Source organism: Colobus angolensis, unplaced genomic scaffold (assembly GCF_000951035.1).
Source record: "Colobus angolensis palliatus isolate OR3802 unplaced genomic scaffold, Cang.pa_1.0 Scaffold121, whole genome shotgun sequence".
Lineage (NCBI taxonomy): Eukaryota > Metazoa > Chordata > Mammalia > Primates > Cercopithecidae > Colobus > Colobus angolensis.
In genome coordinates this window covers 9115088-9187176 of record NW_012113253.1, presented here as the reverse complement: position 1 = coordinate 9187176, position 72089 = coordinate 9115088, and the positions used below count along the sequence as shown (strand labels likewise).

The following is a 72089-nucleotide window of genomic DNA, read 5'->3' as shown; positions in this document are numbered from 1 at the left end:
CTGGGCAACAGCGTGAGACTCTGTCTCAAACAAAAACAAAAATAAAAACTTAGTTAATACTACTTTTTATTTTATATAGGCTCCTGACCCTGGAATTTTATTATAAGCTACAATCAACCAGCTATAAACTATTAGGATAGTTGACCTTTTTTCCAGTGGATAATCATATTTTATCAACAGATGTTGAATTTTTGAGATAGAATTCACATACCATGCAACTCACAATGTAAAGTGTACAATCCAATATTTTTTAGTATATTCACAGATATATGTAACCATCACCACAATCAGCTGTAAAACATTTTCATCACTTCAAAAAGAAATCTCCATACCCTTTAACTATCACCTTCTTATCTACCCATCCCCTCCCCCAGGCCCAAGTAACCTGTGATCTAATTTCTGATTTATAGAGTTCCCTGTCTGGGACTTGCATACAAATCGAATCATATATTATGTGGTCCTTTGTGACTCGCTTCTTTTACTTGGCATGATATGTTCAAGGGTTGTCCATGTTGTAGCATATACCAGTACTTCATTTCTTTCTACAGTCAAATAATATTCCACTGTATAAATATACAATGTCTTGTTTATCCATTCATCAGTTGATAAACATTTGGGTGTTTCCAGCTTTTGGCTATTATGAAGAAAGTTGCTATAAACATTCATGCACATGTTTCTATGTGGACATATGTTTTCATTTTGCTTGGGCATATACCTGGAGTAGAATATGGTGATACTATATTTAATCATTTGAGGAACTGTCAGACTTTTTTTCAAAGCAGCTGCACCATTTTACATTCCCACTTGCAGTGTATGAGAATTCTAATTTCTCCACATCCTCAACAACATTTGTGGTTATCTGACTTTTTGTTTCCAGCCAACCTAGTGGGTATGAAGTAGTATCTTATTGTAGTTTTGATTTGTCCTTCTGTGACTTATAATTCTAAGCACCTCTTCATGTGTTTATTGGTCTCTTATACAGTTTTCTTGGAGAAATGTCTATTCAGATTCTTTGCCCATTTTTAATTGGATTATTTGTCTTTTTTATTGAATTGTAGGATAGATAATTTTTCTAATTTGCCACATAGGTATGTATTAATATAACCACTTATATTTTTAAAGTAATTTTTTAAAAACTTACTTTATAAATGTAACCAGCACTTAAAATTGTGTAGTAATAACTTCAGGGTTATTACTGACTCAGTAATAGGGTGAATTATTGACTCCATAGCAAGTTTTTCAGTAACTTTTAAATATTCCAGCAGATGACCTCAATAAACATGAAGAACTAACATTGGCTGAAGTTTTTTTCAAACTAACATGTATTCTCTAAACAGTAAGTTGTTATTCAAAACAAAATAATTGAGAAGGAGCCTTCTATAGTATGATCAACTTTGTAAGGACTTGAACACATGGTGACTTTTTTCTGAGGAATATTTTTACGAAAATCCTGTCTTTTATTGGATATATGTGGTACATTACATAATTTACAACTCTTTTAAAATAAAGCCCACGTAGCCCACATTAGTGGATGAAATTAGTCCCTGTGCATTACTGCTGGGTTGTAGGAGATTGCAGTGTTAAATGACATCACACAGGAAGTGTTTAACACGGTCTACGACCTGCCTGTGAGAATATCCTTCTTCAACTTAGACCCCAAAGGAAATGAGTCTTTCCACTGAAAGGTGTTAAACATGTCCCTCCCACGGTTACAGTGCTCAAGAGAAAACTGACTGGGCAGAGAAATTACAGCCCCAAGGAGAGCATAGGTGAATAGCCCACTGGAGGGAGCTTAGTGGTCAGCCATTGTACTTAGCAGGAGAAACAGAGCTGATGCATCACATAGCTTCTGGTGAGGTCCATACATAGCAAGGCAGCAGGCCACAAGCAATTCTGGGGACTGCTGGAAGAAACGCATGCTGGAAAAAGGTTACCACTAGTTCTTTATGAGGAAGAACTAGGGTCTGGAGTCACATGTCACTGTTCATTTTTTGTAGTTTGTTGCATGTAATCTTGTAAGCAAACTCTAGTTCTTTTCACAATGAGTGGATTGGTCATTCTCAACAAATTATTGTCTTCCTAAAGTTCTAAATATAAAAAGCTCTTTAGGTATAGATAAATTAGGTAGACCACAACTAATTATTAAGTCAAGATTCTGTTTTTGCAGTGATCAATCATATATCAGCAGCCTCCCTTACAAAATTACTAATGCAGCCACAAGGATGTGTTATTCACTAAAAATATTGTATTTATTTATTTATTTATTTATTTATTTTTGGAGAGAGGGTCTTGCTCTGTTGCCCAGGCTATAGTGCAGCGGCATGATATTGGCTCACTGCAACCTCTGCCCCCAGATTCAAGTGATTCTTGTGCCTCAGCCTCCCAAGTAGCTGGGATTACAGGCACAGACCACCATGCCTGGCTAATTTTTGTATTTTTAGTAGAGACAGGGTTTCACCATGTTGGCCAGGCTGGTATCGAACTCCTGGCCTCAAGTGATCTGCCTGCCTCAGCCTCCCAAAGTGCTGGGATTACAGGCATGAGCCACCATGTACACGCCAGAAAATATTCTTAGTGGAAATATGCTAACACAGTGATTTTAGTATATTTTGAATGGGGGTCTTATAATAAGAGTATTTATCCTACTTCTTTTTTCTATTTTTCTAATTATACATAATGGGAAGTTTTTTAAAAAACCAAAACTAAGAAAAAATAAATAAAGCTTATTCCTAAATGATTCAGATTTGTTACAGTTTCTATAGTAGTGCTTTCCACACTTGAAATATTGACCAAAATAGATTACTTCTAGTCCAAATAATTAGGTTATAGAAAAACATTAAGAATTTGCCTATACAACATTATAAGTGTTGAGGTTTTACAGAACTAAGCCCTTTTTTTCCTCACCCAAGTTTAAGACCAACTGAGAGATAGACACAAGAGTCAGACAGTTGAAAATCAAGACTTTATCTTGGGCTGGGCACCGTGGCTCCTACCTGCAATCCCAGAACTTTGGGAGGCAGAGGCAGGCAGATCACATGAGGTCAGGAGGTCAAGACCAGCCTGGCCAACATGGAAAAACCTTGTCTCTACTAAAAATATAAAAATTAGCCCAGTGTGGTGGCGCACGCCTGTAATCCCAGCTACTCGGAGGCTGAGGCAGGAGAATCGCTTGATCTCAGGGGGAGGAGGTTGCAGCCCTCCTAGATCGCACTACTGCACTCCAGCCTGGGCAACAGAGTGAGACTGCATCTCCAAAAAACAAAAACAACAACAACAACAACAACAAAAATGAAAAAAACTTTATCTTGATCGCTGGTAAAGCTAGAGTGGAGAACATGGTTTTAGATCTGTGACTTACATTTTGTCCCAAATTAAACTTGTCTGCTTGGTCACAGGAAGAGTTGGAAAGCCATAGGTTTTCTTCACAGGGATGGAATGTGCCCCACTAACAACACTATGTAGAGAACAGACTAAAAACATACTCTCTGCAGGCAGCCGAGATAACAGGGAAGTGGAGTCCAAGAGGCTGAGTCATGCATGCCCAGTTCATATGCCCAAACAGCTGAGGTAGGGGGGTAAAAAGATACCAGGGATGTTACTTTAAGAAAAGAAGTCTTCCATACAGAACTATGAGACCAAGGGAAATGAATAATCCTAAGCCGCCTGAAACAATAATAAATGGTAAAAACTTCAGCCAGGTAACCAGGGCCATGTGATACTAAGAAAGAGTTTTGACAGATTATGTGTGTTTGTTTGTTTGTTTGTTTGTTTTTTGAGACAGGGTCTCACTGGTTATGGGTTTGTTTTTCCTAGGGACTCTGTCCCCTAGGCTGGAATGCAGTGGCATGATCTTGCCTCACTGCAGCCTCCACCTCCCGGGTTCAAGCAATTCTTGTGCCTCAGCCTCCCAAATAGCTGGGATTACAGGCGTGAGCCACCACACCCAGCCCATTTTGGCTATTTTTGAAACTAAATTGATTTTTAAAATTTGGGGTTCACATAAATGGCAAAAATAAAATCATTAAGCAGAGCAACCTGTTGTATTTTGAAAAACAAATGAGAGCTTTCTTTTTTTAAATGTGCAATAATATTTTCACTTGATTTATGCTTCTTTCAAATTCCACAAATTAAATATGACTTTCAAATTAAAACAAAAATTAGAAAAACATTGTCATGTCTAACAGAATTCTCTCTCCCTTCTCTAAACACTACTTAGCCAGAAACAGAGAAATAAAAACTTGTCTAGAAGAGGGTAGAGAAGCTGTTGTTTGTTTTTTAAAAGTTAATTCAGTGTGCAAAGCTAGTAAGGAAAGCCCATCCTCTTAGCTGGAGTTGCATAATCTTCAAAGAAGAGTCCCTGGAGAGTCATAACCAGAAATGTTGATTCAACACACACATTTCCTGTGCAAGACTTCTGGCCTTCATCCAGACTCCTCGGGACAAGGTGTACACGTGCGCCTGAATGCCGCCAAGAGATGGCAGGTAAGAAGATTTTCACATAGGTATTTCAGTGTACAAACCTCTTGCACCACATTTGCCCACTCAGGTATTAAACTAAATCCCTTTCCACACTGCAATGTGACTGAACCTGAGGAAAATAATCTTCCACACCAGGCACAAATGAATATTTCTGCTTAGGAGCAACCAGAAGTCCAGGAGTGAGAACAGAGTTCTCCAAGGCAATTGCCTCTGGCAGCCACAGGCTGAGATACCTGGGGTCTGTCTTTACTGAGAGACCTTGAGACCCTTAAGCCTCTTTTAGCCTCTATTGTCTCATCTCAAAAATACAGAAGCTGGATTTATCAGGTGGGAACTGCCTTGAGATTCTATGATACTTTAGTTTCTTTCTATCCAAACATTCTTATGGCAATCCAATAAGTTAAGGTGAAATTTATTTCAGTGATTGATTATTCAGCTAAAGCCAATTCAAAAAAAAAAAAAACCCAGACTTTATCACTGTGCAATACATCCATGTAACAAATCTGCACTTGTACTCCCTAAATCTACAAAGATAAAAAATATATTTTTTAAATGAAAAAAAATTAAAAAAATAAAAACCCAGCCAGGCACAGTGGCTCACACCTGTAACCTCAACACTTTGGGAGGTGAGGCAGGCAGACCCCTTGAGGAGTTTGAGACCAGCCTAGGCAACATGGCAATACCTCGTCTCTACAAAAAATACAAAAATTAGAGGCCAAGGTGGGAGGATCGCTCACTTGAGCCTAGGAGGTTGAGGCTGCACTGCATCGTGATTGTGCCATTGCCCTCCAGCTTGGGCGACAGAGCAAGACCCTGTTTAAAAAAAAAAAAAAAAAATGAAAAAACCTGTAAGCTAGTCTTGCCTACACACACACACACACACACACACACTTCACTCTTAAAATAAGGAGATTGAAATTATTTCAGTTGTTTGTTCACACAGGCCCAAATTGCTCAACACTGGGTCTCATGTTGCCGCTATTGACATGTTAATTGTACTGGATTGTTTTCCATCCTCTCAACTGTCCCAGTCTCTCTTTAAGCAGAATGGATTTCTAAACATGGGTCCTCAAAACAGGATGGTGGAGCCAGCCCCACATGCTTAGGGGCATGTAAGAGCTAAATGTGCTGATATGCTAACTATGTGCCTGAAAGATGGATATGACACAAGGACAATAAACAGTGGTTGATTGAAGGAAAAATTCCTGAAAAATTGAAGACAAATACATCTTTCACCAAACAGAATCAAGTTTTATGTGTTATAGGACAAGTATCTAGGACTACATTTTGAAAATGTAAATGTAAAAAGAACACTGGATTTAGGTCCAAATTCATTTCTGCCATTTACTATGCAACTTTGGGCAAGATCCTTAAGCACTGTCTCTGAGCTTTGGTTCACCTCAAAGGAAAGGGTGGTTGTGATGGTTAATACTAAGTGTTAACCTGATTGGATTGAAGGATACAAAATATTGATCCTGGGTGTGTCTGTGAGGGTGTTGACAAAGGAGATGAACATTTGAGTCAGTGGGCTGGGAAGGGCAAACCCACCCTTAATCTGGGTGGACACAATCTAATCAGCTGCCAGCATGGCTAGAACATAAAAAGAAAAACTGGCCTAACCTCCCGGCCTATATCTTTCTCCCATGCTGGATGCTTCCTGCCCTCGAACATTGGACTCCAAGTTCTTCAGTTTCGGGACTTGGACTGGCTCTCCTTGCCCCTCAGCTTGTAGACAGCCTATTGTGGGACCTTGTGATCATGTGAGTTAATACTTAATAAACTTTCCTATATATATATATGTAGTTCTGTCCTCTAAAGAACCCTAATACAGTGGTTTTGAAGATTGAATAGGAAACTGTAAAAGTGCCTGGTATGGTACTTAATATACTCAAAAGTTTTTATCTGGGTATCAAAATAATTATTTTATCATTTGAGAAATCTTTTTGAAAAGGAAATAATAATGCTATTTGATTGATATGTGTGTGTGTGTGTGTGTGTCTGCATGTGATTTTTAAAATGGAGTCTTATAAAAATTTTCCCCAGATAAAACGTGTTCATCATTCTGTCACACAGGGCACCCACCACTCAGAGAAAATATCCATCCTCTGCCCCTCCACACACATCAAGTTCTTATCCAAGAGAAGTTTCTCCTTTCCTTTTTATGCCAACATGGTTAGCTCATATTTCCTTTACTAGTGACCAATATCACTTTACCCATCTATTTTAGCATAGCTTTTCCAGAAACTATGAAAGGCAGAATAAAATTCCTCCTGTTTCAAAGACTTACAAAGCAGTAGCAGATTCACCAACTTTTGCTGGTGATGCTACAAGGAGCCTATATTCACTGTCTCAAATGCATTTTTTTTTTCCTGCTGTGGCATAACCCTGCAAAAGCTAAGGAGAGCAAGTGTCCTCAAAAGAAAGGGAGTGTTAAAACTCCCTGTTTAAAAAAATGTAAAAACTAGTCAGTTGTGGTGGCTCACACCTGTAATTCCAGCACTTTGGGAGGCCAAGGCAAGTGGATCACTTGAGGTCAGGAGTTTGAGATCAGCCTGGCTAACGTGGTGAAATCCCATCTCTACTAAAAATACAAAAATTACCCAGGCGTGGTGGCAGGCACCTGTACTCTCAGCTAGTCGGGAGGCTGAGGCAAGAGAATTGCTTGAACCCAGGACGCGGAGGTTGCAGTGAGCTGAGACTGCATTACTGCACTCTAGCCTGGGTAACAGAACAAGACTCCTCCTCAAAACAAACAAACAAACAAAAAACCACTTCAGCTTCTAGCATAGTGCTGGACATGCAGTGAAGGGTGCAAAAAAGCTTCAGAAGGAAAATGGAACAAGCACTGTGTCTATGGTCTTCACAACTGAGACTTAGTTTCTCTTCCTGCAGTATAAATATAATTGCCCTCCCTGTCTCCACTGGTTATTGAGAGGACCACAGGACCATGAGTGGCAGCAATACATTACCTAAGTTATTATTATTATTGTTATTCATCATGCATTCAACAAATACTGAGATCACTGTTCTAGGCTCTGGGGATAGAGCATTAAATCATCAGACTAAGATATCTGCCCCTCGTGCAGTTTCCTAAGTAATTGTAAGATATTTTTAGTTTGGAAATAGTTCTAAGTAGGAAATAAACAGAGCAAAGTAATTAAAAAACAAAACAAGACAAAAAACAGGGTGGAGATGGGAGTGGCTCTAGGTTAGTCAGTCCTTTTTGATGGGGATTTGGGAGCTGAGTCCTGAGCAATGGGAAAGAGCCAGCCATGAAAAGAGGTGGAGGAGGAGCACTCTGTTCTAAGAAGAGCATCTGCACTTCTTCGTGTGGGTCCTGAGTTGGGCATGAGATTGATATGTCAACGGACTAGAAAGACAGCCTGTGTTCTTGGAGCGCAGTGAGCAAGGGAGAGGGACAGAGGATGAAGTCAGAAAACAGATGGAAACCAGTACATCTAGGTCATGGTAAGGATTATTCCAGAAATCTGCTGAAATGCACACGTTCCTGTTTAATTGCCTTGACACACCATAGGCACTTAATAAATATTTATATTCATTGATTTCCTACAGACACAATGTCTTAGATAAATATGTGATCTAACAGTCATCTAATTGACCAGGGCTCTGAGCAAATGGCAGATGTACCAGCAGGGAGCGGAATCCAGAGGGGGGCTTCTCATCTGCAATGGATTGAATGTTTGTGACTCCCAAAAATTCATATCTTTAAATCCTAACCCCCAATTTGATGATGTTTTTTGGAGGTTAGCCTTTGGTCATGAGGGTGGACTCCTTAGGAATGGGATTAGCACACTTTTAAAAGAAACCTCAGAGAGCTTGTTTGCCCTATTTGCCATGTGAGGACATAGCAAGGACCAGGAAGAGGTCCTCATCAGACACTGGATCTGGCAGCTCCTTAATCTCGAATAGACCGGCCTCTAGAACCATGAGAAAACAAATTTCTGTTGTTCATAAGCTATCCAGTCTATGGTATTCTGTTATAGCAACCCAAACAAGCTAAGACATCATCCATCTTGGAAGAAACCTCTGCTATTTCACTGTAAATTGCAGATTCCACCAACACCCTGCCAACCACCAAGAACTGATCTCAATGTTAGTATCATGTCTTCTGGGTACCAAGACTTCAAAGCCATCTCTGGGGAGTGTGGGAGGGAAAAAACCAACAGCTCAAGACCCATTCTCTACTCCTTTCTAGCAATGCAACTTTGAGCAAGTGAATTACCTAATAACAATAAAGGTAAGTGTTTATGTAGTGCTTTCTATGGGGCCAACATTGTTGTAAAGACCTTATTTGTATTATCTCATTTAATCTTTAAGAGGGCATAATAAGGCCGGGTGCGGTGGCTCAAGCCTGTAATCCCAGCACTTTGGGAGACCAAGACGAGCGGATCACGAGGTCAGGAGATTGAGACCATCCTGGCTAACACAGTGAAACCCTGTCTCTACTAAAAAATACAAAAAGCCGAGATCCGGCCACTGCACTCCAGCCTGGGCGACAGAGCGAGACTCCGTCTCAAAAAAAAAAAAAGAGGGCATAATAGTAGTGCCTACTTCATAGGCTGAGATGGGAGTTGCAAATCAATTAATATTTGTTCCCTCCCCTTTTTTCTGTGAAGACTAAAATGTCTAAAATATCTGCCTTCAAAAGCACTAGAAGAGATAACGTGTATGAAGTGATGCTCGATAGTGGGTGCTCAACATATTGTAGCTGTAATAATAATGACATTACCAAGTCTCCCTCACTGAAGCTCTAGGTTAGCTGGAGGGTCAAAGCCCTGCTGAGTAACTTGCAAAAGTCAGGTATTTGGGGTAAATCTTGCTGCTAACTTATCCTAGAGACTGATTAAGAGCCTGGAGCAAACTAGATACTTAACAAATATTCTTTCCTCTCTGCTGAGATCCAGAGCTACCTGAAAAGGTAGCTGTCCTATCTCAGAGAATACAACTTAGTATTTATTAACTGTAGAAAAGAAGGTCAGGTGTGGTGGCTTATCCCTGTAATCCCAGCACTTTGGGAGGCCGAGGCAGGAGGACTGCTTGAGCCTAGGAGTTTGAGACCAGCCTGAGCAACATAGCAAGACCCCGACTCTACAAAAAATAAAAAATTAGCTGTGGTGGTGGCATAAACCTGTGGTCTCAGCTACTCAGAAGGCTGAGGCAGGAGGATCACTTGAGCCTAGGAGGTCAAGGCTGCAGTGAGTAGTGATGGCTCCACTACACTCTAGCCTAGGTGACAGAGCGAGACCCTGTCTCAAAAACACAAACAAAAACAAAACTCTAAAAAAGAAAATCTAAACCTTTGTTTAAGGTGTTACTCTCCAACGTTCAAATTCATGCCTCAGCAGAGAAGTTGACAAGCAGAACATGAGGAAGGGCCCAGCACCCCTGTCAGCCACATGAGGACCGGCCTGAGAGTAAGAGGCAATAGCAGTGTCATGGCCAAGCAGAAGAAAGGGTTAGGGGAACTGGCTCAGGGAAATGGGCTCAAAACAGTGAGAATAACCCCTGGTAATAAGGCAAGGAAGTAAACAGTGTTCATAAGCCAAGATTTCGCAAGCAAGCTCTGCCTATGTATCAGTTTATGAACCGTATATTATCCCATACATACGGTACCATATCCAACAGGCCCCAGGGGATAAGAGTTGAGGAGCCTCTCATATGCCTCCCTTACCACAGCCTGCCACAAGATCTCACCTTAGAAGAGGGACCCTTTGAGGCTAATGTCTCTTTCTCCAAAGACCTCTGTGAAATGCCAAGGTCTGACTTGAGAAAGGTAATACATCTATCCATTAGCACCTACCCACAAATGAGTGTGTTGTCTTAGTAGATAAGCCAGCTCTCGTGTTAGGAAACTAAGAGTAGAGTTCAGAGATAGGACACAAATCAGAAAACCTGCTGTCAGTTCTAAAACAGGCCAAAAAATAACAATAAATCTGAAGTTTAAAAAAAAAAAAATCAGAACAACGGTTGCCTCAGAGGGGGATTGACTGGGAAGGTACATGAAGGAATCAGGGGAGGGGGAAATTCTATGTTGTGAAAGGGAGTAAGTTACATGGGTGATGTATCCATTTGCCAGACTTGGACAGCTAAGAGCCCAAGAGCTGAATATTTCAATGTACATAAGTTTTACCTTAAATAACTCTTAAGAAAAATAATAATGCAATGGGAGAGTGGAGGTATAGATAATATAGAGAGGGCAGAATGGGATGGGTACATGAGTGTTCATTATAGTATTAGATTTACTTTGTACATGTTTAGAATTTTCCATAATAAAAAAGCTAAGAAAAGTCTCAGGAGCAGCGGAAGGTAAGACTGGGACCAAGAAGGGGCTCTGTGGGATGAGGACCAACACAGTCAAAGAATCGCATGGGGAATACACGAAAATGTCATGGGGAGGGAGGAAGGAGCCTTTTGTCCCCTGCACATTTCTTGTCAAACTTAATCCCACGTGTTATATATTCTGTTGCCTTATGAATCCGATCTTTTTCCATTTAATTTTCTAACTGCATAAAAGAAAGCTAATATTTTCATGTGTTTGCACAGGCCACTGTATTAATAGTTACAAGCTTCCCAAGAGGAGGGGAACTAGAAGGTTACAATGCCGTTTAAATGCGTCCCAGGCCAGCCCTGCTCATACCAAGTGAGAGAATTTCAGAGGAGAGGGACCCAGAAACCCAAACTGAAATTGCTTCAGAAACTTCCACATGTAGATTATTGTATTCCCAGAAATGATTCTCATCACACAAAAAAATTGGGGGTTGGGGTAGGTTAGTGAATAGCCTTCATGTGTAGATAGATTTCTCCACCAGGGGATAGAGTTGACAGAACAAGGCCTGCAAACTCATGGAAATTAGCAGTAATGAGACATAAACAGTCAAACCTCAAAATAACATCTCTGGCCTTTAGAATCAACACAGCTCTCCTGTTAGCCTGCACCTGGCCCGTCCGGCTGGGTCTGGGAGCCAGTGGGGTTTTAGGCCCCTTTTAACAGCTGCCAAGAGCACATTACTCATGGCCGGGATGTTGGCCTTTTATGTTGCCACAAGTGGCCCAGCCGTTGTTTGGACCTGGCGGAGTCCATTGTAGGTTTTTCTCAGGGCTGGGGCTTTGTTCTTTGATTTTTCCAGAAGCTCCAGTTTGTCCAAATGTTACCCATGTGCAGTGAGCAAGCCCCCCATGCTCCTGTGCTGGCCTACAGCCATGCTCACTGCCTGGCAGCATCCTCCAGCCCCTGGAGAAGCAGGGCAAGAGGCTGAAGTTAGAACAGCAGAAGGTTACAACCTCACCCTAAGAAACTGTTTGACCTGCCTTGTCAGGGTCCATGTTCTTAACACAGTGCAAAGAGCTGGGAGGAGGCGGATTAACACAAAAACTGCTTAATACAGGCATACCTGTGAAACTACAAAAAAGCCTAATTGTAATACCTGTGTTTGAAATACACCCTTGAAATAAGTTGGTTGGTTAGATGAGTGGTTGGGTGGGTGTATCTAGTTAAAAGAGTCCCTAGATCTGTTTAGTTGATAAGATCTTTTCTGGGTTTCTAAGCTGCAGATCAGCCTGGTGCAAATGGATTTGGGGTGAAATCCTGGTGGAGGTCATTAGTATCTGGTGATAATATGCTCACAATATTTTAGTGTAATTATTTGTCTACTATCTATTTCTCCTTTTAGACTTTAAGTTCTTTAAGGGAAGGAGTTGTGTCTATCTTATTCACTGCTCTATCTTTAGGGTCTGGCCCAGAGAAAGCCTTCAAAAAAACACTCTACTGCATGAATGAATATGTTGAATCTTGAGAGCTTGTCTGGAGGTTCTAGCAGGGGAGCTCAGCTACTCTGTACCCTTGACCGAAGACCGGTCCTCCTCTGTCAGAGATGGTCATCCACTTTGACTGAGTGCACAGCTTCAGGAGAGATGCACATGGAGTGGTGAGGGAGGAAGGGAACACCCGCCTAGCCAGCCAGATCAGCTCAATTAACCCTGGTGGTCAATGAGGTGACAGATGTCACAGCCAGATCACCCTCGCATGCAAATATGTTGAATCTTTAATGTTCAAGTTGTTACGGCCTATGATGGCCTGAAGGCATTTCATACTACACTAGGTCCCTTGTGGCAAACTTTGTTAGCTGGGTATCCACAGCCATTTCTTTCTTTTCTTTTTCCTTTTTCTTATTTTATTTTTTCGTTGTTTGAGACAGTCTCACTCTATCACCCAGGTTGGAGTGCAGTGGCATGATCTCGGCTCACTGCAACACCCACCTCCCGGGTTCAAACGATTCTCCTGCCTCAGCCTCCCAAGCAGCTGAGACTACAGGTGCACACCACCAAACCTGGCTAATTTTTTGTATTTTTTAGTAGAGACAGGGTTTTGCCATGTTGGCCAGGCTGGTCTTGAACTCCTAGCCTCAAGTGATCCACTCGCCTCGGCCTTCCAAAATGCTGGGATTACAGGCATAAGCCACCACGCCTGGCCTATCCACAGTCATTTCTATCTCCTTTCTCTTTCTCACTACAGAGGTTGGAAAGCGCCCTTGCAGCTAGGGGTAGCCGTTCTGGCCAATAAGGCGTAAAAGGGAAACTGCTGGCATATTTCTGGGAGAGATATTTTATTTTCTGATTAAAAAAAGAAAAAAACTCAAATAAAATCACTTTCTGGCATTGCCCTTTCTTCCTTCTTTTTGTGTGAATGTGGACTGTAAAACCAGACACTGTGACAGTCGTCTTGCAACCAGTAGTGACAAGCATGAAGAGGAAAATGCAACCCCTAAGGATTGCAGAGGAGAAACAAAAATATTCTGGATTATTGGGCTTCACGGAGTCACTGAATCATCTCTGGAACCACCTACCTCCAGCCTTCTTGTTAAGTGAGAGAACAGGAACATCTGTAATGTTTGAGTCACAATTAGTCGCATTCTATTTTCTATTACCTGCATTCGAATATTTCATAACTGGGACTTTTCTTACTTCCACATTAGATACATGGATAGTGACGGTGTTTTATTCAACTTGTTATTCCTGCACACCTAGCTTAGAAGCTGGTACATAGTAAGAGCTCAAATATTATTAAATGAATGAACAAACAAAACAGGAAACAAATAAAAAGGGATTCAGAAGTTTATTGCTCTTCTATTATATACAAAGCACTGCTGGTCGCTGAGTGAGGGCTGTTCTTAGAATTTATTATTTACTTGAATATTTAAACTATAGTATTTACAAGGCACTGGTTACAAACTATTGTAATTCTTGACTCTTGTCCTTTGATTTATATAAATTATGGCTTATCAAAGTGCATGCTGTTTGCTTATTTTCTTAATGCACACATATTCATTCTTGAAGCTTTAAGAAAAATAACTTCCTCTATTTCCTCTATTATGTTTATTAGCAAAACCCTTTTTATGAAATATGGAAACTATTTTTTCTTCTTTGAAATTAGTTAAAATTGGTTCCGCTAAGGATTGTCAAACTCTGGCTGTTTGCTGACATCATTTCATGTAGAGCACTAGGGTATATACCATCCATGGGGTTTCAAAATGTTTGATGTTTGAAACTTTTAAATTAAAAAGAAATGTGGAGCATTGATCAAATGGAAAGGTTTTAAATATATCTAATGCAAATTGTAATGAAGCAAAATGTATACTCGCTTACAGTCAATGACCCATGTTAGAGGAAGGTCTAAAATAACAAAAAGAACAGTAATAATGCAAATATTATGTTAATAAGTCTGGGGATTGAGTTTGTGGGAATTATAATAAAGTTTCTTTTTTCCTTTCACGCTATTCTTCATCAGAGCTCCAGTGAAACAAGAGTAATAAAATTTCCATCAACAGGTGGCAACACTTGTATTGTTTGCTTTTTTGAGTAGGCCTTGATTGCATTTCAGAACAAATGCATTGATAGTTGGCAAAGATGAATATGATATTTTTTTAAAGCAACCAAATCCAGAAATAACATCCTCATGCAAACATAAAATGAAAACTGTGACAGAGGAAACCATGAAAACAAACAAACAAACCTAAACCCTAGCACTACTTGTGAACATGGCCTGAGAAACCCTAGGGGCATTTCCTTAAGCACAGATAGATGGAGTCTCCCTAGGCTAGAACAACCCAGAAGCCCACAGTAGAAGGGTCAATGGTCACGCAACCGGAGATATAAATAAGATGGAATACTCTTTAGCTATTAAAAGTGTTGAAGTCTGGGGTACCCTCCAAGTCATGGAAATGTGTATATGGAATAAAGCGAAGTGAAAAACCAGAACATAAAACTTTGTATATATACAGGTTACAGTTTTGCAAAAACTCGTGTGTGTGTGTGTGTGTGTGTGTGTGTGTGTGCTTGTGTGTGTGGGTTGACAATGATGGGAGAGAATTTGGAACCATGTCAATGGTTTTATGTTGAGCCAGCCAGTTCTTTTTATTTTTTTCTGCCTATGGAATTTGTTTAGATTCATGATATTAAAAAGAAAAGAAAAGAAAAGAAAACCCATAGCACTAAAACCAGCCATTGTACCCTGAAAGAGTTGTCAGGCCTTCTTGAGCTCATGGAGGTTTGTAGGTTCAAAAAGTCCATTTGAAGAATGCAGAGAAGCATGAAGACAAAGATTCCATTTTTGCCCCAGAAAATTTTGTGGAAGCTGTTCTCCATCCTTGGCAGGTCTCTGCCTTCTTGTTTCTTCACACTGCAGTTTAGACAGCAGGGAGAACCTTGTCTGTTTAATAAGTTTGTGAACAAAGGCTGATTGCTTCCCTTGTCAATAAATAAACATTATCTGCTTCTGTTTCTCTGCTAAATTGAGTTTTTGCTTACCCTAACTGGTTATATAAAGGCTTTATGTACACAGGAAAAAGAAATGACAAGGTTGTGTAAGCAGGCAGCCCTGAGTAGAGTTGTGAAGTCAGTACAGTTTATTTCTATGGGCTCCTTGCTTCTTCTGTATGCATACTTTCCCTCTTTCAAAGGCCCAGATGGCTCATGAAGCCACTGTTCTCATCTTGTATCAACCTCGAAAGGAACCAATGGATTTCTTTCCAGGATTCTTTAAATCAAGACAAAAGAGGGACTAGCCCAAGGAATGATCACTACAGACTGAATTTTGGGTGTGGAAGTGGGTTTATATTTGAGAATGACAATCTTAAGTCATACCACTTAGGCAACAGTCCTTGTAAAAAGCCAGAACTGAGGAACAAACCTGAGGCACAGTTTAATTTACTGGCTCACCACCAAACAATTAAAAGGAGGTAAACTTAGTATTAGAAGCTAGGTCTGCGGAAAGCAGAAGGTGCAATGAGAGGCTGTGAGAGTTCAGAGGAATGAAGATGAACCTCCCTTTCTCTTCCCATAGGAGAGTGGAGCTTGGACACTGTGCCCATAAAATGTCTCAGAATTGTTGCTGGTGTAAGGCACAGTATGATATCAACAAGAAGGATGAGGACAAAATCCTCTGGTTTTGAAATGATGAGGGACAAAGGAGAAAAACTACTCACACCAATGATTCAAAGGTAGGTTTCCTCTGAGAAATGTCGTCCTGTAATAAGAATGATGTTAAAGTCCAAAACTTTCTCGAAAGTAGCCACAAGAAGGTCAGATTGACCAGAGTGGGTGCTTTGGGGCCCATCTGCTCCCAAAGTCACTCATCAGACTCAATGCTACTTTTCTCTATGCACAGGGCTGCCATTGGTCTCCTGAAAACCCATAAGAAATTTTTGATCCTTCTGTTGGCTCAACAGTTCTGATTTTTCTGCCTGGCTTATTGATAGTGGTTGCTTAAATTTCAAGTAAAAACTGCAAAATAAGGCATCCAGACTTGTTGCATCACAAGGCAGGAAAAGACAATTACTGAAAATCTAAAGAGAGATATGTGACTATTCAGCAACAAGATCCTCAGCTCTCCTAAGATCATGGAACAGATTGGCAGCAAAACTGGAGAGAAACTGTTTTCTGTACTGTATGCCTCACTCACTCGTTTACCTGAGGGACTCAGGTTTTGAGGTAATAGAGATGCCAAATCCTTAGCACTTTATGGTATAGAAGGCAGCTCCATAGCCTTCAATGTCAAGAATAAAAACTCATTCAAACCCCTCTAATTTGAAAGATTTTTTTCAGCTCCCTTTTTCATCTGAAAGTTGTATTGTTGTTGGCCCAAACACCACTTTTTGATTGCCCTTGCTGCTTGCTGTGAACGCAATCTCTAAAGCACTCTGTTTAATCTTTGAATCAGCTCAGGAAGATGGAATTACCATCCCTGGAAAACTGCAGTTTAGTTTCAAGGAACCCGCTGCAGCTGCAACAATAAGATGGAAATGTGGTTTGGAGGAGGCAAGGATTAAAGGTATGGAATTAAGAAACCCTTGTTTGCCCTAGTGAGTTGAATGATCACATAAATCACAGGCTAAACTTGGCTCTGCTCAGCTCATATTAAACTATGTAGCATCAGAGCCTCCCCATAATCAGGATTTGTCATCTTGAGTATCAGGATGGAAGATGCAGATGCCAAAGAGAGGCCAGGGGAGAAGAGAGGATGAGAAGGAAGTGAATAATTTTGGAGACAGTGACTACTATTTTGATAGGAACCAGAATGTCTGCACTATTTCAAGAACCACATATAAGGACAAGAGCTGTTGGAAATGTGCCTTCCAACTTCAAAATGTGCCTGACCATTAGAACGCTGATAAGGGTTGGGGGAGAGCAGCTGCAACTCTGCAGGCTGCTTGGGTTTCCTTTCTTGATATTTATTCCTAGATCACATTTGCAGCTGCTTTTATCTGCTCTTTAGAAGTTCTTGTATTTAGGGAATCATTCATTGTGAAATAAAAACCTGTTCACTGACCTGGAAATGTAATCTATTAGTCAGCTACAAAACTAGTTGTCTATTAATGCAAACATATGGAATATGGAACTTTCCATTCTACCCAAGATGCCACTTATGGAAGCTCGAGTTTATCACACCCCGTGATGCTCCCATATCAGTGCCCTGGGCTAAGACATTGAAAATAATACTCTGTTCAAGAGAAAGTAAAAGAATACACACACACACACACACACACATACACATCTATAATGCAGTAATATAGACAGGGAAATGGGAAGAGGTTTTTGAAAAAGAACCAAAGCCCTAAATGAATAACCAGCGAAGAAGACAACATACAAATGCAGTTGTAAAATTAAGGCCTTTAAGAAATAAGGCATAGCCAGATCTTCTTCAAATGGGGCCAAAGCACATTGGGATTTGGGGTAACAAAAGAGGAAGTTAGGGCAGGGTAGAGGAAACTGACTGCAGGATAGCTATGGCATGGTATGTTAGGACACAGCAAGCTCAGGTGTGCTATGGTACCAGCTGGCCCAAAACCAGTAGGCAAGGCAAGGTACTGAGAAGTTCCAGGCAGTAGTGGTGGGTGGTTGTGTGGGTGACAGTCAGAACTGCAGGGGCATGGGGCCTGAATGCAGACTAGGCTGTGTAAGGGCCACAACCAGGCAAAATGAAGTTCATAGTGTGTCCTAGCTCTATGCCGAACCAGGAGTTCTAGGCAGGATAACCAAGCAGATCAAGCTAGAATCAAGACATCTATATGGGCGCAGTTCTGACAGAATGAGGGTGATGAGATGATACTTCCACTTTAGACCACATTAGACCTGTGGCTCAATCTCTGAATGTGAGATCGTGCTGGCAATCCAACTTTATTTCAAATCACACTGGAGGGCAAAGCTGAAGCTACCTGTCTTGGTCAGGGCTGGACCATGTGTTGGCCCTATAGTGTTACTTGTCCTTCCTTTGGGAATAACTTTTCTGTGATTCAGTGCGGTTTGGGCATTGCCCTCCCAGTGCAAAAGGGTGGGAATGTGTCTCAGATCTAGCCAGTCAGATTCCTTTATTCCCCATCCTACAGTGATTTCTCCAGAGATAAGCATATGGCACAAGCTGAGCCAACTCTTCTATGGAAGGTCTTCTCCTACTACTAGCATTTATTGAATGCTTACCCTGTGCTGGGAACTGTTTAAATGCTTCAGATGCATTATCTCATTTAATTATCATATAATTTGATAAGGTAATGCTATCATTATCGCCTGTTTACAGATAAAGAAACTGAAGCAAAGATAGAGTAACTTGTCTAAGATCATACAACTAGGTGGTAGAGATAGACTGTGTAACTAAGCAGTCTTGGCCCAGAGCTTGTGCTATTAACATGAAAGGAAAGACACACTTCCCTGCTCTAGGACTATAAACTATAAGGATAACATAAGCTATAGTGGAACTATAGGTGGAACTATAAGTGGCCACCTTCCCAGGCCACAGAGTGGGAGTGTCTGCAGTAGAGGAGAATGAGGCCATATATTATGAAAAGAAGGGAAAGAGACCCTCATGATATGGTTTGAGTGCCTGGATCTAGGTATGCCTGAAGCTATTCAGCTCGTGGACTTTTCAGTTACATGGACCACTAAACTCCCTTTATTGCTTAAACTAGCTAGAGTTGGGTTTTTGTCACTTGCAAACAAGAGTCCTAACTAATACAGGCTTGTTTGTAGCATACTTCAATATGCAGTGGGGAGCCTAGAGAAGATGAGAATAGGAGAAATGAGTCAGAATGTGTTAAAAGCAGGTTGGCATCCTATGACACGCATGCCATTGTTGTGGCATTCCACGGCTCCAGCTGTCCTTACCTTACTATTGTGCCCTGCTTCAGTTGACAGTCTATAAACCAACTGTCTCTGCACAGACACAGTTCAATGGCCCCTAGAGAGAAGTCTAAAGCTAAAGCAATGCAGGGTTATCACCTCACCAGGAGAAAATGTTTACTCTGTGTTATCAATGCCTGGATTTATAGCATACTGCAAATAACCTGTAGAATGCTGGTTGAACACAAAAAGGCCATACCCACAAAACTGTGAAAAAAACAAGACAATTGCAAAGCTTGTGCTTTAAAATATACCTACACACCTCCTTTAAAAGGTTGGGGGATTTGGTGATTGGATGGTTAGTTAGTCCCTCAGCAATAGCTAGACAGATTCAATAGTTATTCCACCTTTGACTAGTTTGAAGTGTCCTTTCTAGGTTCCTGCACTGCAGAGCAGTGTGCCTTTGTGTGGCTTGGCCTTGAGGTTAATACAAGAGAAACTCTTAGAGCTGTATCTGGCAAGTAGTAAGTGCTCATTAACCAAGCACTATTCTTTTCTTCTCTTCTTGGTTTTCCAAAGATTCTACAATACTGGTATTACCTTTCCAATTAAAAAAAAATATAATAAGTTGCTGATTCTCCCCAAAGGAAGGACAAATTCTTTACTTGGAAATAATTCCCAGCAAAACTAGATTTATGGACCAGAAAGCAGTTTCTAAAGCTGATAACAGGTTCTATGGTGAAAATAAATGAGGAGGGCTTTAACAACTGTATGGACTACTGGAAGAAGCTCCAATCAATATTCCACACATGGACAATAGTTGAGCTGGAAAAAATTTTTAATTCAAAGGTCAAAGCTTGAGAAACAGGCCAGGCGTGGTGGTTCATGCCCGTAATCCCAGTACTTTGGGAGGCTGAGGTGGGTGGATCACCTGAAGTCAGGAGTTTGAGACCAGCCATGGTAAAACCCCGTCTCTACTAAGAATACAAAAATTAGCCAGGCGTGGTGGCAGATGCCTGTAATCCCAGCTACTTGGGAGACTGAGGCAGGAGAATTGCTTGAACCTGAGAGGCGGAGGCTGCAGTGAACCAAGCATGCCATTGTACTCCAGCCTGGGCAACAAGAGCAAAACTCCATCTCAAAAAAAGAACAACAACAAAAAAACTAACTTGAGAAACTAAGGCAAATGAATGCCAAGAGTCAGACAGCTGATGAGTAGCAGTGCTGTGATTCAAAGATCAGGTTGGGAGACCAGATGTGCTGGCTCACGCCTGTAATCCCAGCACTTTGGGAGGCCAAGGCAGAGGATCGCTTGAGCTCAGGAGTTGGAGACTAGCCTGGGGAACGTAGCGAAACCTCATTTCCGCAAAAAAATTAGCTGAGTGTGGTGGCGCACCACTGTAGTCCCAGCTACTTGGGAGGCTAAGGTGGGAGGATCACTTGAGACCAGGAGGCAGGCGGATGTTGCAGTGAGCCAAGGTCACACTATTATACTCCATCTTGGCTGACAGAGCCAGACCCTGTCACAAATAAATAAATAAATAACAAACAGAATAAAGGAATAAAGATCAGGTTAGTACAATTAAATTGTGCCAGCCTCTTGGTCTCCCTTGACAATGAAATTAATTATATTCCTATTTTTTTAGTGTGTTGTAATCTGAGTTTTAAAATCTGAATTATCATGATTTTCTCTGTCTTCCCATAAACTCACTTGAAAAGCAGAAAGTGCTTGGTCAGCAAGAACCTTCAGAACTTTGTAGCTGAAAGGAACTTTAGAAATCAAATCGGGGTGAGGAAGACTGGATTAAACAGATGTCTTTACCATAGTCCTTCTCCGAGTCTTGGTTGTGCTAGCATGCACTTTGATTCTCCAATATATAACTTTTCTCAAACTTATTTGACAATGGAATCTTTTTTCCTCAGAATTATTAAGATCTTGAGGTATCCTGAACACTGTGTAGGAAGTGGTGTAATACATCTCTAGAGTCCCCTCCTGGGCTCACATTTTGTTCTGTAAATCCTAATTGTGTCCCTGTAAGCTGAGGCCTAGAGTGACAAATCCTTCATCTCAACTCCCTCACTAACCCGGGGAGGAGGGGAAGGCGGTTGTGGGGAGAATGGGAGGCCTACTGGGAACTCCAGGTTTCTGTTCTCTCTCAGGCCCTCAGCATGTAGGGAGGGAGAAGCCAGAAACTACAGCTGCCGCCCCAGGCCCCTAAACTCCATTCCCTTCACTGTAGCTTTGAATTCCTCCCATGTGTAATTATAAAGTATGTATTCAGTTATTTACTTTCCCTGTTCCATGCAGAGTGTGTTACTGAATAATACAGTTCACAAATAAATCCAGCTTTTCTGCTGCAAGGTCTGAATTAAAAAGATTACAACCCTCTGTCATTCCAGTTTTAAAAGAAACCACTACTTATGTAGCTTAAAAAAAAAAAAAAATGGAAACAATGATTCTCTGTCCTCTCAGAAATGCAAGCAAAATTGTAGAATTAAGACGTTTACATGGATTTTGTTGTTTCTAACAGCCTTAAATTGCCTCATTTAGGAAGGTTAAAAAATAAAATGCCCATGTTTCTTGGATTTCCAGGAACTGAGTCTGGCAGCCGGTTCACTGTTGTCTTCTAGAATTTGAAGCAAGAAAAATTACAACCAAAGTGGTGTCAATTTGCTCTATTTATCTTGGGAATTAACTTCAAAGCTTAATTGTCAGAGACAGTGACCTCTATACTCATGAAAATCCCCAGGGAATTACAAAAGCAGACTACTTGAGTGGAATGTGAATGTCATTCTGAGAACAGGCCTGCACAGCGCCTGAAGGAAAATGCTTAGCCCAAGAAGGATGGAGCTGACCCTACAAGCTTCTGTACTTCATTTCTCAATACTCAGATCAAGTTCCTAACCCATGGCTTCTGTCTGACCCATGTTTCTGCCACTGAGCTGGTTCCAGAATTGCCTGTGGATGTGCCCTGCTACAGAGAGACGAGGTATCCTTGAAATCGACTGAGCTCAGGTGTAACCACTGACCCCACTCCACTCCTGAAGACCTCTAAGGAGATAGTGCAGTGGCCAGAGGATGAACTGAAGTAGTTTGGCTTGTATAGGAAGGCCCCTGGGCAGTGTTTTGTCTGGAAACTTCCCCTTAATCTGGCAGAATTTGGAACAAATGTTTGGCTGAAATCATATACTATCAAATTAATAGAACAATTGTAGGATAGAGAACAATAAGTCAGAAAACAAAAATGCAAGCATACTGCTCATAAAGTCTACTTTATGAAAGTAAGTAGAATGCTGAAAAAGTACATATTGTGCTCTGTGGAATAACCACTCCCACCCCCACCCGGCCTGCTCCAGCCTGATCCCTCATGCACATACTTAACTTAAAACAAAAGGAAGAGGAGAAGAAAATCATTTGAGCAAATAATGTCCAAGCCTCTGCTGTAGTCAGTGGTAAACCCAGATACCTAGCAGATAACATCATGGTTGTAATGAGGTAACAGTGAACAGCCAGGAGAGGCACTGGCTTTTGGTAACAGCCATTTTTGTTAAGTACAAAATACTTTGCTGACTGGCCCCGCCCTAAATCACTGCCTTGTAAGAAAGGAGCCCTGTCAGAACAAAAACAATCATGCTGAACTAGATGACTCTCTGGAATACACGACAATCTCCTTTCCTGGATATGTCAGTGCAACTTAAAAGCTGGTTAAGTATACTTTCTTTTACTCTAAAAGACAGAACTCCTTAATTGATTTCGCCTTGACTAATGAATGGTCCCTCTCACTCCAGGAATGTTGTTCCTTTTAACCAAAGCACAATTTTGGGAGGGACTTTAATGAAATGATGAGGTAAGTGGAGACTTGCAGTTAGCAAACCAGATAATCCAAATAAATTCTGGTAGTCAGATATCGAAGCCAGATCAACCAAATGCCTGGATCTCCAATTGATCTAAACAGGCCTCCAGGATAGTTCACTCCTGACGGTAACAATAATTAACAGTGGAAAATGGAAGAGATAATTTGGGAATCATGCAGAGTTTACCATCTCAGATTGGGAGCAAGTGAGAAGCCAATGAAAGGGGAAAAAATAAGAGAAAATACTATCAGTAGGAAAACAGTTTTTATGATTTGGCATCTGAGAAAAACAAGATAGTTGGGAGTAGTGCTTTCTGTTTTCTAAGATTTATCTATTCTTAGTTATTCCTAAGCAACATTTTGGATCAATAGTTCTCAAACAGCCAATTTAAGGACCCTTGAAGGCCAGTCATTGGGGGAGGTCTTTAAATATCAATAGCTAGATTTCCAGATCTAGCTCTAGAGCAAGTCAAGTATATGACCAGGGAAACAGTACTCCCCAGGTTTAGTAGATAAACACTGGACTTTCAAAAACATTTGGATAGGAAGAGATAAGCAATAGAAAGTCATTGTAGGTGTTTAATGAATCAGAGGAAAGTGATTTAAAAGGGCTTTAAGGAAATTATCTGGCAGTAGAGGCACTGTGGCCTGGAGTAGTTCTCTTCAAATTTAGTCTATAGGCAAATCACCAAGGGAACTATCTTGTTAAAATTCAGATTCTTATTCAGGAGGTCTGCTGCATTTCTAACCAGCCCCCAGGTGAGGCCAATGCACCTGGTCCTCCAGCCATACTTTGAAAAGTTAGGCCCTGGGAGGACAGCTGGGGTTGAATGGAATTCTGGTACTCAGAGGCTATTGATATGGCTGAATACTCTGCTGGAATCCAGTCACCACTTTTTCCCAGAGCCAAATTACAGCTTCCATCTAGACTGTTATCTGGTCATAAGAGAAAGAGCCTTTTGCTTGAAATCAGGAGCCCCAGGTCTGTGCTGTGGAAAAGTCAGCTAGTATGAGAAAAATTACTTTCCTCCTGAGCGTCTGAGGCCACATAGGTAAAATGAGAGACCTGGGTTATATCATCTCTAAACTACATTCTATGATCCTAAATCCTCTAACTCCAACACATAGAATAGGGTCTGACCAAGTTAGGTGGGCTTTTCTAACTCTGCAGGTTATTATGTATTGTATTCTAAAGAGTCAGCATGAGTATTTTACATCCTTTGGTATGTCTGTTGTAAAACATTCGTGTCCTTCCTATATATCAGTTGTGTACATTACTATTTAGACATGAAATAACACCCTAAAAAAAGGGAAATACATTTGTATGTGGGGAGTTGATAAAAGAAAATACTATTGTATACAGACTGAAAAACATTATACTTTATTTTTAAAATATTGTAAGCACTGGCATAAACAAGGCATAGCTTACAGATGTGTGTAAATCTGCACAAATTGTGCACATTTACTATTTGGAAGGGGAAAATGGATTTTAAAAATTGTTTGGACTATATGTTCTTTTTCATTTTAGCAGAGTGGGGAGTCAAAAGAATTGAATTACAGGGCAGAATATAAAATATCTCCTTTAAGGAAATAAATGTGTAATAGGAACTATCTAGCCAGTTCTCTTAGGCATGGGAAGCCCCTGGGGCTCATGTAAATTGTGTATAAGTATGTCTTCAGTGTCACTCCAGATGGTTTTGGAAGGAAAGAATCCCTCTCCCCATATATTGGCATCAACACCCTGCATGTAACCTCCATACTCGAACTTGCACCAAGCCAAGCAGCATCCTGAAGAGTAACTCTAGGTGAGACTGGGGAGCCCTAAGCCCTTCCTGCCACCTTCCCTCCATACCTGGAAGATCATGTTCCAAATACACTTCTAGGCTTGGAAGAGAAAATACAGCCTGTAAGTATTAACACAGGACAAGGCTCAGAAGCAAAGTTAACCCACCAGGTAGAGAGGTCAGGCCAGGACAATTTTAAATGGTAATTAAGTCTCTCCACACTTATCTTTAGAGATTGTCCTTGAGCTCTGGCTGAGCAGGGCCTTCCCTGCTGCGTGTGGGGTCTGCTTGCAGTTTTGACTCTGCCCCTCTGGGGAACCTGAGCTGCACATTTTTTTCTGCAGCCTCTGACTATGAGGTTATGTTAATAAAAAGGCCATTCCTGCCTTTAGCAGGCCAAGTCTCCTTTATATGGCAACAGGGCCAGGAAGAATCCAGGACTTCAATACAGGTACTTTTCCACTAGTGTGTACTGTTTTGTCTCATTTCCTATTCCATCTTCCAAGGAAAAAATGAAGTGCTGCTGCAGAATAACCAGTCACCAGGCCCACCTGACACCTAGTACATATCTGACAAAGGGAATGCTGCCACGTGGTACAAATGGCCTTCCCCAACAATCCCCAGCTAGGTTCCTGAAACCTCTTTTTTCCAAGTCTGACCCACCTTCTCTGTTCACACCTCCACACTCTAAGAAGAAAGCTGCATATCAGCAGCCACAACTAAGAGTGAACAAAAAGGGGCAAGTAGTGGCAATATGCTTAGGGGTTCCAAAGTAGAATCTTGCCAATGCATATAGTGCTTAAAACCATAAAATCAGCAAAGGTGTCAGTGAAAACTATCTAGAACCAATGACAGTGATTATGGTGCCAACACATATAAGATGACATATATAGGCTGGGCATAGTGGCTCATGCCTGTAATCCCAGCACTTTGTGAGGCCAAGGTGGATGGATCACCTGAGGTCAGGAGTTCAAGACCAGCCTGGCCAACATGGTAAAACCCCACCTCTACTGAAAATACAAAAATCAGCCAGGTGTGGTGGCATACTCCTGTAATCCCAGCTACTCAGGAGGCTGAGGCAGGAGAATAAGCTTGAACCCAGGAGGTGGAGGTTGCAATGAGCTGAGATCAAGCCACTGCACTCTAGCCTGGGCAACAGAGCGAGACTTTGTCTCAAAAAAAAAAAAAGATTACATATATAAAGAACAAAGCACAAGGCCTAGACATCCTATGGCTGAAACTGTTGGTTGTCTCCCTATATCCACTCTCCTTTTCTTTAGTAATAGAAGTCTGAATTTAATCTGGGTACATGGCTACCCAGAGTAAAGACTACATTTCCCAGCCTCCGTTGCAGCTAGATATGCCTGGTGACTAGCTTCTGGTTTCTGTGGAGTCTCCTTAGAGAGGTGGGGCTTGCCCTCCTTCATGCCTTCCTTCTTGCTATGGGTCAGAATGCAGCTATCTTGGATCATAAAGTAAGAATCATGGCTTGAAGTTGGTGAAACCGCATGACAGAGGGAGCCCAAGTACCTGATAATGAAAAAGCTATCCACCATATTGGCGCTGACTTGTCTATATTTATGTGGGAGAAGTCAACCTCTCTGTTGTTTAAACCCATGTTAGTTTGGATTTTCTGATACACACAGCTCAATTGTATTCTAATACTATCTCCTTCCTCAAGGCCTCATACATCAGTAGTATCCCCAAATTAATTGCATCATTATTTCATTAGAGAATAGCGTCCAAAATAATAACTTAGAAGCCTAAAACAACATATTCATTATAGATTCACTCCATGTATTCTCTAATTGCAACTAAAACAAGATTATAATAAAATATAATGCACAGTACCGTATTCCTACTTTTCAGTAAAAAATGAAAATGTAGACATTTTCTCCTGATAAAAGTCTTACTGTCAAAGCAGATGAGTAACTTTTTCTCTAACATTTGTTGCAACAGCTTAATTTATATACTCTTGATAACTAGATAATAGGTATTGAGTCAAATATCTTCCCCTTGGTCTCTTCTCCAACTTCTTACATGGATAGTAGGAATAATTTTGTGCACATAAGGTCAGTTCATGTTAATGGGTAAGAAAAAGTCGTATAACTACTAAGAGCATTAATATGGATCCATGTTATTTACTTATTGATTTATTTTTATTTTTTATTTTTATTTATTTATTTATTTATTTCTTTATTTATTTGAGGTAGAGTCTCACTCTGTCACCCAGGCTGGAGCGCAGTGGCGCGATCTCAGCTCACTGCAAGCTCCACCTCCCGGGTTCACACCATTCTCCCACCTCAGCCTCCCGAGTAGCTGGGACTACAGGTGCCCGCCAGCACGTCCAGCTAATTTTGTTTTTGTATTTTTAGTAAAGACAGGGTTTCACCATGTTAGCCAGGATGGTCTCAATCTCCTGACCTTGTGATCCACCCACCTTGGCCTCCCAAAGTGCTGGGATTACAGGTGTGAGCCACCACGCTCGGCCTGCATCCATGTTATTTAACCCTCAGAATATCCTTAATTTGCAGATTCAGACACTGAGGGTTCCACAAGCAACATGACTTGCCCAACATAATAGAGCTATTAACTAGGGATCTTGGATCCAGGTTTTCTGATGCATACGATACCATAATTGCCTATTTACTTGTACATCTTCCCAGTAGACCATAGCTCCAAACTTATTATTGCATTCCCAGTACCTACCACAAGGCCAACCATACCAAACATACTCAATAAATGCATATTAAATGAATTACCAACTCTAAAATATCACCCTGCTATTGCTCCCTTGCTCTGCAAGGGTTCTACAAACCAATGCCCTTAATATATTCCAGGTCACTCCCAGGCCATATAGCTTGTCAAGAGAATGTGGTCAAGGATGAGACAGAGGGGGAGCAGGACTAGTGAACACACCCATATGACACAGTTGTTCTCCACATTCTCCTGGGCCTGGGTGGGCCCACCACGTAGGGCAGTTGGATGTGTGCCTCATGGCCTGGGAGACAACTTGCACTTTGTGTACTTTTCCAGGAAAAGAAAAAGACAACTGTGGTCTAACACGTTAGAAACGCTGCTGCCTGGTGTTCTGACATCATAGCATCCACCCAGTTTGATTCCTGGAGGCAAGCCCACTTGCAAAGCATGGGCCAGGGAGGGTATGGGGGAAAGGACATGGGAAGAGGGGTTTGGTGACTGAAAAGTGAAGTATGCAGCTAAGACATGCAGTGTGAGCAGACACTGTGAAGAGTGGAGGGGGCTTCTCATACTGGTATGTCTCCAGATCCATACCAGTTGTCTGTGTTTTGGGCTCAGAGGCAAAGATAACAGAGCTCATCACTTCTTGTAAGACCAGGATTCTTTGAAACTTTGATCTGAGCTGGTCCTTCTCCAAATTCTCCCAAAAAACTATGAGGATGGGGCCAATCTAGCCGTCTGCCACTTCCCTTACTCCTCCTCCAGCAAGGGTGCCAGAAAAAGAATGATTTGTTTTTTCTCTGTGGCTCCTTACAGTCAGGAAGTGAGAATCAGTTTGAGTGAGCTATGGTCACCAATCACAAGGAATCTACAGTGAAATTATCACCTGGCATGAAGTGAAATAACATCATTATAAAATGTTGTCTTCCAGTTGGAAAGCCAGAAGTTAAGTCTGTGCTGGCATTCACTTTCTAATAAATGGGCTGACTTAAACGTTTATTTTCTCTCTTTGACTTATAAAAATGACTAAAAATGTAACAGAGGATTCAATAAATGTTTTAAAGATTGCCATTAAGTACAAATACTTTAAAATTTAACTAAACCAAGGTGATCCAACATTAAAATTCCACCTTCCTTGTCCTCACTTCCACCCCCAAGTCAGGATGAAAGTTCAAGGCTTCAAACAATAACACAATTGCCTCATACCTGGTACATAGTAGACACTCAGGAAAATTGTTGAAAAGGAATTGTATGTGCCTTATGAGTTGGTACTTCACAGGATTTTTAGAGTTGGCTTGACTTGGATTAGATTCAAGAATACTGTATTAACCCTCCAGGGGAATATTCACAGGCAAACAGCTACAAGCATATACTACATTTTTCTTTGTTAAAACTTGTATCTGCATTCAAATATTGGCCTTGGCATTTCCTAAGGGCTGGCTGCTTCAAATGTCACTATATCAAACCATCTGCACTGGGAAGCAAAATTCTGTTAAGAAATAGAATCACTGGTAGCAAAGAAATTACCACATTCCTGACCACTGTAATATCTTATATTTTGAGAATCCCCATAAGAAAAGGTCATTTGAAAATAGCAACCCTTTGTCAAAGTGAAGATGATGAATGCTTTTGTACAATTTATGACTATGGTCAATACGAAAATGCATTTTTGTTTGTATGCATTTTCAGTGGCTTCCCTGCACTGACTCACTAAAATTAAAGCTTAAAAAAAAACCAACTTGAAAATAGATGACAAGAGGCTTCTAGTTAGACGAGATTTTTGGGAGACAAAGTGCCTTCTATTGTTCACTGTCCAAAACTAGAAAATCCTGGAGGGAAGCAAATGGTCCAGTGGAGGCAGTTTTTTGACTGCCTGAGGACGGAAATTCAAATGAAGGTCCTAGAGAGAAAGTGCAAAGTGAACAATCATAAGGGAAGTTGACTTGGCATAAGAAGACTAGAAAGTGCCAGTGTCATTCAGATTTTTAGTTGGGGGAGAAGGGAGACTATTTTGTACTCCCTAGAGAAAAGCAAAGGGACTTGATTCCATCTTAAGGTGACAAATCAGGACTCCAATGCTGGATGCACTTGAAGGTGGAGAGCTAGGCAGACTGGGGCAGCAGGAAGTAGGGTGGGAGCCAGTGTGCACCAAGTGGGTGAGGGGAAGATGTGAGTCAGTTCCAGTTGTCCTCAGACCCTCCTGCCCAGCCTCAGGGTAATCCAGGGGCACAGAGACTCTGAACCCTGGCCCACCCATGGTCCCTCAGATCGTGACACTCTCTTACCCCTAGTGCCACACACTCTGACCTATTACAGGGAGGGTTGGCAAGGTGTGGGTCAAGTGTGTCAAGATGTGTGTGGAAGTGTGTGCAGTAGACACACAGAAAGGTCCCTAAAATGTGATGAAAATAAGAGAATGACATCGGCACGGACAAGGAAGGCAGGCAAGTGTTACAAATGGTTAGAAACTGTAAAATGAGGTGCGACATTTCCTGAAACCAGTCAGATCTAGTATTAGATAATACTAATAACAACAATTGGCCGTGAAAGAAGGCACCCGCACTTTCTCTTCATTGCTCTCCCCACCATCTTATGCTGACTCCTTGCGGGGAGGCGTAGAGCCTTGTTCCCCTAGGTATCCTCAGCACTTTTCCAAGTACTTGAAGGTGCCCTTGGAAAGTCTTATGAATGAGAAATAAATGAGCGAGTGAATGAATGAATAAGCTGCCTGAAGCAGATGCGTTTATGCGTGCATTCTCTCGAGTGAAGGAAGAAAGAAGAGGTAGGGACAGAGCAGGAGAGAGAGCACGCGCGGGAAAGATAAATCGCGCCCACCCGCAATGGTCCCCAATGTCAATTTGATCTAGGTTAGTGGTTCTCAAAGTTTGCCATGCATCAGAATCACCTGGAGGGCTTGCTCAAAACACAGATTGCCAGGCCCCACTCCCAGTTTCTGACTTAGTAGGTGAGGCCAGAGAGTTTGCATCTCTAACAAGTTCCAGATGATGCGAAAGCTGTTGGACCACACTTTAAGAACCTTTGCTCTAGAGGGTAACTCGGACCTATCCCAGCGTCCTGGGGAAACGAAATCTGCAGCGGGAAATGGAACATCCAAGGCAATCTTCAGCCGACCTTTTAAAAAGAAGTCCGGAGACGGGAGGGTAGAGCTGCTCAGCTCCAGCCAACTCACTGCCGCGTAGGAACGGAGGTCATCGGAAATCAAGATTTCCGTTTGAATTTTCCCAGTGTTTAAGCGTTGGCAAGTGTGTTGAAAAACACACACAACATGAAAGCCTAACAAAAATATAGGTTTTCTGACCGTGCCCTAGTCTTTTCCGAGGATGTTCTTTTCTGTCATCCATCGTCTACCCAGATTGAGCACAACAGCCGGGCCAGTCCCGCCCTCGGCGGTTGGGGCCTTCCCAGAGAGGTCCCGTGCGGAAAGCCCCCCCTCCCCGGATGTGTCTGGGGCCTGTCCTTCACTGCGATGTGTCTTCTTTGTCACAGACACTGACGCGCTCGGTTCGAAAAGCACCATGAATTCGAAGCAGCCCTGGACGCAGGATCATGGGCGTTGGCCGGCTCTCTCCGACTAGGCAAACTGCAGGAGATCCCCTTCCCTGGAGTCACCGGAAGACGAAAGCACACTCTCTGCCCGTGCGCCCTGGAAGCCCGCTCCTACCCACCTCGGCGTGGGGCGCGGGCCTGGAGACCGCGGAGCCCGAGCGGTATCCAGCGCCCCTCCGCTAGCTCCCGCCCTGGGACCATCCTCACGCTCCAGGGTCGCGGAGGCATCTCGCGACTAGCGAGGGGCTGACGGTGGCCTGGGTAGCCTTGCGCCGCCTCTGGGATCCACCGCTGCGGCAGCCGAGGGCCTCACCTGAGAGATCCAAACCCGGGCTGGACCTGGGCTCAAGGACATTTCTGTCCCCAAGCTAGACCACCCGGGCCACGGCCACGCAACTTGCCCTGCGACCCCGTGCTCGGCCTTCCCACAGAGCTCCCCTTCCCTGTGACTCAGTGCCTCGCAGGCTGGTGGCCGGAAGAGTGCCGGCGGCTGCCTGGCCTGACCCGATTCGGGGTGGCGGGGTTCCTGGAGTGAGGAGCGACCCTCAGCTCCCGCAGACGCGGGAAGGACCCCGCGCGATCCGTGGGAGTGGGGCAGCCTGTCTGCACGCGGTCCCCTGGGAAATCTCTCTGCATCTCCCGCCGGGACAAGGTCCCTGGCCTTGGAATCTGCGCCGCCGGGCACGGGACCGCCTGCGAACTCCCTGCGCTGGGGTCAGAACTGGTGTCTTTCCCCTCCTCTGGGGAAGTCAGGGCAGCCCGGAGTGGCGTCGTGGGTCCGAAAACTCCGTCTCAGAAACCCACCAGGAGAGAAGTCTCTGGGGGTGGGGGGCACCTTGTGGGGCTCCCACAAAGGACCCGACGGTGGGTGTGGAGAAGCCTATTGATCCCGATAATAGGCCCAGGCCCTCTCCACAGGACACCTGCCGCATACACGACTCTTTCTCTGCAGCAAAGGGGCTCGAGCCCAGGTACAGGAAGCTGCGGAGCGGGCGGGCCAGCTGGTGGCCAAGCCCTGACGCAGAGGAGCCGGCCACGGGGGTGGCCGCCCCCTCAGCCCGCGCCACGCAGAGTTCGGCCGGTGCCTCCAGGGGGCGCTGCGGCCCTTCCCGCCGGCTGCTGACTACGGCCCGCGGCTGCGCTTTCCCACCTCAGCCCTGCTGAGAGGGCGGGCGCTGACGCGCTGTTTTAAAATATAAAATTCGTAGCTTTTTGCCCCTGTCTCCGCACCCTCAACTCGGCCTAATACACGCAATCCTCCCCTGAGTTCCCCAGGAGTCCTTGCTACTCCGGGGCCAGGGTGCACGCACCTTGAGCAGAGCCGAGCTCCCTACTCCTCCAGGCTGTGGCGAAAAACGGCCAATAGTGCGGGAAGTTTAAATGCAAAAGGTCCCCGCCTCGCAGAGGCAGTGGAAGACTGAGGAGAAGGGAGGCGAGTCCCCGGGGGTAGTGGCTGGGATCCTTGGAAACAGATAAGGTTTCCATATTGTATTCTTGAAAGATTAAAAGTTTCTAGGATCCGAGTCCGAGTGGCAGAGGCGCGCGGTTCGAGTGGGAGAGCCTGAGAGTCAACTCCAGGGAAGTCTGTGTCTGACACCTGCTCGCCGCTTAGCTGGCAGAGCCTCCTGGGTGGGCCAGGGGGCAGGGGCCTGGGCTGCGCGCCCCCTCCTCCTCCACCTCCACCGCGTTTCCTCTCCCTGGCCTTCATCCCGGCCTCCTGAGGCGTAAACTTGCAGCGGTTGGGGTTCCAGGCAGCCGCTGCTCGCGCCCCTCGTCAGTTAGCCATTTCCCTGAGAGAGTCCTTGGTGTCGAAAGCCCAGAGCCGCGAGGACAGCAGACTACCGGGTCAGCGGAAATTTCAGAGCGAGCCAGCAGCTTAGGTCCCCGGGGCCGCGGCAGGAATGGAACGGCTCGGCGGAGACAGCCCCCGGGGCACAGCTGGGCCACTGCAGACTCCGGGACTTCTTCCCTCTCCGCAAACCCGAAACCCACAACTCGCCCGTGGGCCGGGTGGCCTTTCTGCGCCAGGGGCTGCTGGGGGCGGGCGGAGAGCCTGGCCGGTGACCTGCTCTTGGGTGGGCCCCACAATGCCTGCGCCCTAGACGCCAGCCGGGACGAGGGGCTGGCTGGGTCAGAGCCTGTAGAAACGCAAGGGTCAGCCCGCAGTGGGCACAGAGGTGGCCCAGGAAGGCCCGTGGACAGTGCTGCGCTGCGCTCAGCCTCCGGGCCGCTCCCCGCGTCCGGCGCGCACCTGCCCATTGAGGCTGCAGGCGGCCTAGGCGCGGCCGAGCCACGCGGCATCCCCCAAAGCTGGAGCTCGCCGACTCTTCCCTACCTTTCAAAGCGACCGCAGTCGTGCCCAGAACGCCGGCGTGGCCCAGACTCCATTTTGGAACTTCGCAGGCTGGAGTGGACGAAGTAAACACGTTTATGGAAAAACCCCGGGGTTAGGAGGTTTGCGGAAAGAGGGAGCAGCTCGTGGGTGGTTGGAAATTCTGCCTACCCCTCGGGAAAACCAAACGGTTCCGCACCCAACGTACACATACTTAAGGGCGGGAAAGGTGTGAAGCCTGCTGCTGGGGAGTTGCCTCCCCTTTGATGAAAAGGAAGTGTGAAGCTTAGGAACGCTCTTCAGGTCACCACCCCGTGAGTGGGAGACTTGGGGAGTCTGAAAGAAGAGAAAGCTCCCTCCAAATCTCCCAAATTGAGAAAAGCTGCGGGAGGAATGAGGCAGTTGGAGAGAGAGGACCGCAGGCACCCCGCAGCTGAGGCTCAGGACTGAGCTCTAAAATGAAAGCACCCCTATGGGACCCACTAGGGAAAACGTTAAAAAAAAAAAATCTGAATGCTTAGGCATTCTGCTGCTTCCATTCTGTGTGTCAAATCTACTTTGAAGCAGTTAGGTACTGCAGGATATTAAACACTCGAATCTCCGTTTCAAGCTCACTTTTTAATCTTTGCGAACTTAAAATTGGAAAGATAGAAAAAAAGATCTGTGACCCCTGTTATGTTTTACCAAAGGAACGAAAAATTCTCCCCACCTCGGCATAAATAAAATAGAAATAATTTTATCTTAATAAAATAATATCTGGGAGCTTCTGCCTGACTCCCCAATTACTGCTTAACCTTTTGACAGTTTTTAGCCTCAGCTTATATTTGTCTACTTCCCCTCACGATTGAATTTTTTAAATTGTCTTTTGGGGAGTCCCATCCAAAACCATCTTTCGACGGAAGACTTTTGAATTGTACAGCCTCTTGGTTGAAGATCTACCTCCTCTAAGTGCGGGCTTGCCCGGGGTAACGCAAATCCCCTCTGCCAACTCGTCTGGGACGAAGGGCATTTTTGCTTAGTGTTGATCACGCAAATCACATCTGAAAAGAAGCTGCTTAAAATGGGTGTGTATCATTCCCTTCCTGTCACTCTGTCACCCCTATTCCAGAGTGGTTGAAGTGCTTTTTGCAGTTATACTCACACAAGACCAAACCTTTAGAAGAACCTGAAAAATGTGTCACTGCACTTTGAATTCGATTAACTTTCCTGGCGACTGAACAATGAACTCAATTTTTGCTGGGAATGACGATGTAAATGTTTTGAAAAACTAGAATCGCATTTTCCTAAATTTTAAAAATGTTCTTCACCCATTCCAGATGGATTCTTTATTGTTTGCCAATGGGTTGCAGATGCCCACTCTTTTAACCAAGTTGGTTTACTGCATATGAAATGAACATTTGCCGATTAAAGCTTAAATATTGGAAGAAATTTCTCCTGGGGCATTCCACGCGTCTTTGCAATAATTACTAAATTAGTCAATTGCCACCTCTGTAAACAAACTTCGTTTAGAAAACAGCAGGCTAAAGCAGACTACACATGTAGTCATAATTGACCAAAAGTATGTACAAAGCTGTTCAAAATTGGGGAAAGAGTGGTTTATGCTGGAGAATACAGTCTAGAACTGATTTATTTTACTCTAGGGTGAAGGTAGTTGTATTGAACGTGTTAAGATGTGCAAATTAAGCCGGCGAGCGCACCAAATAAAATTACTAAATGCCCTTTGGGATTCTCTGCAGGGTCTTTGAGAGGCAGAGAAGCAATTGTTGAGTTTCTAATATTATAAGGAAAAGTGGCAATGAGAAGAAAGGGGGTGGGCGTTGTGTTTGTATGTGAATTTTGAACTGAGTCACCTACGGCTGCTCGAGGGAAACCTCGAGCAAACCTGTGCCTTTAAGGCTTAGTTGCTATCCAAACACAAGTAAACAGAGTGGACCATTAGCAGACGCCGGGCGCGAAGGCGGAGCCAGGGCGCTGAGGGCCCCGCTCGGCGGCTGGACGCCCGCCCGAAGGGGAGGCGGGGCTGCTACTAAAGCCCACGACTCCCGGCCTGGGGCAGCCTGGGGAGGGACGCGGGCGGGGACGGAGCTCGGCGTGCTTGCTGCTGGAGGGTGATGGCCCTGCAAAGCTGTGGGCTCCGACCTCAGCTGGAGTCGGCAGCCAGAGGTTTGCGGAAGAGCGAGGTTCTGGGCGAGCGCTGAACGCCTGCCCCAAGCACCCCGGGTCTTTACACAGTCCGCGTCCACAGACTCTGACGAAGACGTGGATCTGCTCTTGCTTTCGCTGCTCGCGTCCTCCAGATCATGTCCGCGACTCCTGCGACTCCGCGCGGAAAAAAAAGTTTGCCAGGCGTGGACTCAATGACCTTTCCAAGCTGTGCGCCTCGCTGCCTGGACCGGGTTTGAGCGCTGCTGAGCAGGCAGACCTTTCTGCGGGAGGTGAGTGTCCGCCCTGGGAAGTGGCTGTAGCCGCCCTTTGGAAGGAAGGGTTTGGGGGTGCAAGAGGCGTTCACATTCTCGGTCTGGTGTGCCCCAGTTTAGATGTGAAAATAGATCATGGGGATGCAATCCCAGGGCACTGTATTTCTCACTTCCTTGGGTCCCTGGCACGCGACTCCCAGCTAACACCCAGCCACACACACTTCTACGTACGGTTTCTTAGTTTTGTTTTGGGATATTTAAGCGGTCGGCAAGACTTCTTATAAAAGCCGATCGACATACACTGAGATCAAACCCCACAACCCCATGGTGTTTCTGCCCCTGTCCTAGCAAGCCCGGGTCGACTCGTCCCGGGGCAGCCGCGGCAGCGCAGCGTGGACGGGCCCGGACACCCGGTGCCTGCCCAGCCAGCGACGCTGAAGGCGCATTTCAAGAGGGAAATAGTTCAGTTCTCGGTAATTTGTCAACCTTGTGCTGGCTTTTAAATTTTCCTCCCACCTTCCAGTCCTGACTGAGGGGGGGAGCCAAAAGCAAACTCCCCTGGGGCTTAAACGCTCGGATTCCCGAGAAATGGCAAGTGAGAAAGGAGTTGCAGTTGTACAAAGAAGGAGCGAGGAAAAGGTGTTTGTGGAGGGAGCCCCGATCTGTCTTCCTACCTGTTAGCAGAGAACAAAAGGGGGCTGGCGTTTCCCAAAGCGAAAGGGCGCAGACAGCCACTTTCTCTGCTAAACAAACTGCAGTCCTGAGCAGAACAAGAAAATTACTCACGCAGGGGGAGCAAGGGGAGCAGAGAGAAACAGAACCTAGATTATGCGGAAGGCATCTTAATTTAATTAACTCCTTGGGAAGGCAGAGGCGCTCTGAAGGGGCAGGAAATTCGCAGCCGTTTCTCTATTCACCTGATACAGTCTGGCCCTAACAATCTGTCCTTAAACAATTTTTTTCTTTTTAATGATCTTTGATCTACTTAGTCTATAGCTCTCTAATTTATATAAAATTCTACTGCGGTTTGGGCTGAAATTCAGTGAGCCTATCTGTCCAACCATCAGTCATTTCTCTCAGATACCAATGCACAGGTTTTAGCAGATAAACCCTGACTGTATATTATTTTTAGATAATTCAGTGTAATAATACCATTACCAAAGAGCAAAACTCCCTATTAAGTTACTTCTTAACTTTTTTCTCCAATGTTTTGAAAGCTTCACTGAACTAAGTGTGTACACATCTCCCTTGTTGACAGCCAGTCAACTAAATTTTACAAAATTTGTCCACATGCCTGGAAATTCCTGTGAAGAAGACTGATGAAAGAAAAATAGCCTCAGCTCCACCAACATATTTATGCCTTTTCATTGGTTTAAGTTTATTTCCTTGCAAAATTAAAAGTAACCAGTGGTCTGAAACAGGACTGTGGAGAAATGACAGCAGAAGAAGATCGCTGTTATTTCCTGAAAGGGAGTGTGGGAACTACAAGGCTCAGCTCTAGACAAAACGAAAGTACTTTAGGATCTCTGCATTCACTTAAAATACTTCTTTTGACATACATTTCCAGCAACTCAATGGGAGTGTGGAAATTTAACCTTCCTAATTAGTTGTGGCAAGAGCCATTGGTGGATATTTAAGGTAGTTCTGTTTGTAAAAGGGTTTCAAAAGGACCAATGGTTTGCTCTTCCCCTATGAAGAAACTATATGCTCTGCAAATTAAAACAAACAGGTACTATGAAATAGCACTTTTTTTTGCTAACATGACCTGAAATACACTAGTCGTTAATTTCTGTGTTATAAACCATTCAGAGAAAAGGGAAAGAAGATGGCACTCAACTTTGTGGCAGTGTAACCTTTATGGCAGAGTTTGCTGTGCCTTTGGAATAGAAATCACAGGTCACAACAGTACTTTAGCTGACACCACTCCCCCCTACACCCGCTCCCTCCCTCAACACTTACACCCTGTGGTGGGAGTTGTGCTTTGCCTCCTGTATTTATTTCTAAGAAATCTAGTCTGGGAATACACCCAAATAATAATTTCGGTTTCCTCTCTACGGGACAGAGGTTGCTTTTCAACACGAAGGGAAAAATAATATTTTGAATCTCTGGAAAATCCTCATTATACAAAGGGAAATAAGGGTGTAATTTATTATTTTTAATTGAAAGGGAAATAATCAGATAGATTACCAGGAATGTTAGTAGAATCCTTTTTTCCTGCCTCCCTAAGAGAGTTGCCGCTGAGCAAAAATAATTGTGATTTGTGGTGGGAAAGTTGATTACTAATGGGGGTTTGCAGTTGCGGTTGAATGGTCTGACTGAGACCCTCTGACTGTTACACACCTCTCATTAACTCCTAGCCTGAACTCCCAGACCGCATACCACCAAGCAGAAGGGATTCGTTAATAAATCTCTGTCCCGGAGCCCTTCCAAACAGAAGAAGGTGTGGGCCCCGCAGAGGCAGCCAGATCCTGCCTTGCCAGAGCGCACTGTCATTAGCGTAGCCCCCTAAGTCTGCTCACAGATGGAACCACAGGCAGTACTTCACAACACGCTGGAGAGGACAACTTAGGCGCAGGAAGGGGTTGGGTGGGAAGGGAAGGCTGGAATCTCTCCTGCCTTCCCACTGGGTTCAAATGCCAGGCTTGGCGGTTGGTGGCACAGACTGGTGCTTAGCTCTGACTCCTACACCTGGGGGGCTGGCAGAGGGAAGGCCCTGGTCCCCTGAGCTGGCAGAACTCCTTTCTAAAAAGAGGCCGGCAGTGAGAGAATGTGGGCCCGCCGTGAATGTAGGTGAGATGCTCCCGGGAACCTGGGTCTGAAATCAGACCTGTGTTGCCGTTGGGAGCACGAGGAGAGGGGAAGTGCCCTGCTTAGGCCCGGGCCGGGCGTCCTGGTGGCGGGAGCTCAGCCGCACTCACCTCTAGGCCAACAGACAAGGTTCCTGCAGGCCAGCAGGGCCACCCTGTGCTTGGCCTACTGCGGCTCTGCTGCAGCTCCTTTCCTCTCCCTCCCTGGAGCGCTCTCCTCTCTCCTCTCACCTGTCTTCTCTCTCCTCTCTGGTCTCCTGGGGCCTACCGGGTGGAGGGATGTAGGGGTCGCTTCTCGGTGCCAGACTGGGAAGCAGCTCAGGCCTCCCGAGAGCTTGGCACTCAGTCTGGGAAAAGGGGTTCCTCCAGCCTCAGGGAAGTTTTCTGCCCCCACCCCACCCCCTGGGAGCCTGAACCATCTGGAAGGGATCTTAGTGGGGGGTTGGTAGGAGAGCCCCTGGAGGAGGAGGGGGCGATTCTAGACCGAATCCTGCCCCTGAGGTGTCACTTTTCTTTCCTGCGGCCCGTCACCGCTGATAAATGGGACTGAGGGCAGAGAAGGAAAAAGAAAACCTCCGAGGTCAGTGCGGGGCGAGGTGAGCCCTTCCCAGGGCCCTCTGGCCCAGAAAGATGAAGTGTACCGGCTTTGCTCTTGCACGCCGGCTTGCAGTCCGGGTAAGCGCGGGAAAGGCGGCCTCAGGGCGCTGCGGCAGCGCAGCGCGTGGGATCCCACCACCCATCAGTTAACCCACCGTTCCCGGGAGCTCCGAGGCGCAGCGGCGACAGAGGCTCGCCCCGGCCTGCCAGCATTGGCGTTGCGGTTGACTGAGCTTCGCCTGATGGGCTTGGGGAAGGTGGGCTGGGTTGGGCTGGGTGCTGCCCAGCTGTCCGCCTTTCGTTTTCCCGGGACCGAGGAGTCTTCCGCTCTGTATCTGTCCAGAGTCTGAATCCGACCTTCCTTCCTTTGGGCGCCCGTTTTCCAGTGAAACATTTCTTGCTCTGGCCCAGGGCTGATCTGCATGCGGACTTGAGCAGGTGCCAGGAGGTCCCCTCACGGCTTCTTTCGGGGGTCTTGGAGTCGGGTGGGGAGGGAGACTTGGGTAAGTGTGGTAACCTGTGTGGGTGCCAGAGGGCAGAAGGAGCAACCTTGGATTATAGTCATGGTCTCTCCCTCTCTTCCCTGCCATTTTTAGGGCTTTCTCTACGTGCTGTTGTCTCACTGGGTTTTTGTCGGAGCCCCACGCCCTCCTGCCTCTGATTCCTGGAAGAAAGGGGTGGTCCCCTCAGCCCCCCAGCATCCCGGAAAATGGGGAGCAAGGCCCTGCCAGCGCCCATCCCGCTCCACCCGTCGCTGCAGCTCACCAATTACTCCTTCCTGCAGGCCGTGAATACTTTCCCGGCCACAGTGGACCACCTGCAGGGCCTGTACGGTCTCAGCGCGGTACAGACCATGCACATGAACCACTGGACGCTGGGGTATCCCAATGTGCACGAGATCACCCGCTCCACCATCACGGAGATGGCGGCGGCGCAGGGCCTCGTGGACGCGCGCTTCCCCTTCCCGGCCCTGCCTTTTACCACCCACCTATTCCACCCCAAGCAGGGGGCCATTGCCCATGTCCTCCCAGCCCTGCACAAAGACCGGCCCCGTTTTGACTTTGCCAATTTGGCGGTGGCTGCCACGCAAGAAGATCCACCTAAGATGGGAGACCTAACCAAGCTGAGTCCGGGGCTGGGTAGCCCCATCTCGGGCCTCAGTAAATTGACTCCGGACAGAAAGCCCTCTCGAGGAAGGTTGCCATCCAAAACGAAAAAAGAGTTTATCTGCAAGTTTTGCGGCAGACACTTTACCAAATCCTACAATTTGCTCATCCATGAGAGGACCCACACGGACGAGAGGCCGTACACGTGTGACATCTGCCACAAGGCCTTCCGGAGGCAAGATCACCTGCGGGATCACAGGTGAGGCGGGCAAGGAGGATGGCCGGGAGAGGGAAAGCGAATTTGTTCTGGACACACTGACTCCTGATAGACATCCCAAGTGTCATTATAATCCCCTGTGATCTAAAACACACCCTCAATCACGCTCCCCAGCCTGGTTCAGCTAACTCCCAACATCTACTCTTTCTTTCCCCCCAGTGGCTCCTGCTATGTTCTTGTTTGGGATGAGGGAGGGCCTTTCCTCAGCCTTGGACAGGGACAATTCGTTGGCATTAGTCCTGGGATGGTTAACCTGTCTCTTCCCAGTGCTGTGGGGAGTGGTGCAGGAAGAACCGAGGGACCCTGGGGTGCGGGTCCTGCCTGCAATCGGGCTACTTCTGTTGGGTTTCGCCCCTTGCCCCCCCCCCACCCAGGTGCACCCCAGAGCCTGCCATGGGGACCTTTCTTTTAAGCTGTATTGGGAGGGGTCTTGCGGTCACCGAATTTACAAACAACTCCCACCTCCCTTCCACGACCTTAAACTCTGCATTAATACAAGGCAATTGAAGACATACAATAATGTAAGTGTTATCCTTGGGTAAAAACTTCTCAGGAGTTGGGGAGACCTTTTTAGGGGTATCTTTTCTGGACTCTACCTGCTGTTCCCCAGAGATGAGAATTCTGTACCCATCCTCCGAGGCTGTTAAGGGATTCACTAAAATTAGCACCTCTAAACTCGGCTTTGCCTTACATCCTGATTTGGTCAATTTAAATCCCAGAGAAAACCATGGAGGCCGAGAAAGGCCCGTTCAGCAGGGTTTTGAGCTCCAGAAAACACCAGAGAGGGCGATCAAGTGTAGATAAAACCCGCGGGCCAGTGAATATTTTGAAGAGAAGCTGTTTGTTGAGATTAACCATAAACAGAATTACACAGGAAAAAAAAATCTAAAAACATAAATGGAAATCTTGTTTCTTTTGTTCTTCCACAACTTCCTTTTTAAGTAATTGCTAAAAGTAACTCTTCATCATGGGGCAAAGTTATTTCAATGAAACCTTATATTAATTTTCAGGTATATCCATTCCAAAGAAAAACCCTTCAAATGTCAGGAGTGTGGGAAAGGATTTTGTCAGTCTAGAACTCTAGCAGTTCACAAAACTTTACACATGCAGGTAAGTTTGTTTTCTTGTTTAAAAACAGTGGCTGGTTCGTTTTATCATTATTGCTTTGCAAAAGGTGTTCAATGGCAGACTCTTTCTCATAAAAGGCTCTGTTTAGATTAGTTCTCTAGGTGGGGAAAAGCAACACTCTTGATTTTTTTAATACATAAAATTAATCTTATTTAACATAAAGCATTTTTTTATTTTTCTTAAAAAACAGGCCACGTTGATTATCATAAACCCTAATTTTAGAATTTTTTTCATCCAATCTGCCCTGCATTTAAAGCTTTCGTGTTTAGGAGGAAATAAAGGTAATTTTGATAATGGAGGCATAGTGAAATCCCATACGTTCTCTTTCCCAGGGGGCTCATAATTTGTAGCTTTCAGGACATTGAGGAATAGTTTAGTTTTCCAGCAAAGAGGAGCCTTATTACCCAGGAGAATGTTGTTCCTTAAGAGAGGATTAGAGTTTTTCCTTCCTCCTTTTCCTGCCTATGACATGGTGATGAAATGTGAAGAGCTGGAAATCACAAAGCCCACCGAGGTGGCCGCAGGTCTACCTCTGAAGTTATCAGTGTAATCAGGCCTCTGTTTATGCCTGCACGTGTGTTTTCATGATTGGAGGATTAGGAGCACAGATTTGTTCCTGCAAGTCCCCTCTTTTGTTGTCATGTGAGTGTTATGTTAACGCTTGTGATACCGATAAGACAGAAACTATTGAAAAGGGTGCAGTGGTGGTGTGAAGGATTAATCCTTTGCTTGCTTCACATCTGAACAGGAATCTCCACACAAATGTCCCACATGTGGAAGAACCTTTAATCAGAGAAGTAATCTGAAAACTCACCTTCTCACCCATACAGACATCAAGCCCTACAGCTGCGAGCAGTGCGGCAAAGTGTTCAGGCGAAACTGTGATCTGCGGCGGCACAGCCTGACTCACACCCCGCGGCAGGACTTCTAGAGAAGCCCAGGATCTGTCCCGTGCCGCCGCTGCTCCCCTCCCCAGACACTTCTCCACGTCTCCTACCCGGGGGGTCGCACCCCTAGCCCTTCACTGACCCCAGCTCTTCCCTTGCTGCAACTGCACCTGCAGCTCCAGGGAGTTAACTCTTCTTCTGGGGGACTGAGAACTGTAGAAAGCCACACACTACATCCCTTCACAAAGAGTATATGCTAGTTTTTTGTAGATATTCACAGCTCATTTTAGAGCTCTGTACATAATGTTATGGGTCTTTGTTTTGTTGTTTTGTTTGTTTTTGGATCTTGTTGGATGCACCTAGATATGGAAAATGGAAGCCAAATTTTATCTTTAAAGACTGTATTTTCAAAATAAAACTTTTTCTTGTTTGTTTCAACACTCCTGCAAAGGTGTCTTGCTATTTAAATTCTGTTTTTCCTCTAGATTCTGGATGAGTGGGCCTTCTCTATACAATTCAATACTGAAGGGCATTCTTTATCCCTAGGTTTAAAAAAATAGGATTTCTCAGAATTCTCATTCTGCAACTTCAGCCCTTCCCTTTTTATATGGTGGCATTTTGGAATTAGACAATTGGGCTGTTTCTTTGTTTTGCAAAGATATTAAAACATTGATGCCCCTGAGGTTTTATCCCCTTTTGTTTATTTCAATTACTTGTGTATTATTCCCTCAGAAAATGTAATATCTTAATATAATATGCAACTTCCATGGTTGTCCCACTTGAAAGCACAGGATGGGAAGAAGCAGGAAGCATAGAAGAGGTGGGAGCTTCTTACCACTTCATTTTTGAAAAGTCCTTGGCCTATTGTCACAATTTATGATGGGCAACTTCTCTTACCATTAGACTTTGAACACTATGATTTATCACTATAGACAGAAACTTTATCTTGCCTTCAGGAGAGAAGTCTAAAATCCTACAGAAGAGTACAGGTAGATACAATCTTCAAGAAGACGGGAGAGAAGAGGAGAAAGGAGAAACCACTTAGCTATGTTCACAAAATATTTCTTTCCAAGGGTGGGGATCCTTTCTTCTAGAAGGTTAGGATTTTTCTGCAAAGCAAACTGAGTTAGGTTACCAGTGAGGTTTCCACCGCTGGTTGGTCTTTGTCCCTGGGAAAATGCCAGAAGTGCAGGTTACTCCATGTATAGAGCTCATGACAAACATGTAGTCACCTTCTGAGGCATTTCAACCTTTCCTAAATGGTTCCCAGGGAACATGACTCTAGTATAGTGACAATCCTGAAGTATAGTGTAGGATTTGGGTGGATAGCTTTGGAAGGAGATAAAGAGTAGTACTATGCAGAGACTGGAAGGAAAGTGATTTAACTTAAAGGGGGAATGACAGAGGAACCTGTGGCCCAGTAGGCTCTCACAAACTGTTTAATATATTTGGAACAACAGGTTAAACAAGGCATTATCAGATGTTTTAAAAATTTGTATATTTGTGTGGGGATGGCATGTTTCACTTTCAGGGTGATTCCAAGCAACATGCCCTATGTTTTTACCTTAGAATCTTCCAGAAAAGTAGAGACTTGAAGATTAGACTCAAAATTTCTCAACAGTACCTTGTTCAATACAAGTTACTAAGAGGTTTCAAAAATTGTTCCTGACTAATTCCTTCCTCTGTTTTCAGGGGAGCAGGCTAGAAGTCATGTTTATCTCTCACCAGAAATTAATTCTCTCCAACAAAGTGTCCAGTCACCAGCCTGTGTGCATAATGCTCACACAAATGCATTCCCCAGCATGGGATGAGCCCAAAGTCTTCCTGAAGAGCACAGGCAGGGATGGAGTATGAAGTGCATGTGCCTGTGTTATTTAGAGGAATGAAACAGCTGTTTGCTTTCTTTTGTTTGTACACAATTAACTCAGTGACCTCCTGCCCCCTCCTCTCTCAAGATCCTGCCCACGTTGGTACAGAAGATTTGAATACTTTAGGGCAGAGTTAACATTGACTGTCCCTAAAGCCCCCTTAATCCTGCAGGCTTTTTCTACATAGTCAATCTCACAGCCCCACCCACTCCTACTGACTACAAGTGTCGCAGTTCCATTGCACAGGGTTCAGTCCAATTATCAAAGAATGACCCTTGTTCGCTATCAAGCTACAGGCATATCCTTGAAGTCCCTATTACAGGAATACATATATAGGTATAACCAGAAAACTGTTCTACTCCATTTATTTTATTTGAAGAAATGGGAATCAGAAGGGAAAGAGGAAGAAGAGAGGAGAAAGTGGAGAAAGCAGTTCCCCATTTAATACACAAACTACTTTAAAAGTTAAGGTTAATTTATTCATAATTAATTTATTTACTCATTAATTTAATAAATGCTTATTTTATGCTTTTCATGTGCCAAGCCCTGTGCTAAATTCCACTGATTTTCTTGATCAGTTCCTGCCTTTCTATATCCAGTGACACATTTTTGGAATCTTGGCTACTTAGATAATTTAAAAACCTATGATGGGGCTAATTTAACAGCTCCCCTCAATCTAGACACTTAAATCCAGCATTTGTCTAGGCTCAGAAAGGATCTAGCTTCTGTCAGGGTAGACTTTTTCTACATATGCTTCAGGATCTTAGGTGAACTTTTTATTTTTATTTTTATTTTTAAGACAAAGTCTCACTCATTGCCCAGCCTGGAGTGCAGTGGCACAATCTTGGCTCACTGCAACCTCCACCCACTGGGTTCTAAATGATTCTCTTGCCTCAGCCTCCCAAGTAGCTGGGATTACAGGCACCCACCACCATGCCTGGCTAATTTTTGTATTTTTTGTAGAGACAGGGTTTTACCATGTTGGCCAGGCTGGTCTCGAATGCCTAATCTCAAGTGATCTGCCTGCCTTGGCCTCCCAAAGTACTGAGATTACAGGGGTGAGCCACCACGCCCAGCCAGGTGAACTTTTAAACAGTGAGTTCCTCTCCAAATTCTGGGTTTTGTTTTCTTCTTCTTTAGAGTATCCAAGTATACAGGAAATGAACAAATTTATGAGACATCATAGGGAAAATATCTTGTATCTTAGGAAATTGATCTGCTAGTTTTTTTGGTTCAGAGAAGAGTCATTATTTGAGTTTTAGATTAGCCTGTGTTTTCCTTACACCCTCTACCACAGTCAACTCGTGAATCAATGCTCCTGGCAAGAGACTAGCCAGGAGGTGGAAATATCACGAGTCATAACCACAGTGCTGAAGAACTTCATGCACAAGTTAGGTATTTACTCTCTAGCTGTGACTGTAATCTCATTTTGCAGCCTATGCAGTAAGGTTTTTAAAATAATTTCTAAAAATGAATTACATTGTAATCAATTGTTAATATAAAATTATGAATGTGTGTTAGGTGTTCTTACTGATACTAACCTTGAAATGTAGGTCATTGTGGTACTAGTGCTTTATAATTGTAGAAATTACAATTGCTATTTTGCACAGGCACACCCTTTTTTTACATGAGGAAGCATTTTAAAAATCAGACTGTAGAATAACAAAATATTTAAAAAGTCAACAAATCTAAAATCTCAAATTATAAATAGGCTCAACTACCACTAGTGATAAAACCAGAGGTGGTTACTGGGAATTTTGTCTGTTCATCTGCTGATGTTAGCACATGCATTTGGTCCTCTTCCCTTAAATATTGTTCAGTCAGATACTTTTACCCCAACTTTGAGTTCTTGAAGATTGTCAACATGACAAAATAGATGCATTTGCACTAAACACTGCGTAGAATCAACAGCAAATTTTAATACAAGAAAAATATTAGCATAATGGGTTGTCTTTCTTATTACCAAAGTAATTTTAATATTATTATAATAAGGAAAGATTTAAACAATTGATAAAACCATATAACACACTGCAAACAGGAATGACTTTTGTATTTTAGGGGTTTGTGTTTGCCTTTATTAGTGTGTTATATGGAGACTATATTTCTCAATTTTTTCTTCTATAATGTAACTTGTCATGATAACCACCTCTGCTGACAGCAATGAGCAATAAAGGGCGTGGAGATTCAGAATGATTCAGCTTTGATGACCTGAGATATTTCAAGTTCATTCTGGTTTCTTTTTTTTTATTGCTTGTTGTTTTTTTCCCCGAACACAAGCTACCTTATTATCTATGCTATGTAACTTTTTTTCTTGAAACTATCCCAGGCAAAAACTGATAGTGAAAAACTGTAAGTAACCTTATAGCCCACAAGAGGAAAATTGTTAAGTAAATTATCATGCTATATCCATTAGGATGTTTTCTACTGCACAGAACAGAAAACTCACCTAAAAAGGGCTTAAGTAATAGGAGATATATTTTCTCACATAACAAGAAGTCTCAAAGTAGGGTCCAGGGATGTGTAATTAATTGGAATGTCACGATCAACTAGGATCAATTCTTCCTACTTTTCTGTTCTTCCGTCTTTAATGTGTACACTGGACTTCCTTTATGGCCACAAAATGGCTGCAACAGCACAAAGCACTAGCTCCACTGCTCCCTCCTGACACACATTCCTTAGGCAGAAAAAGGGATTATCTCTTCCTTGGATCACTTTTAAGGAACTAAGAATCTCTTTCACAAATCTAACCTATAGATTTGCCCTTATATCTTTTTAGTCAGAAGTCTGTCACTTGCCCTTTCCTCAGCCAATCACTGATAAGGGGAATATAATTGTACCATGATTGGCTTAAACTAAATAAAAAATCACCTTTTATGAGTGGAAATGGAGTCAGCCTTTAAGCCTGAAGCCCTTGACCGCCTGAACAAACCTGAGTTCTGTTAGCAGGAAAGAAGAGAGAACTGGCTATTGTTAATATTAGGCAGATGTTTAAAATGAAGTTTCCATTAAACACCTTGTGTTAAGAGATGTTGGTATTAGACAGTATTATTTCAAATGTATAAAAAGGCATAGACACTATTATCTCAACTATATAAGACAAGCAAAACCTTTCAAAAACTAAGCAGAAACAAAGAGTAGCAGAAAATATACCAAAATGTTAACAGCAGCTTCATGAGTGACAAACTAAGGGTACATTTTTCTTCTCCTTTTTAAATTTTTCAACTCTTCCACAATGAGCACATGTTACTTTTATAAAGGAAAAGGGTAATAATCTTTATTTTTAAAATCTAAAATAAAGCCTTAATTTGCTCATCTTTGTAATTTTTCATCTTGATTTACTACCTCTGACCAATCTTTGCTTGTCTCCTTTCACACACACTCATATGCCACTTCTAAACCATTCTTCTAATTTAGTTACATCTTTACTTTCTAGTTTCTCTCTCTTTATTGATTTCCATTCAGAGCTCCTTTTCCTATCTTTTCTCTAGGTTTCTTCATCCTCATTCCATACTTTCACCCTTTTTAGAGCTTCGACAATTCTAGCCCAGGCTTCCTCATGTGTGAACATTAGAATTACCCAAGTACCCAAGGTACTTATTTCTGTGTCTTCCCTAATCCAGTGGGTGAATTGGAATTTCTAGTGATAAAGACTAAGCATTCTATTTTAAACAAACACTTCAGGTAGTTCTTATGTGTATTAGAGACAGAACTTCTGCGTTAGCCTTTGACACCATCATTCCCTTTATCTTATCCATCAGCCATTTACTATGTGCCTACCATAATAAACATAAAACAAATCTCAACCCCCTTTTCTTTACTTATTTACTCACTGTCCTTGAAGTTGTCAAATTTTCCTCTGCTTTGATGCTTACTGCCCTTCGGTGGTCTTTCCCACGTACTTTTATTTTCTATTGTTGCTGTCCCAAATTTCAATTTTTTCATTAATAGACATGTTTGGCTTTGATATTTTATTTATTCATTCTTCTTTGTTCTCTTGATCTGCTCCCTAATTTAAAAAAGCAGCAGAAGAAAGAGACTATAATAATTGGTTGAAATGGGAAAATCACAGAGTAAAATTAATTTTCTTTCAATTTACTAATGAAAATATTGTCACCAAATGACTTCTTACTTCAGCTTTTTACAAAGAGCATTCACTTGCTGCAGTAATGCTTTATGTATTGTGGTGTGGATGTGTGCTGGTTTTAGAATCAGAGCTAAACTAAATTGCTTTTAGATTATTTATGTTATCATCACACTAAAATTAGAGCTGGAGGAGGCCATGTTTTGATAGAAAGAGCCATAAACATGAAGGTCAGACATGGATTTAATTTTTTTAAGCTCTGAAACTGTTTATGGACAAGACAGTTAACTTCTCTGAGACTCAGTTTCTCATCTGTACAATGAGAATTTGCAGTACACAATTTATAAAGTCCTCTCCAGCTTGTAAGATATATGGTTTTGGGAAAAGAGCATTTCCAGAAAAGTATTGATGATTTCACAAAAGTTAGAAAATATCAAGAAATCAGATCACTTCTGTCCCATGAAAATTTTTATTAACTCAATAAAAATAAATGTGATTTCTACTTGAAACACATATCATTTGCTTTCTTAAAACTTCTTAAAATTTTAAAGACCCTACAGAAGACTGTTAATTTAATTTCTTAAAACTTTCTTAAAATTTTAAAGACCACACGGAAGATTGTTAATTGAAAGTAATATTTTTACATTGAAAAGTAAATTTACTTACTTTTTAGATTATAAAAACAATCATACTTATTTTAAAATATTCAAACAGTATATAAATGTATAAGGTAAGTTTCTTATTACCTGCTCCCACCCTGACTAATCTGGACAATTACACACAAATAGGATCTACTGTAATACTATTTTTCAACTTGCTTCCCTCGACCCCCACTTAACAATAAACAATGTATATAAAAAATAATGTATGTATAAACCAATGCATGTATTTGGTCTGTTTTAGCCTACCAGTTAAAACAGATCTGCTGCTAATGTAATAGAAACAATCAAAACAAAACTAAGGACTTTTTAACCTGAGGATTAATTCTTATGCATTAGAATTTAATATGGAGAAATAGGGAAATCATTCTATTACTGAAATTATTTACAAAATACCATCCTTAACTGACAACCTTTAGTCCCCTATCTTCATAAAGGCAGCTTAGAGTGCCTGAAGGGATTTCAGGGTTCTGCAAGGTGTGTCGTATTATAGTTCACATCAGTGCACATTGATGTATCTCCCTGGCAAGAACTGAAAGATACAGTTCTTAAATCCCCTGCTGACCCATTATCCATGGATCATTGACAAGACAGAATGTAATAGCTCCTGTCTTTTTACCAAGGTAAACCTCCCAGTGAAACTGCATTGTTCATGCCCTACATCTTTTATCTAAATGAGAAAATGAATATAGGAGAAAAAACTACATTAAGTAGATAATATAAATACTTTCATATTCTTTATTATATTTTAATATTTATTGAATAAGGAAACATAAGCTGTTTAATTGCAGAAACTGAGACTAAGAAACTTTTCCCATAACCTATCTTTCCAAATAGATCATCTTAAATACAAGGCTAAAGGAATTGCATAAGATCCAGCATTTGGAACATCAAATTAAACTAATAGACATGTTGCCTATTTAAGGACAGCATTAAAAGAGTAGTTCAGTTGGTGTTATGAGTCAGAATTTAACATTTCCCATTATCTTGATCTAAAAAGTCAGTGTTTCTCTACTCTAAAAGTTATTTCGTGAACTGGGTCATAAAGAGTCATAAGCTCTCAGAGGGATTTATTCACAGACCTCGGCAGTGTTTACAATGTGGCACTGTGTTTTTGCAACATCACATATTGACAGTGCTGTGTTGTAAATTTCATAATGCGATGACAGGACATGGTCATATTTTTATGTGGTTCTGATCAAGATCCATCTGAAAGCTCCTTATTTTATGTTAGTCTTCTTGACTTCTAGAATAATTATGCCCTATTTCTATCTGTTGAAATCTAGAAAAGGTTAGAAATAGAAAGATGATGCTCTCGTCAACTTGATTAACATTCATTTCCTGCCCAGGGCAAAATAAAAAAAAAATGAAAAAATAAATACATAACTTGACCAACCATTTCAGTAAGAATATGGGCAAGTGAATCAGATATTTGGTCTAGACCAGTGAAATTAAAGATACATATCCCTTTAAATCAGTGATTCCACTAGAGAAACTGAAACACATCTGCAGAAAGATACATGGGAAGGAATATTCTCTGAAATATTGTTTGTAATAGAGAAAAACTCAGAAATAACAATGTCACCTAGCATGAGAATGGATAAATAAATCATCAATATTCACATAATAGAACGCCATGTAGTAGTTAAAATGACCAGTTTAACAGTAAATGTATCAGCATGGATTAATCTGAAGCACATAATGTTGTATGGGAAAAAAATAAGTTACAGAATGATAAGTACCTATCATTCATGTAAAGTTTGAAGACATGTAGTTCATAAAACTATAGTGAAAGTATAAGATGTTCTTGGAAATAATAAGCACCAGAGTCTGCATAGTGGATACCTTTGGAGAGAAAGAGGAAAGAAATTAGAGATCAGTACACATTAAGGGGGGATTTCAGTTGTATTTATGGTATTTTATTTCTTCATTATATCTGAAGCAAATATAGAAATTAAGACTTGGAAAAGCTGAATGGTAAATAGAGGGGTGTTTGTCATATTAGTCTCTCTCCTATATACTTGGAAATTTTCATAATAAACTGTTTTCAAAAAAGAATCAGATATAGAGCTGAAAGGGACTTTAGGAAATATCTAATAATTGGATTTTTAATGAGTAGCTACTCTGTGATGTTAGGATTACTTTGGTGATGTTAGGATTACTCTGGTGCATCAGAGACACGGGGTCTCTACATCCTTGGAGCTTACATTCTACCAGAAAGAGACGAAATTTAAAAATAAACAGAATATATTAACATGGACCACACAGAGGATTTTATTTCATTTGAGGATGAAGAAATTGAGATGCAAAAACGTCAAGTGATTTTCCCAAGGTACAAGCCAATTCTAGAACTTTGCCTTCCTCTGTCTTTCTGTATACTTCTATTTTTCTCTGGTCTCCCTCTAACCTAATGTTATTCTAATTACTGATGGTGTTAGGCGCAAGCACATTGATAGTGTCTCACTTGTTTTGTAGCCATCTGTTTGGCACAGGTACACATTTGTCAAATACTAAAACTTAACTAAATAGCTTTAAAATTGTTGAATATTTTGCACGTGACATTAAATTAACACAACCTTCTTACATTAGGTAGGTCAGCATTATCTTTGTTTCATGGGTGAAGAAAGGGATGAATGGGGGAGTAGCAGTGGGATGAGGTAAATTGCCTAAGGCTCTGTAGGAAATAAGAGTGACAGGTTCTGGATCAGAATTCAGAACTCTGACTTAATCTAATGCAAAATTTGGAGTACCTTTCTTTCTGATCTTCCCTTTAAGGTTAATGTGCCTCACTTCCACACATTCCTGTAAAGCTAACACTCTTGAAAATTCTAAGAAAAGGGCTCTTACCGCTAATACCTTGTCAGATGAATTATTTTTCACCTTCAAAGTTGTGAATTCATTGGTAAACATGTTTAATGTAAACTTTTATGTCCATCTAAGTGTGCAAACTCTTCTCTCCAGATGGTCTCAAAGAATGTTCAGGGAAATCATTTTCCAAGCCGTAACTGTTCTATTCAGAGCTTTGAAGACAGATAGCAGGTGAGCTTTTATCGACTGTTGGAAAATAAGGGAGTAGAAGAACAAAATGATTATGGTAACCTAAGCTACCTAGATGGTGTTATGACATTCATTCTACTGACAAAACTCTAGCATTCATAAAGTTTAAAGTAATTATCTTCATTTCTATTTAAATAATTGTTTTAATATTATGATAGCTGAAGGTGATTTTTTCAGCTTCTTCTTCTTCCTGAGTTTATTGAAAAAGAAATGGTCACTTGTAGAAATGAAGCTCTTGTGGGGAAAAATTATTCTGAGCCGAATTTAAATATCCAACATCAGAAGGTACTATGATGTAACACTATTGCTACCCAGGAGTCCATCAGCAGACTGTACCCTGTGTGTCACATACTTCGCTACAAAGTTGATTACAGGTTTATGTTGTAAGTGCACAATATTGACTGGTACAGGATACAGATACTTATTATCTGGAATTACTTATTATCTTCATTTTCCAATGAATTATTTCTTCCCTTAGCTGATGTGTGAAGTTAGGTTTCTAAGGACTTCTTCAGTGTTCTTATTAAGAACATCTGTAAAGAACATCAGAATGAAGTGTTGAATTTCACCCATTTGGATTTCATTAAAGTGTCTATAGTTGTCAAGCATTTAGAAAGTCAAGACACTAAGAGTTTGGGGTTTGACCCAAAGGAAATTGGTCCTCATTTTAAGGCTAAACAGGAGGGATAACAGAGCCAAATTTTTTTAGGGAATAGGAGATTAAAAAAGAAATTATTCCTTTCAGATACATGCCCCTAAAGAATGAAAGCTTAAACAGTCATACTTTGTAATAGTTAAGTTTTTCATCTTGCCAAAACAAAGTGTGGGTTTATTGCAGAAGTTCTTAACCCAGAGTTCATGGACCTTTAGTGGGTCCATAGGCAGACTTCAGAGAGTCCATAAACTTTGTGAAATTGTAGGCAAAATTTCACTTGCATATACACATGTGTGTTTTTTTTTCCCCTAGGGAGAGGAAACTAGCTTTCGTCAGATTTTCAGGGACATCTGTGATTCAAAAAAGGTTAAGAAATGGTTTATTTTCTTACTTATTTAAGGTTCTTAAAATTTTCAGAGTATCTGAATAAGCAGAGTTTTATATTTCTCTTTTTATTAAAAACACACAATATATATAAATGTATATGACTTTTAAAATGCAAGTAAGAGATACTAATTTTTAAATTTTAACAAATGACCAGAATTTTTGGTAATCTATGAAATCTCAATTATAACTAATTTACCTAAATATACAATCTGATCTAACCAGGTGTAATAAAAATAACCTGACTGGCTATTTAAAACAAACAACATAAAAAGAGTAGTGAAAAGTGAAGATATCTTGTGTTGGTGGTACAAAGTAGTAAAAAAACAAAGCAACTTGAAAGTTTTTTTATTACATGTAATAATAGAAGTTTTCTATTTGGTTAACTAATTATACTCTAATTATAGTAAAGTGTCATGAATTAATTTATATTATGACTCAAATCCACTGACTAAAAACAGCAGTTTCATTTTATAAAGAACAATAAGAAAAATTCTGCCGTGAAAAAGCCACTGGATATTTTTAAGTTTTGTAACATTTTAAATGAATACCAAATAATCTGATCATCATTACACTAACTCTAGTTCCATTTAGACTTGGAACATTTGGTAAAATTTAAGATGTCATATTTTAAATTAAAATATAATGTGTTATTTCTTCTCTGCATATGATTTTTTAAAAGTGTTGTTTTAACTGGATCCTCCTATAATTACATTTGGTTTTAAAAGTAGATTATTTAGTATACATTGAACTAACATTTTTTCAATGTGGTTAACTAACATTTTTTCAATGTGGTTTTCCTTGTGAATCACACACTTAGCCTGTAATCAAAAGATAGAATGCAGAAATACAACATGAATCTTTGACTAACAGGCTATCTGCCACTTGTCTTTGTTTTGTATCATAGGACTATATACAGGTTATTTTTTCCCTTTAGCTAAACTTCAGACATGTCTACTTTATCTTTGCTCCTTTTCCAGCAAACCTTCCTTTGCCACCTTCTTGAATTACCTATCCTCTCAGACAGTTCTTTAGCTTATTATATGTAAACCTGGCTTGTTTCCAAATTAACTTGGCTGGTCTCTTAATTTTTCCCATCCTCTCTCAAAACACCTGAAGTACCCTCTTGATATTTACCAAACCAAACTCAGTATCCAGGCTCCACACTCTCCACCTTCTTCATATACATACTGCATGTCATCAACTTTTCTTATACTATTTTTCAGATGCCTTTATTTTCTCCTCAAGCTTTGTCTTTCTCTTTTTGCCTCAAAATATTTTCATCTGTTCTTAAAAAACATTTAAATTTAAATATTAGCGCAAAATGGACTGTGGGAGTTGTCCATTTTTGTTTTACAATTAAGGTCTTTTTTTGTTCTTTAGCATCAAGTTTCTCTCTTACTATTGAAATAAGGTTAGAGCCAGGTGCGGTGGCTCATGCCTGTAATCCCAACACTTTGGAAGGCTAATGCGGGCAGATCATTTGAGGTCAGGAGTTTGAGACCAGCCTGGCCAACATAGTGAAATCCCGTGTCTACTAAAAAAATACAAAAATTAGCTGGTGTGGTAGTAGGTGCCTGTAATCCCAGCTACTCGGGAGGTTGAGGCAGGAGAATTGTGTAAACCTGGGAGACGGAGGTTGCAGTGAGCCAAGATGGCACCACTGCACTCCAGCCCGGGCACTCTGTCGCAAATAAACAAAAAAAAAGTTTAGAAATTAGTAAAGGTTATGGTATACACATTATATCTTAAAGCTAGTAAGCTATTATAAAAGAACAGAAAGCACTGAAACAGAAAAAAAGAATAAACTACAGGAATTTACATAAGTGTTAGAAAGATATAAACTGCAACATGAAATCTAGATAGTTATAATTATTATAGATACTATTACATGCACTGCTTAACTTTATAAATTCTCTGAAGTCCTCCTATAAACTAATAATTTAATCTCCTCTGCTAACTTGCTGATCCAGATACAAATTATGTAAAAGCTATCTATCTAAATACGAATTATGTAAAAGCTTCTAGCACAATGGTGGCAAATAATAGGTGTCAAATACATGTTAAAAAACCAAAAAAAAGTTAAAGTATAATTGATAGAGTCAAGTTATATATATTAATATAGGGTTTAAAGACTAAAAGAATTTAGCCCATGCCTAAAATAGTCAGGAGCCAATTTAAAGTTTTAAAAAAATTCCTATTCTTTGATATTATAAATAATATGTGCTGTTACACGAGTAACACGATTGGAAAAACATCAGATTAAAAATTCATTTTTAGGCCCTTCTTAGAGTACGATTATTAAAGAACAGTTGAAAATCGGTTTTGTGGCCGGGCGCAGTGGCTCACACCTGTAATCCCAGTACTTTAGGAGGCCAAGGCTGGCAGACCACGAGGTCAGGAGATGGAGACCATCATGGCGAACACGGTGAAACACGTCTCTACGAAAAACACAAAAAATTAGCCGGGCGTGGTCGCGGGCACCTTAGTCCCAGCTACTCGGGAGGCTGAGGCAGGAGAATGGTGTGAACCCGGGAGGCGGAGCTTGCAGTGAGCTGAGATGGTGCCACTGCACTCCAGCCTGGGAGACAGAGAGAAACTCCGACTCAAATAAGTAAATAAATAAGTAAATAAATAAATAAAATTGGTTTTGTGGGCTTTAGTGGAGTAAAATGATTATTCCCAATCAGCTTTCTACTTATTATAGGAATCTCACAATTTGGGCGACCAAGGAATATTCATTCCAATATAATTCTTCCTTTTGTAAACAGATAACAACTTTTACATTTTCTGTTAAAAATGTAAAATGGTGCATATTTAGTTCAAGATGTTTATATTGCTCAAAAGGTGTTTTGTTTTGTTTTTTCTACCTTTCACCTCCTTCCTCTCAGGTCTTCAGAGCCAATGAAGAAGAAACCATTACTTATCAAAGAAGGTCAGGTACAGAGCTGAGGGGTCACAGGTTTGCTAGTCAGAACAGCTAGCATATTTTTCAATTTGTAATCTTTATTATGTTTCAAGAATAGCAATGTCTTTGAATTGAAAGGAACTTTAGAAATGTCTTTGTTCATCCCTTATACAGTATTATTAAAGGTAGGAGCACTTACTATTTTACGAAATCGTAGGTACCATTAACTCTGAATGCTAGAAAAGTCTTAAGTTCAATCAAAAATCCACCTCACTGCACCTTCCAATGATTGGTCCCAATCCTGCCCTGTATTTTCTCTAAGCTGTAAACTTGGGGGAAGGGAAGAATTCCTCTTTTATAAACAGATGAAAAGATGTTTGAGCTGGACTTTGTAAAATGTTTAGAATTTTTAGGGAGTGGTGTCACCACACCACCAGGTCCTCAGAAAAATACATTGCATATTTCTTCTTTATGCAGATTCTAGAATAGGAAGTTTTCGTCTCTATCATCCAAATATGCCAAGGAATTTAGCAAATTTTCAGTCTTTCTGGGACATCTGCCAACAATTACCAATAAATCAACGTTAGCACACCTTATGGGAGGAGAAAGAAGGAACTAGAAGTTTCATGGTTTTATTTCCTTCTCTGATGGTGTGGTAGGAAGGAAGATTAACTGGTTTGATCTGAAGCCTTACTGGTTATAAATGTCTTAGATCCCTGGCCCAGATTAACTGAATGATCCCGGCATTGAGCATACAGGTTGTCAAGGGTACTTGTATCACACTGATTTGCCTAATAACCCTGATCTGATTGCAACCTCCTCCAACTCTAATTAGGAGGTTCCATTGTCCTTTTCTTGCAAGTTCTAACACGTTATGTTCCCATCTTGATTCGAAAGGGCCTGAGCTGCATGATAATATCTCAAGCTGCCAAAGGCCACAGCTTCTTTATTAAAAAAAAAAAAAGAACGATTACAGATCATGCCGCAGGACTCAGGACTCTTAGTGACTGTCTCTGGCTTGGCACATCCTCATCTATTTATTCATCCAAATAGTAACTTCAAAAAAAGTTAAAAAAACAAAAAGAGTCACCCTGGTAACAAGACTGAGATAATGTGTATCAGCTTTGATCACATGCTCTGAGGTTTGGGAAATGAATTATTATAAACTGGGTGTCATCCTCGGCTCTTCCCTGGAAACACTTTTCTTCAATGTTGCTTTTGATCATATTTTAAAGTTGTAATTAAGGATTCCTTTCCTCTAGTCATGTTTGAGTTAAAACCTTATGGAAGCAATCCAGTGGAATTATATAGCTATGTTTTGACTCACAGGGGCTCTTGGTAATGATTAAGTTTGCCTGGACAGAAGGATATGGAATAGGTGTTTGCCTAGTGGGTGTGTCAACAAAGGGGGGGTGTCCTTTTTTTTTTTAATCTTTCTACAAGCTGGTGTCCTATGAAGAACCCTAGGACATATCTGTAACTAGGAAATTCTTTGATTGAATATATATATATATATGTATATGAATATATACATATATACATACATATAATACTACATATTACTGCAATTGTGTACATATATACTTATATATAAGTATATATATATCCCAATACTTATCCTTCATTTGATAGCCATTCAACAAATATTTGAGTATCTCAGTGTGTTGGGCGTTGTGTTGATTTATTATAAGAGACAAAGAAAAACATCACTAAAGAAATAAATATACTATGATCTGGGTATGTGTAGGCTTCTGTGGACATATGTAGAAGGTTCCCCTGTCAGTGAGGGTGGAAGAGAGGTGATAAGGAAAACTCACTGGAGAAGGTAAATGTGGCTTCAATGGTGAGAGAACATTCAGGTGACTTTCTCTGAATGAAGTATGCTCTCCTGGTAATGATCACAGTAATGGCTAATAGCAGGGTTTTTAAAAGCATAATCCATGACACAAAAGTCTTTTTAGACACTCTGAGAAAAAGGAATTTTGTAGTCAAATACATCTGAAACTTAACAATGTATGCCAACAATTTATGTCTCTGAGAAGTCTGGCAGTAAAGAAATCTGATTAACACAGTATAACACAGCATTTCCCATACTACCCTGACCATAACTATCCTTTCTTATTGTTGGGGGGAGACCTGGGGGAAGACCTATTGCCATTCTGAAGGATGCCGTTAAAATTCTTTTTTTTTTTTTTTTTTTTTTTTTTTTGAGACGGAGTCTCACTCTGTCACCAGGCTGGAGTGCAGTGGCATGACCTCGGCTCACTGCAACCTCCGCCTACCAGGTTCAAGCGATTCTCCTGCCTCAGCCTCCCAAGGAGCTGGGACTACAGGCACCCACCATCATGCCCAGCTAATTTTTGTATTTTCAGTAGAGACGGGGTTTCACCATGTTGGCCAGCGTGGTCTTGATCTCTTGACCTTGTGATCCACCCGCCTACGCCTCCCAAAGTGCTGGGATTACAGGCGTGAGCCACTGCGTCCGGCCCACCCTTAAAATTCTTAACCTCAGGAGGATAATTCCCATGAAAAATGGATGCTATGGGTCAATTAAATAAAATCGAACAACACATTTTATCTTGTCCATGTTTTACAGGTGACTCAAATGATGGTTATAAGGATAGCTTTTATAATGGGCAAAATAGGCCATGACTTGGAGTCTCTAGCTTGCTGAAGCTGTGTTCCTAACTCTCAAAAGATCTGCATAGGATCCTCACCTTAGAGGTGAACACACTAAAGCCCTAGGGCAGAATATGTCTCTACATTCCTTGAAACAAGTGTGAAGAAAAAAATTGAAGAACTGCCATCATGAATTGTACTAAAGCCATGATCAAAAGTCTCTATACTTTGAAATATCTAATCATATTAGAGGATTAAAAACACATGAGTGAACACTAACCAATTATTTATTCATTTCCATATCTACTTACACCTTTTAATTTTGATAACATAAATATTGTGGGTTTTTTTTTTCTCAATTATACCAACAGAATCTTTCTCCTGCCTTCAGTCTGAGAGGTTCCTTTTGCTATAGTACCTTGTTGTGTGCATCTGTTTCAGTAAAAGAAGACCTAAGGGTCGTGAAAGATTAAGAAAAATTCAGATGAGAAGCCTTATCTTTTCTAGGAATAATGAAAAGTGTATAACCTTTATTTGAATGCTACACTTATTTTGTGTTCTAAGGCTCTACTCTTGAGGCCATATAAAAAGGCCATACCCTTAGAGGTAGACATGACCTTTTCTGAAGAACGTGCATATTCTCTGTATCACTTGTCTGGGAGGGGCAGGTCCTCTGACAGGTGATAGAATCTTGAAAGATGGGGTTTGGTCTTAAGCAAAAACTGCTGACTTCCTCTGGAATCATGTTCTTGCTGGACTTTCAGGTAAATGGATTCTGTGAGGATGCTGTCTGGTGGTATGGGAAAGATGGCTTCTTCCAGGGGCTAGTTAAGAAGGCAGTACCCTTGCAGGGGATCCTAAAAATGAAGTGATAAACTTTCAGATTATCTAGCTTTATGTTTCTCTATGTTCATTCTCATCTGGCTACGCCCAAACCTTGAGTAAAGGCTGATTATTATACTTTTGTCTGGCTTAGGTCTTAGTTGTGCATTAAGCACCATGAGAATTTGGAGTTCATGTTTGGGCCAAAGGGCTAAAGAATAGATGGTAGAACTCAAGTTAACATAGAGATGTGTGGTTATGGTTATTACTAAGGATAATACCCATCATTTACATAATCTGAGGCCGGGGACGGTGGCTCAAGCCTATAATCCCAGCACTTTGGGAGGCCGAGACGGGCGGATCACGAGGTCAGGAGATAGAGACCATCCTGGCTAACACGGTGAAACCCCGTCTCTACTAAAAATACAAAAAACTAGCTGGGCGAGGTGGTGGGCGCCTGTAGTCCCAGATACTTGGGAGGCTGAGGCAGGAGAATGGCATAAACCCGGGAGGCGGAGCTTGCAGTGAGCTGAGATCTGGCCACTGCACTCCAACCCCGGGCGACAGAGCGAGACTCCGTCTCAAAAAAAAAAAAAAAAAAACCATAATCTGTGCCCAGCATTTTATTATGCTATCTCATCTAATCTTCACAAGAAGTATTTGGTTACATCCTATAGCTATTGGGAGGTGGAATTTGAACCGAGGTTTCATCTGACTCCACAGGCTGAACATACTCTAGTCAAGTTACATAACTTCTCATACCTTAAGTTTTTTATTTGAAAATATCTACCTTCTAGAGTTGCTGTAAGGATTCCATGACGTAATGTATATAAAGATTCTGGGCCATTAACTAGAAGATAATAGGTATCTCCCAAATAGTGCTTATCCTTATGTTTTCCTTCTGCCTTTCTGGCCATTCCTTCTTAATATCCTTCAAGGGTTCCTTTTCCTCTGATGACCTGTTAAATTGGTGTTCCCTAAGTTTGTTCTTCAAATGAACACTCTCCTTGAGTGACTTCATCCAAACCCAGGGCTTCAGCTACTGTTTTTATGCTAGTGACTTCTAAATCTGAACCTCCAGGCCAGATCACTGCTGATATTTCTATTGGATGTCTCACAGACATGTGAACTCACTAAGTCCCAAACAGCACATCTTTCTGTTTCACTCCTGGCCTGTGTCTCAGCAAATGGCATCACTGAATCTCTAGATACCTAAGCCAAGGTCTGGGAATCTTCATCTACTCATTCTCAGTCATCCCTTACACTCAATTAGTCATCAGGTTGTCTTAAGTCTCCCTTCTTATCATTTGTATCAGTCCCTCCCTCTCTCCCTATCCTCCCTCAATTTCAATTCCACAGCCACTATCACTGCCTAAATTCAAACTCATCACTTCTATCAGGCATTACTGCAATAGTCTCCTAACTTATTTCCCTCCAATTTACCCAACCTTCCTATCTGTCCTCAATATTACTGTCAAAATGATCTTTCTAAAAAGCAAATCCATATTATGCATTTTCACTTAAAACTCTTTCAAGAACTTCCCATAGCTTTCAGGATAAAGTTCAAATTCAACTCACTAAGCCCTTCAGGATATAGCTGCTTCCTGCCTCTTTAGCTGTTATTTCCCACTAATTCTGTATTTTTTCATTTGCACCATTTGTTTTGGCTTTGAAGGATTACTTGAACTTCTCCAAAGGAAGCTATCTCTAGCCTTGGGGCTTCAGGCATGTCCTTGGGTGCCTACCCATCCCCTTAACTCCAAAATCCCCCATCAACTCTTTCCTTAAAGCTCAGCTCAAGGGCATTCCTCTGGACAGTTTTCCTTGATGTTGACTCTGGTGTTTCTGTTTAATACTCTCATGACACCTGTGCATTGCTATATAACAGCACTTTTCATACTACATATGTCTGTCACTAGTTTGTAAACAGGACCCCAAAGTTTATTCCACATAGTGTCCCCAGCACATAATCCCTAGTGCCTAGCTCATAACCAATGCAGACTGCTGGTTAATGAAGGAGTGAATTCAGGAAGAGAGTTTTTAACCCTTGGCTATGTTGTATGTGAACCTAAGAAGCTGGCTGGGCATGGTGGCTCATGCCTGTAATCCCAGCACTTTGGGAAGCCCAGGCGGGCAGATCACTTGAGGTCAAGAGTTCGAGACCAGCCTGGCCAACACGGCGAAACCCTGTCTCTACTAAAAATACAAAAAAATTAGCTGGGCATGGTGGTGGACACCTGTAATCCCAGCTACTTGGAGGCTGAGGCAGAAGAATCATTTGAACCCGGGAAGCAGAGGTTGCAGTGAGCTGAGATCGCACCATTGCACTCCAGCCTGGGCGACACAGAGTCTGTCTCAAAAAAAAAAAAAGGAAGCTAAGGGAAAGGTAGGGACTTTGAGTTAAGGTGGCACGTAACTGGAGATTCCTTAAGCCTCATTCCTCCTACAGTCCTTTCTTTTCCACTTTACTTATGGCCAGGTTCCACCCCTCACCCTAGGAACATGAAGACACAACAGGTTTTAGATACACTCTATGGAACAGACAATTAAGACCCTGAGTATTTCATTTGCTAGGCTAGGGAGATAATAAGATAGTCTGATTGGGACCTATCAATGCAATACACATCCTGCCCTCTACAAAATTGAGATTCAATATTCCCGTGAAAACCTGAACCAGAGGCTGAGCTCTAAAGGGCTCTGTTTGGTTTTATTTTCACTGGAGAAACTGGATACATTTTTATGACTTTAGTCGATCTCTTCACTTTCTGTTATTCCATTTTTTTTCTGATCTTTCTGGATATTTTCACCTTTTGAAGCTGTTTCCTACATCTTTCCGAAAGTAATAGAGAGAAAAGGGGTTAAAAAGAAGGAAAAGCAAAACCAACGAATTCAAACGTTAATCGAATTTTTAAAAAAGCTTTTTTGTTGGGGAGAGTCTCTGAGTTGGAAAATACCTTAGGAATCATAGCGCTTACCCAATAACTTTAGTTGGTAAATAATGAAATGAAGGGAAAGAGGTTACTGACTTGCCCAAAACCACTTAAGCAGCTGAAAGCAAGAGTATTTTGGCTCTAAATCCTCCAAGTTCGTCTTCACAATCTTTTCCTTGGGAGACTCTCTATACTTGTGCCCACAGCTAATGCACTCTCTATGCAAGCCCAGGTAATTGGCAAACGTATATTTATTATATCTAATATGGCTGATATATACTTAAAAAAAAACATATGCGCTTACCGCACTAAGAAAAGAGGCCACATTGTTGATGCCCAGGGCTCAGATTCGGCTCTCTATATTTTGCCCCTGGGAGAGTAAGAAAGGTTGCCAAAGGACCTCAGGCTCTCGGACACCAGGAGCCTCCGGCTGCACGGAACCACTGCTCCTCTAGGGCTTGGAGGGAAAGCCAGGGCCGCGCCTGAGGTGGACAGCAGATGGCCTGAGCAACCTGGAGGCGCGTGCTTCAGTGCCTTCCAGGAACTGGTTAGGAGTAGCCTGCTGAGAGCCGCGCTGGCCTCACCTTCCGGCGCCGGCTCACAGCTTAGGGGCCACAGATTTGGGACTCGGGCGGGGCTCTCGGCACGTGACCAGTGGGCCTGGGTGGTTTCCTGCGTCCCGCCGCCGCGGCCTAGGGGGCCAGCCAGACAGGCCGTGGCCGCTGCTTGCGCTCCCTGCTAGCGCCAGAGCATTTTACGAGCCTCGACCGCTGCCCCCAGGTGCTCACAGCCCCGCGTGCAGCCTGTAAGAGGCACCGCGGCCCAGCTTCTGAATCTCCGGGAGAAAGAACAGGCTTGTCTGAGAACCAATGAAGAAATCTCTCCGGTTTCATCGACGGCCAACGAGGACCTTCGACTTGACCAACGGAGGAAAACGTCTTCGTGTGGAGATCGATTTCCTTTCGAGAGTTTATTCTATACTTGTGCAGCGTCCTTTGTGTAGTAGAAACTGTTTTGCACTGTGAGTAAAAAAGATGAAGTTAGCCTTATGTCGGGGGGCTGGGCGGAGGCAGCTTATTTCCACATAAACTAAGAAACAGGTTAAAAGACAGTGAGGGGCCAGGCACAGTGGTTCACGCCTGTAATCCCAGCACTTTGGGAGGCTGAGGCGGGCGGATCACTTGAGGTCCGGAGTTTGAGACCAGCCTGGCCAACATGAAGAAACCCCGTCTCTACTAAAAATACAAAAATTAGCTGAGCGTGGTGGCACGTGCCTGTAATCCCAGCTACTCCGGAGGCTGAGGTGGGAGGATCGCCACAGCCTGGGAGGCGGAGGTTGCAGTGAGCCGAGATCGCGCCACTGCACTCCAGCCTGGGCGAGCAAACAGACCCTGTCTCAAAAACATACAAACAAACAACAAAAAAAAGTGAGCGCTCAAACCTGAGTAGGGTGCCTGGGGGCAAGCAAGCGAGAGGGAGTGAGATTAAGTGGAAAAAAGCGCGAAAGGGGAGGGTTAGAGACGTGAGAGGGGAGCGGGTGGAAGGAGAAGGAAGCGGAGCGAGGAGACGTGGGGCGGGAAGGGAGGGAAAGAGAGGAGGGCTGGAAGGCGGAGAACTGGGCCGGGTGCTGGTCGGTGGGGGCCGCACGAAGCCGGGAAGATCCCGGCGGGGGAAGGGCTGAAGTCGGCGGTGATGGAGAAGGCGAGAGAGGCCTAGGTCTAGTTCGTGTCCACGAGGCCTCTCCACGTGGCCGACTTCCTTTAGAGAAGTCCCACAAGCCCTAAGCCCTCACAGCCTCGCCCACGACACCGTGCCCACCCCTACCCTGGCAGTCCCGAGACCCTGGGCGTGCGCTTCCCGCCCCCCGAGGGCCAAGGCCCAGCGGACGCCCGGCCGCAGCCCGACGCCGCCGGCCTCCCCCCTCACCCAGCGAGGCACGCGCGTCCCCAGGACCTCCGGTGCAGGGGCCCGTAACGACGCCGCGGGGAAAGGAAGCTTCTGCGGCTACAGATGGCGCAAGGCCCAGGTCGCAGAGAAGCCCTATCCAACTCTGCGGAATGGCCCTGGGAGAAAGGGCCCGGGAGCTGCTTCTCCGAGAGTCGGTGAACGCTCTGTTGAGCCACGTCTGTGGATAAGCGCACTGGGGGATTAAACCGCAGTGTGACCGCCAGTGTCCCCAGGGAGGTTGCGGAAAAGTAGAGGCAATGAGACCCGAGCAGAAATATGGACTTTTCGCGGCAGTCCGCACGGAAGCAGCTGGGGAGCATCCAGCTCGGCCCTCCCTACAGGCAGGCCCAGGGTCGAGACATGGAGGGAAGGCTAGGCGCGCGCAGCAAGGCCAGGGGCGCGGGGCTGGGCTCGGCCGGCACGAGTGCTCGGACCGCGGAGCGAGCTCGGTGAGGCTTCGGTGTGGATTGGGTAGAAGCGGCCCTGGGCGATGGGCCTGACGTCGGTGGGCGCAGTTGAGGCCACTGGATCCCGGAACCGCACCCGAGATGGAGGGGGTGGCGGTGCCACACGGGATAACCAAGGGGGCGAACGGGAGTTTCGGGCCCCCGTTCCCTCTCTGGGTGGAGGCCGGGTCGCCGGGCCCGAGGTCTGGCGCGAAGGCCACTCGCGTTTTCCCGCCTTCCGCGAGCAACCCAGGGGACCTGCGGAAGGAGGGGAGGGTCCCGGGAGTCCGCCCTTCCCTGCGCCTGGGGAACCGGCAGGAGGCGCTGCGCGGACGAATTAAAAGAAAAGGAAAATCTCGTGGGGTAGGTGTTTCCGCATCCTGCCTTTGGACGCTACTCTTAGGTGAAGTGACCCTATTCAGACCTTAGGGGCGTTAGGGTCTCCTCCACCGCCTCCCTCCCCTCTTAAAAATGAGTGTGTGTGTGTGTGTGTGTGTGTGTAAAATTTAAAATTTTCGATTTGCTGACATAGGCACTTAAAGGAAGGGTGTAAGGCAGACATTCTAATCCTTGACTATCTGTGAAGGGCTCGCCTGTCATTGCCATTTTTTAAAGATCCTAAGGTTTTATAAACACTGCCTTATAAGACAGACACATTCGTAAAGCTTGCTTCTAATTCTTTTGTTGAAATAAAGATTCATACAAGAGGACTATTTCTGCTTATTTCTGAGAGAAGATCCCATATCAGTAACAGGAACAAGGTAAAGTACCTGTACTTCCAATATGTAATTGGAATTCCAGTGTATTTAATATATTATAGTATACTTAGAGCATTTATCATATTCTAATTGTGTAACAGTTATTTGTGTACATGTTTTATTTTGTCTTCTAGACTGTAAGCTTCTTGTGGGCAGATACGCTTTGTCTGACACAGTACAAGGCATTGAGTGAATAAAACCAAAACTGTCTACATTTACTATCCAATATGAATTCATATAACTTGTTTATGTATTTTATAATAAAACGTATAAGTAAATATAAATTTGCCCTAGATAAATAACTTATACACTCAGTGTTGTTTATAATCATCTTCATTAGGAGAAAACTAATTTTTTGCTTCATGATGTAAAATTCAGCATTTGGCATTATATTTACTGCAACTGTTCACATCAACCTTATATAGAGCAAAAGTTATAGGGATTTTCAGTATAACCTTTTATGACTAACAATTTATTCACCAAATTACAAGTACTTCTCCAGGCTATAAAGAGCAGAAATGTATGTTATAACAAGACTGTTGCATGTATTTTTCAAGAACTGATTAACATTTGGTTATTACATTTATTTTTTAACTCTATAAAGAAATTAGCAATGTAATGGCAAGATTTTAAAAAATCAAGTCATCAGCAGTTTTTTTTAACCACTAGAAAATCATTTGAGGCAAAAGGAGTATTTTTTTTTTTCCAGCTTCATTTATTCTGCTTCCAAAGTTGGTAATGATTTGGTCTTAGTGGAAAATTGTTGCTTTTCACACCAGTCATTTTATATATGTCCTACTCACAGAAGTGTACCAGGGAGATATATATTTGTTGACTGAAATTTATTCTGTACCCCTGTAGAATGGGCACTACATATGGGCTCGTTGGAATAATATTCAGTAGTAAGTTTTTGGGACATTTGATTCGTATCATTTTTTTTTTGAGACAGGATCTTGCTGTGTTGTTGCCTAGATTGGAGTGCAGTGGCATAATCACTGCTCACTGTAACCTTGATCTCCTGGATTTAAGTGGTCTTCCCACCTCAGCCTCCTGAGTAGCTAGCACCATAGGCGTGTGTCGCCATGCCTGGCTAATTAAAAAAATTTTTTTTGTAGAGACAGGATCTCACTATGTTACCAGGCTGGTCTAGAATTCCTGGGTTCCAGTGATCCTCCCACCTCAGCCTCCCAAAGTGCTGGGATTACAGGGGTGAGCCATGGTGTCCGGCTTTCATTCTTACATTTAATTCAATTAACTATAATTGAATTGTGACTCTGCTGTGCAACTGGAGTAACCAGCAACCAGTAATATCTTGATTTCAAATTGCATAGAAGACTTGGTGTCCCTGAACCAAATGAATGGATTTGGAGCTAGAGAATGCAGAAACAAGGTTGTGATGTAGTTTTGAAGTGACAGTTGTGTGGGGAGAGATGATGTTTCTAGTCTAAGATTTATTATATAAAAGTACAAAATGTGTGTCTTTAAAAACAAATACTGTGATAGATTTATAGCTAAAATAGCTCTGCTTTCTTTGAAAAAAACCTATGCAACTTGAAATTTAAAGTCGTAATCCTAGAATGTCTTTTTTGGTTTGTTCAGCTAAATCAAAGCAACTTTTAAAAGTTTATTTCCTTAAACTTTGAAATGCAATATATTTTGGCCAGGTGACTTGAAATAGAAAGCAGATAAAGATGACTTACTGGTTAGTAAAATACCAGTCTGAAACAGACAGCTTACTTTTTTCCCCTTCATTTCCCCTGGACCAGCTGTTTATGTTTAACCTTCATTTACTACTTCAAGAGCCATATTTACACTTCTGCAGCAACACTTTATCCATATGTTCCTTGGCCTTATATATTATATAAGGCTGTTTTAGGGCAACTTCCTAATCATCTCATTTAAGAAAATGTCACACTCACCTCAAATAACCTTATAGAAGATGTCAGATGATATCCCTGCTAAAATAACCCCATAGAAGATGTCATCTGATATTACTTATAGGCTTCCTTTCATTTTGACCAGTAATAGTCTTGGCCAGGTTTTTCTTCCTATTTGGAGAGCTAGGATGTTTTCTTTTTTCAATTGATAGAAAAAAAATTCTTCTGAAAATACTTCATAATTCACTGTAATCAGATGATGAATTTAGCTTTTGTCTTAGTCCATTTTCTGTTTTTATAGCATAATACCATAGGCTGAGTGATTTATAAGGAAAAGAAATTTATTTATTATAGCTGTGGAGGCTAGGAAGTCCAAGGCCGTGGGGCCTACATCTGGTGAGGGCCTTTATGCTGCATCATCCCATGATGGAAGGTGGAAAGTGTGAGAGTGCAAAAGAGAACCGCTCCCCAAAGACTTCCTTTTAAAAGGCATTAAATCCATGCATGAGGGCAGAGCCTTCGTGGCTTAATCACGTCTTACAGGCCCCACCACTCAATGCTGTTATATTGGCAATTAAATTTCAACATGAGTTTTGGAGGGGATAAACATTCAAATCATAGCAGTTTACCCTTAGCCCTCAAAACTCATTCCTTCTCATATGCAAAGTACATTCATTCTATCCCAGTACCCTCAAAAGTCCTAACTTGTTGCAGCATCAACTCAGAAGCCCAAGTGCTCATGTAAATCAGATATGGGTGAAAGTCAAGCCATGATTCATCCTGAGGTACATTGTCTTCACCTATGAACCTGTGAAATCAAAACAGGATATCTAATTCCAAACTAGAAGGTGGAACAGGCAGAGTATAGACATTCCCACTCCAAAATGGAAGAATAGCAAGAAGGAAGGGATAACTGGTCTCAAGTAAGTCCAAAACCCAATAGGAAAAACAACATTGAGTCTTAAACTGGAGAATAATCTCGCTTGACTCTATGTCCTGTATCCTGGATACACTAGGGTAGGTATTGGGCCTTCAAGACCTCAGGCAGCATTACCATGATAACTTTGCTGGGCTCAGACACCCAGCAGCTCTTACAGACTTGAATCTTATGCTTCCAGCTTTCCCGGGCTAGAGGTGGACCTACAGTTCTGAGGTCTTGAGGACTGCTACACTCCTATGGCTCCAGTAAGCATTGTCTTAGTGGGTACTCTGCAGCAGCTCTACCTCTGCTACAAGTTTCTGCCTGGGCTCCCAGGCTGTCTGCTACATCCTTTGAAGTCTAGGTGGAGGTAGCCATGTCCCCACAGCTCTTGCATTCTGCTAGCCTGCAGACTTAACACCCCATGGATGCTGACAAGGCTTACAACTTGCACCTACTGGAGTGGTGGCCAGAGCCACACTGGGCCTGCTTGAACCACAGCTAGGGTGGTCAGAGAGCTCTGTGCTAGATTGTAGGGAGCAGAGTCCCTAGCTGCCCTGGAGCAGTGAACCCTGGGCCCATCCCTGTAGCCATTCTGATCTCTAGAGATCTAGGCCTGTGATGGGAGGGGCAGCCTTAAGGATGTTTGAAGTATCTTTGGGGGTCTCTCTACCATTTTCTTGATGAATGCCACCTAGTTTTCTTCTAGCCATACTAATCTCTTTAGCAAACAGTCCTTGGCCACACCTTTAGTATTCTCTCCAAACGCACTTTAAAGTTTTTATTTTATTTTATTTCATCTTACTATTATCTTTTTGAGACAGAGTCTTGCTCTGTCACCCAGGATGGAGTGCAGTGGTATGATCTTGGCTCACTGCATCTTCTGCCTCCCAGTTTCAAGCAATTCTTGAGCCTCAGCCTCCTGAGTAGGTGGCATTACAGGCGCACACCTCACGCCTGGCTAATTTTTGTATTTTTAGTAGAGATGGGGTTTCACCATGTTGGCCAGGCTGGTCTCAAACTCCTGACCTGAAGTGATCCACCCGCCTCAGCCTCCCAAAGTGCTGGGGATTACAGGCATGAGCCACTGTGCCTGTAAAAACACACTTTTTTATTCTTAACATGGCCAAGCTGTGAACTATCCAAATCTTTCACTCAGTTTCTCTTTTAATTACAAATTCCATTTTTAAGTCATTTATTTCCTCTCACATCTTACTCTATGTGGTTAAAAGTAGCCATGCAGAAGACTGACTGTTTTGCTGCTTAGATATTTCTTTTACTAGATACCCTAGTTCATTGCTTTTAAATAAGGCCTTCCATAAAGCTCTTGGGCATGGACACAATTCAGCCAAGTTCGTTGTAACTGTATAACAAGAGTGGCCTTTACTTGAGTTTCCAATACCTTGTTCCTCATTTCCATCTGGGACCTCATCAGAATGGCCTTTACTGTCCATATCGTGACCACTTGAGTAATCTCCAAGCATTTCACACTTTCCCTATAGCTCTTTTCTTCTTCTTAGTCCTTACCAGAATTACCCTTAATGCTTCATTCATGACAGTCTAGCCATTTTCCACCCTGTTCCTTTAAATTCTTCCAACCTCTACCTGTTACTCAGTTCCAAAGCCACTTTCACATTTTCAGGTATTTGTTTTAGTAACAGTCTCACTTCTTGGTACCAGTTTTCTATCTTAATCTGTTTTGTGTTGCTGCAACAGAATGCCACGGGCTGGATATAAAGAAAAGAAATTTATTTCTCGTACTTCTGGAGGCTGGGAAGTCCAAGGTCAAGGGGCTCACATGTGGTGAGAGTCTTCATGTCATGCCATCCCATGATGGAAGTGGAAGGGCAAGAGAATGTGTGAGAGCAAAGGAGACCTTCTTCTGAAAGCCTTTTAAAAACAAAGTATTAAACTCCTCCATGAGGGCAGAACTCTTATGGCCTAATCACTTCTTAATGGCCCCACCTCCTAATACCTTTACAATGGCAATTAAATTTCAACAGTTTTGGAAGGGATAAACATTCAAATCACAGCAGCTTCCTAAAGAGGATTATAATGAAAAGAAAATTTTTCTTTGTTATAATTAATTGTCTTAAATAAAACAAATTATTATTATTATTTGGTTCATAAATCCATACTAGAACATTACTGCTTTAAGCCTTTGTAGAGAATACCATAGGAAACAACAGAATAGACTTTATCTTTTGTCTGATAACTTGCTTATTACTGCTGCTTTTTTATGTTCCAGAAACTTAAAGAACTGACAAATAAGGCTTAGGAAGTGTTTTTATGGGCAAATCATGTGATTATATTGACTTACTTGGCTACTTAAAGGTAGTTATACATATTTATCGGAAAAAAGTCAGGTCACTGAATTTTCAAATTGCTTTGTCTAGGTTGGTTACTGGTAGTTAGTGGTTAATTCAGTGAAGCTGGAGTTAATATTCTTTTTTAAAATGTTACAGCACCAGCATGGCAAGTGCCTATAATTCCAGCTACTCGGGAGGCTGAGGTGGGAGAATTGTTTGAGTCCAGGAGTTCGAGTCCTGGACAACATAGTAAGATTTTTCCTCCAAATAATTTTTAAAAAATAAATAAATAAAACCGATTATCAAATTGACCTTTAGTCATTCAATATCACCAGGATCAAGATTTTCATTTATAAAATAGGTATAATCATATTTATCACCTTTGAGGAATATTTAACATTTTGATAGAAGAGATGCCAGATAAGTTATATTATAAAAATACATTTAATACATCACAACCAATTATTAGATCACTTGTATCTTTAAAGTTGCTTAGTGATTTACAAATGATATATGATCTGAATGAATGTGTCTCATTCCTCTCTGCTTTGTTCTTGACTCAAAAAGATACTTTTACCAGAATATACCACTCCTTTCAAAGTATACCCAACCAAAAAACCCAAGTTGAACTGAAATTTCATTTTTTCAAAAACAATTTCCTCTTTGCACAGAGTTAGATTGTCTCATCTAGGTTAGTTCCGTAGTGCTAATTCTCCATGGTCTTATGGCCCTTCATTTTTAAGCCTGTGGAGTCATCCCTCTGAGTGTCCATTTCTGGAATCAATGTGAGTAAAACTGTGCCTGAAACTATCCAAAGCAAAAGTTACAGGAATTTTCAATGTAACCTTTTATTACTAATAGAATTCTGTTACCAAATTACACACTACTTCCTTTCCAGACTATAAATCATTATGCCAACTTTGACAGTTGTGAGATATTGACAGCTTCTGACTGTTAAACTAAATCACACTTTTCACATTTAACTTACTACTCTTAATTCTGACATCCTTATTGCCTGAGTTACTGATTTTGGCACTTAATCAGAGACTTCTATTTTAATATTTGTTTAATGCTTTGTTCCTCTTGAGACTGTAATGCCCCTGAGGTCATGTTCTATGTATTATACATTTTTTTTTTTTAAAGTCTCACAACTCCTGAGTGCAGTTTTGGCATGGCATGTGGTACTCACTCAGGGAAGAATTCTTCAAACATCAACTTTTTTTTTTTTTAGTATTCTATAAGGCTAAGAGATATGAAGAATTAAAATACATGGTTTCTGCCTCTGTA

General features: G+C 42.3%; 1 protein-coding gene across 2 annotated transcripts; it reads left to right on the top strand.

Annotated features, from left to right (window-relative positions):
• The first annotated feature begins 35359 nt into the window (after positions 1-35359).
• OSR2 (odd-skipped related transciption factor 2) lies at positions 35360-43001 on the top strand. Of its 2 annotated transcripts, none has more exons than XM_011931821.1 (4): positions 35360-35779; positions 39762-40530; positions 41559-41658; positions 42507-43001. In XM_011931821.1, exons 2-4 carry the CDS (start codon positions 39875-39877, stop codon positions 42579-42581), a joined length of 831 nt encoding a protein of 276 aa, XP_011787211.1. In that variant the 5' UTR covers positions 35360-35779; positions 39762-39874; the 3' UTR covers positions 42582-43001. The 2 variants fall into 2 exon arrangements, with proteins under 2 accessions (XP_011787211.1, XP_011787201.1); XM_011931811.1 differs by having other exon boundaries at positions 42425-43001.
• Positions 43002-72089: the final 29088 nt, after the last annotated feature.

What these genes read in the sequence shown, in the direction of transcription:
- OSR2 (XM_011931811.1), top strand. Translation starts at nt 39,875, where the DNA reads ATGGGGAGCAAGGCCCTGCCAGCGCCCATCCCGCTCCACCCGTCGCTG. An exon ending in GATCACCTGCGGGATCACAG is followed by an intron (nt 40,531 to 41,558) that starts GTGAGGCGGGCA and finishes ATTAATTTTCAG; the next exon opens with GTATATCCATTCCAAAGAAA. An exon ending in ACAAAACTTTACACATGCAG is followed by an intron (nt 41,659 to 42,424) that starts GTAAGTTTGTTT and finishes ACATCTGAACAG; the next exon opens with GAATCTCCACACAAATGTCC.